Here is a 72,089-nt window from a genome sequence, read left to right on the forward strand (position 1 = left end):
AAACCAGTACAACAATCCACTGCCATACTCTGCTTTAGACTTTTGCACAGCTTCTAAGGGCTGTGGCTTACACAGAGTGTATGAATTAGAGTTGGGGAAATTTCCATGACTTCTAAATAGCATTTGGCTTGGCATGTGTGCACAGCCCCTTCTATTTGCTTTTCATGAACATTTGTATGAAGGAAGTTTTGTTCAGATGAACATTCACAGGAAACAAATGTTGGGCCCATTGCCCAAATTTAGTTAATCACAAAACAAAAATGTGTTTCACAATAAAGCAAAATTCATTTTGGAAGGAAGGAGAAGAAGTTTAAAATCCCACTGCCCTTCAGGGTGAATTCTATTGAATAATCCTGAGTTCCTGTTTAAAAAAAAAAGAGAGAGAGGTTTTTTTCCCAACAGGACAAAAGGAAGTTTTAAGGCTCCAAGACTATAGTTTTTAAAGGATCAGCCATCCAATCAGGGAACAGAAAAAATACCAACTAATCTGCATGACCAGTCTCACAGCTTGAATAGTGAATACTTGATGGAACAGTCACAGGGAACAATTTGAGAGTGATTCACAAGCTGAAATTTGTCCATCTAAGCATTCATCTAATTTCAAATAATACAAAAACTGGCGAAAAATGACATGGCTAATTTTCAAAGAAGGAAAAGGACAAATTTCACTGAATCAAATGTTCAGCCAGTCCTAGTTTTAGTCCTTGTAGTTGTTCCCATGGTAGATAATAATGCCAGCAGTTATTTGAATGGTTTTTTAGGGAACAGTTAAAAAAATCTCAAAAACATAAATGTCTCACTATTATCAATTCATTTTCTTAGCCACAGGAACATAGAAAATGTTACTATTAGAATTCAGGATAAGATGGCAGATTGACCCATACTCCAGGGTTCTTACACCTTCCTCTGAAGTATCCGGTGCTGGCCACTGTCAGAGACAGAATACTGGGCTAGATGGGCATTGGCACTGATCCTGTATGGGCAATTCCTATGTTGCTATACCAGTTCTGACCAGTGTTCTATCTAATCTGCTATTATCCTGTCTCTGTCACTGTCCAGTGCCAGTATCCCAGAGGGAGGTGTGAAAAAGCCTGTAAAAGATAATTATGGAATATTTATTCTTAACCCTTGCTAATTAGTGGTTCACTTATGCCTGAATCATGAGTTTATATCCCTTCAGAAAAAATTAAACTATCTTACTTAACTGTGAATATTATTGATATCTACATAAATGTCTAATCCTTCCTTGAATCTTACTAAGTACTTCACTTCAAAATCATCTTGTTGCAATAAATTCCACAGATTAAAAGCATGTACTGTAAACAGCATTTCCTTTTTAGTGATTTTAAAATTGTTGCTTTTAAGTGTCAGTGAATATCCTCTTGTTTTTGTATTACCAGTAAGAGAACGGATAAGTAGAAACACCCAATTTATCTTCTTCAGCCCATTCAATGTGGGTCTGTGATGGTGCGGAACTCGCCGCCGGGGCGCCTCCTGCTGGTCGGTCTGGAATTAGCTCAAGTCCTTCCGCAGATCACCCTTCTCCAGTGGTGTCTCGCTCGGCATTACTCCCACGTTGCTGTTTCCACCACTCTGGGACCCGCATCGCTCCCAGAACCGCGGCGTCTTCTTCTGGACACAGCCATCCAGCTGTGCCCCGCTCCACTATCTCCCCCCATTTTGGGGGAGCCGCAGTTTTGTAGTCCAGCCACTTGCCTTGGTGGCCTGCTGCAGTCACCAGTCTAGTCCCTTGCTCCAGGGGCAAACTGCAGTCTGTGTTGGCCACTTCCCTCAGGGCAAGTGGGGGCAGCCCTAGCACCTTATCTACCCTTCCTCCAGGGCCTCAGTCTGGCAGCGGTCAGCCAGAAGCTCCTTCTGCTCTGGTCTCCTGCCCAGCACTGGTCTAGCCCTGGTGCTCCTAGTCACCCAGACCTTCTCCCTAGCAAGCTGGGGAGAAATTGCCCTCTGCTTTGTTGAGCAGCCCTTTATATATGGCCCCTGTTTTCCTACTGTGTTCACATGATATCACAGTGCCGTGAAAACGTCTATCTGGACATCTGAAACATCTCAGTTTTTCATTTCATCAAACAAAACATTTGAATCTTTTTCAAACAAAATATTTGTTCAAGATATATTGATACCTTGATATAAAATGTTTTGTACACCTTTGTTTCACTTTCATTGCACAGTAAGCACTTATTTCACTCTAGGTATTACCTAAGGCCATAGCTTGTCATTACTTAAGGCTTAAAACACTGCAGCGACACAGCTGTACCATTGCAATGTTTATATTCAGTGAAGACACCACCTATGCCAACAAGAGGGGTTCCCCATCAGAGTAAGTAATCCACCTCTTTCAGAGGTGGTAGTTAGGACAATCGGAGAATTGTCGTGTAAACTTAGCACTGCCTACACTGGGGGTTAGGTCGGCATAACAACATAGCTCAAGGGTGTGGATTTTTCATAACAAGTAGTTATACCAACCTAATTTCCTAGTGTAGACCAGGCCTTATTCAGGCAACATTATTGAAAAATGATTTAACGAAGTGGATGATCCAATCCAGTAAGAGCAAAACCCCTACTCTGGCACTTAGCAGGCTGTAGAAGGAGCCCTGAATATCTGGAGGTCCCTTTGTTCCTCTCTTCTCAGAACAATAGAGAGGAGGGAAGCAAGGGACAGACAGTCTCAGGTAAAAGAGGCATAGTTCAGCCTTTCTTTGATTTCTAACACCACTTCAGGTGGAGCTTTTTTAATAAAAAAGGGGAGATTTTTCAATCCTAAAAATGTTGCCACAAAAGTGTCCTGACTATTGATTTTGACAACCTGCTCACCTAAATAACACCACTACTTATGTCAGCACTCAATTTGTCTCAGAGATTTCCATGGAACTTGATTTTACCTGCATTAGATAGAATTTGGCCCTGTGTTTGTGAACGGCAGGTTAGTCTTTCAATCACCCTTTAAAATGAACATAAAGCTAAGAAGAGCTCTGTGTCACTTGAAAGCTTGTCTCTCTCACCAACAGAAGTCTGTCCAGTAAGAGATATTACCTGACCCGCCTTGTCTCTCTAACGAAGCTAAGGGTCTTTTGTGAACATTAGAAGAAGTGATTATGTTTGACTTCCTCATTGTGAAAGCAAGAATATTCTATTTGCTTTATTGATTTTAAGAAAAATATTTTAAAAACCCAGATTGTATATAATTTCAAGAAACAAGGACATGTAGTGTAAACTGCTTCACTAAACCCAACATTTCTCTACCCAAGAGATATGGCACTGTAAATTCTATACATGGTACTTGAGAACTCAGTACCACATATCTCTTAGTGAAATTATTATCCAGTGCTAAGATTTTCAGGGGTATAACTTTATCTGTGCCACTGCTCTTAGCAGAAGATCATAAAATCAAACCATAACCTTGTGGAAATATTGTTCATAGAAAAGAAGTAGAGTTTGATGATCTTGGCAGAATAATGTTTCTCCAGACATAATCAGACACTTAGTTCATCGATACAATATATAGGTGTGTGGCCCAGTTCTGAAGTCAATGGGAGGCTTTCTACTGTATGGAGTATGCAGTCGGAATTATATAGTAGATTGTTGTATACATACCATACACTGTGGATCTCATTTTGCTCTCACTTACACAAATGAAGAACACTGATAATGCTTAAAAAAAAATCGGTGAAGTTACTTCCGGTTTACAGTGTTGCCAACTCTTGAGACTTTATCAGAAGTCTCACAATGCTGGATGTTTTTCCTAAAGCCCCGGCTCCTAGAGTCATAAGAAACTCAGCTTTCATTTTTAAAAAGTAAAATTCTAGACTTCATGGTTGTGGAGACAAGCCTGAACCAAATGAACCGTAAAGACTCAAAAACCAGAAGGCAAAGGAAACCCCACTCCTGCCCACCCCCACTTGCCACACAGACAATGTATTGTTTTTTTAAAATCTCATGCTTTTAATCCAATCTCATGATTTTTGAATGCAAAGGGTTAGCAACACTGCTGATCTAACTGAGAACATCATCTGGCCCACAGTGTACCTGGAAAGGCAGAGTCTTTCTTTCTTTCTTTTTTTTTAATGTGATATCCAATATGAAAAAAAAAGGGAGAAGATAAAGGCATGGAAAGTTTTGTCTTGAGATTGCTACTATAAACTAACTGGCATAATCTAAAATTAAATGTATAATACCGACAAAATGAAATCATACTACTGAACAAAATACAACTTGTTCAACACAAAACATACATTGTAGTGTTGTGTCTGAGATCTAAGAATTCAAGACACTGAAAATAATGTACTGTAGTTTTAGTCTGTTTCAATTACACTTTTATAATGGCAGAATAATGGTGAGATTAGTCCATTTTATCATGATTAAAACTCAATTAACATATTAAATAACCATCATACCCTAATTAAAGTTGCTAAAAGCAATGTCCAATACTTTGCTCTATTTCTTTTTTTCAAACTTGTAATGAAACAACAGATAACATCAATATGGTTATTTTTTGTTTCAAATACACTGTTATATTGTGGACTGAATACTAAACGTGATTTTTATCTGTTTTGTCTGTTTTTTATTTAAGGACATGCAGACATGTTAGAAAATAAGAAAATAAAAATAATAGGAAGTTTTATGAGAATAATTCCAAATTTATGCAATGCAATCTGGAAGCAAAGATTTTTAAAAAATAGGTGGTATCATTTATATATTGGTCTAGCAACTACTTTTTATAATCTATGGCAATATTGCAAAGCTGGACTTGAAATGTCTTTCCACTTACTCCTTCTCTTGAAAAGTGGGTTACAAAAATTTTACAAAAATGCACAAGTGAAAATTCATGGGAGGAAGAAATAGGTTTGATATTATTTAACTAATGTAGATAATTATAGAACAGATTTATAAGCAGCAGCTTTCTGTTTGTGCCCACATCTTGAAGTGTGGGTGTGTCACGTGGTATGCACTCCTTTGGGGTGGGGTGGGGATGAGGTACCACTGTGGTTACAGTCTATGATACTGTCCTCAGGCTGAAAGCAGCACCGCCCAGAGGCCAGATCCAATATGGCAGCTCTTGGAGTCAGGGCAATGCTGCCTAATGGCCAGTGTCAATACCATGGCCCTTGCATTCAGAGCGGCATAGCCTAGTGTTTGGAATAAATTACAGAGGCCCTTGTGTTCAGGGCAGTGTGGCCTAGCAACCAGAGTCAATATAACAGCCATCCAACATAGGGTAGTGTGGCCTAGTGGCCAGTACCCAACTCCACCGGGCCACGACCCAGGACCCTAACAGTGGCGGGGGGTCTGCTGCTGGGTCAGCAGGGAATCCCACCGAAATCCCGCTGACCTCCCACAGATGGGAGATACCACTCACTCACCCTCCCTGGGTCACTTCCTACCACTCTTCCTGAAGCTGTACTCCATGGGGCATGGGGATCTCTAGGCTCCTCAGCATGGGTAATTCCCTGGGGCTCCGTTGGCCACAGAACTCCAATCCGGTTCTCAGGATCTCCAGCTCCTGTAGGCAAGGGCTGTGGCAGCTCTTCAGCTGGAGCTTCCTCCAAAGGTCGTTTCTCTCCAGTGATCAGCCTAGAATGAACTGGGCTGCTCCCTTTTATACTGAGGCAGCAGTTGGAGCATGCCTAGCACAGTCTGAGGGGCGGGACTTCTGCCACCCATAGTGTGGGGTTAACCCTCTCCTGCCCAGTGTGGGGGTATGCACACCCCATCACAGAGTGCTTTAGACCTCTAGTTTCCTTTTTTGTGGGTACTATCTGGACCTTATCTGCAGCCTGATTTTCATGTATACCAACCTCTCAGATCTCCACTGAAATCAAAAAGCATCTCTGAAAATCAGGTCATTTATGCCTGATTTTCAACCAGGCCTTAACCAGGACTGCCTTTTTGTGGCCACAAAATTATGGGCACAAGTTAAGCCATTTAAGGATAGATTTTCAAAATCTGGCTACGTTTTTAGTACCTGCAATTTTTAATACAAGTAATTGATGATGAAACTAAGTACTTGGGATCTGATCCAATGCTCACTGAGATCAATGAGAGTCTTTCTATAGATTTTAAATTGTGCTGGATCAGGCCCTGGGACATCCAAATGTCCTAGGCTTTGCCCACAAGTCACTGAGGGCACAAAATTCCACCCATAATTATTTCCACACACAAAACTGTGGGTGCAAAAAGGACAGCCAAATTAAAGCCAGAATGAAAGTCATGCCGTCTTTCTTTATAGCTATGGATGTAAAAGAGACAGATTGAATGAATAATAGAGTGCACAGAGCAAGTGATGCAGTCAAAAGTGAATGGTAAGTACATTCATCCTATCCCTGTGTGCAATTTATCATAGGAATATAGCCTCCTACATATTAAATATACAATGATCAACTGTCTACTTTCAGTAAGAATTCCCTTTATTTTATTATTTCAAAACAATAGTGCAAGAAAGAACAAAAGTAAGGTTTCCATGGTAAAATGTGTGTGTGTCTCCTCTGTAGTAGGCTGCCATGCAACCAAAATGGCAGCTGCTTTGGGCAAAGCAAGGATGAATAAAAGCTACAAAAACTGCAGCCAAGTACAGCGGCAATAGCATTGCTAGAAGAGGCCTGAGTCCCCCAGTCAGGGATTGTGCCTAGGTTTTTTTCTGCGACATTGCCCCTTTTACTTCACTTGGCACAGGCCAGGGCATAAAACCTACAAACTGGCACCAAATCGGCCAAGAAGGAAATCAAATCCACCTGAGGGCCATATAGCATCCAAGTCTAGTTTTCCAAAATCTCATCATCCAAATTAAAATGTCCCTGAAAAACTGAAGTAGTAGAAGCAATCAAATCTAAGTCTTAATAACATGGGGTTCAAGCTATTTTGACTGAGGGATGGGGTGTGATGATTCTGAAAGAACATTTACGAAAGTTTGTTTCTTTCAGCTTTCAAATATTGTTTTAAAGAACTTGTATAGGTTACAGTTATGCTCACTAATATCATGCAGTTCAACAGCAATGTAAAAATCAGAAACAAGTATTTTTGTCAGCTTTCCAAAGCATGAACAATATATTTATTCACAGACAAAGGGGATTGTTTCTGAACATGAACTCTGCCTTCAGGCTTTAAGACAATGCCTTTTTAGTGGTCTCCATGCAAACTTTGGTTGAAATTATGTTCCTAATTGGCAGAATTTTTTAATTAGAGTACCCAATGGCCACTTTAATGCACAGGATATACAGTCATTGTCTTTTACTTTGAATTAGTTCTATTGAAGTGTGTAAAAAAATGAGCAAGAAGAGGAACTGATTACTACAAAAGCATGCTAACCATTTCAATCCCTAGGTATAAAGATAAATTAATGAATCAATTAATGTGGACTGCATATATCAAGGAAAAGATACAGAATACATGATGAGGTCAGTATAATCCCCTTTTATATTTTTATGAATAACCTAATGACTTATTTCATTGGAGTTACTCCAGATTTGTACTAGTGTTTAACTGGAGAGTAGAATTTGTCCCCCAAATTATACAGTTGGTCCCTGTTAGAGCAAAAATGATGTTTTTGGTGAACCCAGAGATGGTTAATAGTCATAAGAATGGCCATACTGGGTCAGACCAAAGGTTCATCTGGCCCAGTATCCTGTCTTCAGACAGCAGCCAGTGCCCGGTGCCCCAGAGGGAATGAATGAAAAAGGTAATCATCAAGTGATCCATCTCCTGTCACCCATTCCCAGCTTCTGGCAAACAGAGCCTAGGGACACCATCCCTGCCCATTCTGGCTAACAGCCATTGATGGACCTATCCTCCATTAATATATCTAGTTCTTTTTTTAACCCTGTTATAGTCTTGGCCTTCACAACATCTTCTGGCAATGAGTTCCAGAGGTTGACTGTGCATTGTGCGAGTAGTACTTCTTTTAGTTTGTTTTAAACCTACTGCCTAATAATTTCATTGGGTGAAATTCATTCTTGTCTTATGAGGAGTAAATAACACTTCTTTATTTACTTTCTCCACACCAGTCATGATTTTATAGACCCCTATCATATCCGCTCTTAGTCCTCTCTTTTCCAAGCTGAAAAGTCCCAATCTTATTAATCTCTCCGTATACGGATGCTGTTTCATATCCCTAATCATTTTTGTTGCCCTTTTCTGAACCTTTTCCAATTCCAATATATGTTTCTTGAGATGGGACAACAACATCTGCATGCAGTATTCAAAATGTGGGGGTACCATGGATTTATATAGAGGCAATATGATATTTTCTGTCTTATTATCTATCCCTTTCTTAATGATTCACAACATTCTGTTACCTTTTTTGACTGCCGCTGCACGTTGAGTGGATGTTTTCAGAGAACTATCCACAATGACTCCAAGATCTCTCTCTTGATTGGTAACAGCTAATTTAGACCCCATCATTTTATATGTACAGTTGGATTATGTTTTCCAATGTGCCTTACTTTGTATTTATCAACATTGAATTTCATCTGCCATTTTGTTGCCCAGTCACCCAGTTTTGTGAAATCCCTTTGTAGCTCTTCACAGTCCACTTTGGATTTAACTATGTTGAGTAGTTTTGTATCATCTGCAAATTTTGCCACCTCACTCTTTACCCCTTTTTCCAGATCATTTATGAATATGTTGAATAGGACTGTCCCAGTACAGACCCCAGGGGAACACCACTATTTCCCTCTCTCCATTCTGAAAACTGACCATTTATTCTTACCCTTTGTTTCCTATCTTTTAACTAGTTACCAATCCATGAGAGGACCTTCCCTCTTATCCCATGACAAAGCAAAGCTTTCTTTGCTTAAGAGCCTTTGGGAGGCACCTTGTCAAAGACTTTCTGAAAATCTAAGTACACTATATCCCCTGGATCCCCTTTGTCCACATGCTTGTTGACCCCCCTCAAAGAATTCTAGTAGATTGGGGAGATCTGATTTCCCTTTACAAAACCAAGTTGTGTCTTCCCCAACAAGTTGTGTTCATCTATATGTCTGACAATTCTGTTCTTTACTATAGTTTCAACCAGTTTGCCTGATACTGAAATCAGGCTTACTGGACTGTAATTGCCAGGATCACCACTGGAGCTCTTTTTAAAAATTGGTGTTACATTAGCTATCCTCCAATCATTTGGTATAGAAACTGATTTAAATGATAAGTTACAAAGCCCAGTTAGTAGTTCTGCAATTTCACATTTGAGTTCCTTCGGAACTCTGGGGTGAATACCATCTGGTCCTAATGATTTATTACTGTTTAATTTATCAATTTTTTGTCACCTAAAAAGAATGGCTCAGGTTTGGGAATCTCCCTCACATCCTCAGCTGTGAGGACTGATGCAAAGAATTAATTTAGTTTCTCAACAATGGCCTCATCATCCTTGAGTGCTCCTTTAGCATCTTGGTTGTCCAATGGCCCCACTGATTGTTTAGCAGGCTTCTTGCTTCTGATGTATTTACTTTTTTTTTTTTTTTACTATTACTTCTTGAGTCTTTGGCTAGCTGTTCTTCAAATTCTTTTTTGGCCTTTCTAATTATATTTTTACACTTCACTTTCAGAGTTTATGCTCCTTTCTATTTTCCTCACTAGGATTTAACTTCCACTTTTTTAAAGGATGCCTTTTTGTGTCTCACTGCTTCTTTTACTTTATTGTTTAGCCATGGTGTCACTTTTTTTGGTTCTCTTACTATGTTTCTCTACTTTGGGGTATTCATTTAACTTGAACCTCTATTATGGTGTCTTAAAAAAATTTCCATGCAGCTTGCAGGGATTTCACTTTTGTCACTGTATCTTTTAATTTCTGTTTAACTAACTTCCTCATTTTTCTGAAATTAAATGTTACCGTGTTGAGATGCTCTGGTGTTTTCCCCACCACAGGGATATTAAATTTAATTATATTATGGTCACTGTTTCCAAGTGGTCCAGCTCTATTCACATCTTGGACCAGATCCTGTGATCCACTTAAGACTAAATCAAGAATAGCCTTGGGTTCCAGGCCTAGCTGCTCCAAGGAGTCATTCAAGGTGTCGACAAGCTTTATCCCTTTATCCCGTCCTGAGGTGATGGGTATCCAGTCAATATGGGGATACTTGAAATCCCCCATTATTACTGAGTTTTTTATTTTTATAGCCTCTCTAATCTCCCTGAGCATTTTGCAGTCACTATCAATATCCTGGTAAGGTGGTCGGTAGTATCTCCCTACTGCTATATTCTTATTATTTGAGCTTGGAATTACTATCCATAGAGATTCTATGGTACAGTTTGGTTCAGTTAACATTTCTACTTCGTTTGATTCTACGCTTTCTTTCACATATAGTGCCACTCCCCCATCAGCACAATCTGTTCTGTCTTTCTGATACTCATTCTGGAGTACTAATACCAAATAGGCATCCACAATTCAGCCCTGATTCAGTAAGCTAAACATGTGCTTACACGCTTTCCTGAATCAGAACTGAATTAACCCGAACTTAGTAGTCAGTCTATACTGTCATGGATGTTATCTTGCCATTCACTTTACGTTTGTGAATTAAAAGGGGTATTTCAAGATTGAATTAATTAATGTTGGGGAAGCACTTTCAACTCCTTGGATGGAAGTTGTCAGATAATATAGCTATTACGTGTTCATTATTATTGTTTATACCCCCCTAAACGGAACTGAACTTCTCTCGGTTATTTTCCAATCCAAATGTGTGCCTACATCCATCCATATAATGGTGTCTGTAATAGTAATGGGTAAACTTCCTGTTCTAATGAGACTGGAAATAAAAGTAAAAGCCTTTTTACAATATTTGATGCTTCAGTTTACAGTTCTGATTGAAACAGAAAGTTTCTACGTACAAGGAATTAAAATAGAAGAAGGAGCAAAAGTTATCCAAACAGTTTTGAACCTGCAAAATTCTGGTGCCTGACAGCTGTTCATGTTTTGTGTGAAAGTGTGGGTCAGCTGCTTTTCTATGAGTGGCTCACTCATCTCTAGATTATAGCTGAAGTTCCATGGAAATAAGTTATTTGATTCTTTGGAAATAATTAAATTGAATCAATTTCTAGTTATCTTGGGTCATGTTCTGAAAATTACCTGCAAATCTTTTCCTTTTATTCCGCAACTGGGTTTCAGATGAAGAAATGATAATGCATTTATAATTTTGAATGTTTGTTTAGACTTTCATACTCTCATCTGAAAACTTCCCTGATATTGTATATCTTACTGTGGCATTGATTTCTGAATAAGCTGCTAAATTGAGGTATGATCAGTTATCCAGACAGGCTCACTGCACTCTCTTATATCTGAAATATCCCTGGAGGCTCTTATCATTCCTCAACATCATAGATGTTAATCTTTATGGATCTGAAGCCTAACATTACTGAACATACACTATCTCACTTACCTCAAATGTAGTATACAATGTTTGCAAGAAGTATCACATAATCCAAACTACCATATGCATCTAAGGCCTGATCCAAAGTCCACTGAAGTCAAAGTCCACAGAAGGTGAGTTGCAGTGAAATCACAAATTTAACTGCTTTTTGTGTCTTCCTTCATAAAATTCCTTACTGAAAAGGTTACCATCTATACCGCACAACAACAAAATAATGTAAAGCATTTTTCTAAATCTGTAATATATTCACCTCTTTATATGTTATGTTGTTATTTCTTGAAACAACAATAGAAGCCATAATAGAGTAGAACCCACTTATAGTAAATTATGATATAGTGAAATTATATAGTGAAACTGAATGAAAGTGCTAATTTATCTGATTGCAGTGCAAACAATAAAATCTTGATACTATGCAATAATTTATATTTCAGAAGGAATTAGCACTTGCTGAGACTGGGAAAATGGCTGTTTGTTAACATAGAGTCCTAGAAATGTAGGGCTCGAAGGGACCTCAAGAACTCATCAAGTCCAACCCCCAAGCTGAGATAGGGATAGTCTAAGTATGCTTGGTCCTAACAGGTGTTTGTTTTATCTCTTCTTAAAAAACTCAAAGGATAGAGACTCCACAGCATCCCTTGGAACTTACTACAGATCTTAACTATGCTTATAGTTAGAAAACTTTTTTCCTAATATCTAACCTAAATCTTCCTTGCTGCCAGATTAAGCCAATAATTACTTCTTGTAGCATCTCCAGCGGACAAAGAAAAATTGATCGCTGCCCTCTTTTTCATAGATTCATAGATTCATAGATACTAAGGTCAGAAGGGACCATTCTGATCATCTAGTCCGACCTCCTGCACAGCGCAGGCCACAGAACGTCACCCACCCAATCCTATGAAAAACCTCACCCATGTCTGAGCTATTGAAGTCCTTAAATCATGGTTCAAAACTTCAAGGAGCAGAGAAGCCTCCCTCCAGTCAACCATGCCCCATGCTACAGAGGAAGGCAAAAAAACCTCCAGGGCCTCTCCAATCTGCCCTGGAGGAAAATTCCTTCCCGACCCCAAATATGGCAATCAGCTAAACCCTGAGCACATGGGCAAGATTCACCAGCCAGATACCCAGGAAAGAATTTTCTATAGTAAATCAGATCCCATCCATCTAATATCCCATCTCAGGGGATTTGGCCTATTTACCCTGAATATTTAAAGATCAATTACTTACCAAAATCCCATTATCCCATCATACCATCTCCTCCATAAACTTATTTTAACAGCCCTTAATGTATTTGAAGATTACGAGGTCCGCCTCAGTCTTCTTTGCCAAAGACAAAACATGTCCAGTTTTTTTCCTCATGGTAGATCATGTTTTCTAAACCTTTCATTATTTTTGTAGCTCTCCTCTGGAATCTCTCCAATTTTTTCTTCATCTTTCTTAAAGTATGGCATCCAGAATTGGACACAGTACTCCAGTACCTAGTAGAATGGTACAATTACATCATGTATCTGAATACACGCCAGAATTACATTATCCTTTTCTGCAACTGAATCGCATTGTTGACTCGTATTCAATTTGTGATCGATTATAACTAAGGCTGCAAATCAGTCACAAAGGTCACAGAAGTCATGGATTCTGTGGCTTTCCATGACCTCCATGACTTCTGCAGCGGCTGGTGCTGGCCCAGCAGTTTGGGCTTGTGAGAAGGGGCTCAGGGCTAGGGTTGGGTCCCCAAGCACCTGAGGCACCCCCGGACCACACCCCAGCACACCCCCGCCCAAGTTTTAGTCACAGTAGGTATTTTAGTAAAAGTCTTGGACGGGTCCATGGGCCCGTGAATTTTTGTTTTCGGCCGTGAGGTCCATGACTTTTACTAAAAATACTTACCATGACTAAAACATAGCCTTAATTATAACCCCCAGGTACTTTTCAGCAGTACTACATCGCCAGTTATTCCCCATTTTTGTATTTGTGCATTTGATTTTTTCTTCCTAAGTGTAGTGCTCTGCACTTGTCTTTACTGAATTTCAACTTGCTAATTTCAGACCAATTCTTCAATTTGTCAAGGTTGTTTTGAATTCTAATCCTATCCTCCACAATGCTTGCAACTTCTCCAAGCTTGGCATCATCGCAAATTTTATCAGTATGCTATCCATTGCATTATTCAAGTCTGACAATATTCAATCGTGCCAGGCACAGAATAGAGCCCTCCAGGATCCCACTAGACACGCCCTCACACTTTGACAGAGAACCACTGATAACTACTCTTAGAGGACAGTCTTTCAGGCAGTTATGCACCCACCCAAGATTAATTTTATCTAGACCACATTTCCCTAGTTTGCTTATGAGAGTATCATATGGGACTGTGTCAAAAGCATTACTAAAAGCAACATATGTTAGCTTATATGTATTTAAACACCATTCAGATGGTGTAGACAATAAAGTTTAATAACCTGTGAGCTGCTCGTTGATAACCATAGCTGTTGAACTTTACAGAACTTGAATTTTTCTGTCTTTTTAAAAAATCATATGAAGATACAGAGTGCCATGCTATTTAGCTGAGTTGTCGTAGCCATGTTGATCCCAGAATATAAGCAAGACAAGGTGGGTGAGGCAATATCTTTTATCAGACCAATTTCTGTTGATGAAAGAGAAGATTTTGAGCTCTAGAGTGACCTGAAGAAGAGTTCTATGGAGCTTGAAAGCTTGTCTCTGTCCCCAGCCAAAGTTGGTCCAATAAAAGATATTACCTCAGCCACCTTATCATACCATTTAGCAGACAGTAGTGGAACAATGTTTATTAAGGTCTTGGGTTTTAAACAGTGGACTGGGACTCATGAGATACATAAGTGTGAGCAAGCCATCGAGGTCCAGATAGAGCAAGGTACTTAAGCATAAGCCTAACTTTAAGCATGTGAGTATTTCAAATTTAGTAGTATTGAGGCCAATGGGGGCTGCGGGAGGCGGCGGCTGGTACATCCCTCAGCCCCTGCTGCTTCCGGCAGCCCCCATTGGCCTGCAGCAGCAAATCACGGCCAGTGGGAGCCGCGATCGGCCGAACCTGTGAATGCGGCAGGTAAACAAATTGGCCCGATGCGCCAGGGGCTTTCCCTGAACAAGCAGTGTCCCAAGTTTGGGAAACACTGCTTTACATGTAAAACCAGAAGTACCTGTACATTTTAGATTAAAAGAACTTCACATCATTATGGGCCCATTTCTCAACCCTAATTCACGCTGAATAATCCCTTACTGTAAAACGAGTCCTTTTGAAATGAATGGGAATGTATGCAGTAAGGACCTACTTACCATCATGAGTATAGGCTGCAGGATGGCGCTCTTCCTGAAACTATCCTCAACAAATCATACACTAACAACAATAATGACAACACACTTAAGCCAAATCCACTAACTTTCTACCCAATCAACCCCTGTTCTCCCCAAATGCCTAAAAAAAAAAATTCATGGGCTTTACTGTATGTCCCAAAAGTTCACAAATCCAGGCTGTGGCAGGCCATGGAAGAGAACTCCAAAGTGACAATGTTGCAGTCCACCTCCCCACTCTCCCAAGGAGAACTCCAAACTTAATAGCCATTTCTTATCATTTAAATCAAAGGAGCTCCTGCTTTGACATCTCCAAGTGCAGTAGCTCCACAAAGGCAGAGAGATGGGCAGTGTCTCAGGTAATCAGGTCTTGAGCCTTCTAGGGCTCCACAGATCTGAAATGGTAGCCAGGTTATGGACAGTAGTGAAATAATAGGAAACTCTGAATGGCTTTTAGTGTTGGCATCACTCCAAAAAAGGTACATGTCATATGCTGTCAGAAGGATGCACTGCTTAAAAAACAAGCCACCATCTTTTGCACTAACTTCAAAACCAAATGGGCTGAGTGTGTAGCTGCATGCTAAGCTCGTTACAGTAATGTAATCTTTAGTATTTGCATGTTCAGTATATTGAAATCTCATAGGGATCAGACCCAGTTACGGTCTTAGCTAAAAATAGCCATTTTATTTAATTAATGTTTATAATTCATCCAGCTTTGCAGTGTGCAAAGCTTCGGTGCAGTTTGCTGGAACTTCAGCTAGTCATTGTACACTGTAGTGTACCAGCAGTGCTGTTCCACCAGATTTTACACTTGATATGCAAGGGAGGGGAGAGTAAAACTGACAAGATCAGTTTCAAAGTCTCTCCCCATCAGTTACACCTGTACTGCTATGCTGTTTGCACATATAGATGTGTGAAGCTTGGGGAGAGAAGCAGGGGACAGGGGGTGAAGGTGCCAGTGGGGACAGTTAATACCTGTCTATGCTAGTGCGTGAGTTTAGCCCATGAATTCCAAACCCATTGCAGTTGTGTCTGTATGAACAGTATATATATTTAATATAGATAACTGATAAGCCCCAATTATACGAAGGTCTTGGGGAGCATGGGAAGTCTTCAGACAATCAGGGGTTGTAGTAACTGGGAGCTCAGCAACTGTGAAGCTGAAAAGCTCCATAGGAGCTTAGCTTCAAGCCCTGAAGATTTTCTAAACTTTGCGGTAGTTGAGCTCTATGCTCAGGACACAAGGTGGTCAGAAGGAGGGCTGCAGTTTATGGAGATGGCTGTTTCAGTTGGCTCTGAGAGCAGATCTGCACAGCTCTCATGGATTCCACTTCCCTCCCTGCATTGCACCCTCCATTCTTATTATCCTAGGTTTCACCCTTCCTTCTCTGCTCCTAAATAATTCCTGAAGAGTTTCAAGTAATGCCAGGAAGCATACTAGACCTTTGGTTAACCCAGAATTTGGGGGTTTGGGTAATTAGAGTGTATTACGCATAATGCTTTACTTCTCAGAATCATATAAATGTGTGAAATGAATGAATAAACTCTCTTCATTGAGCAATAACATGAGAACAAAGACATTTAAGATGTACAAAAATAGCCAAGTTGGGAAAAGGAAAATGTCATCCATATAAACATTAGAGACACAAGGTGGGTGAGATAGTATCTTTTATTGGACCAATTTCTGTTGGTGAGAGAGACAAGCTTTTGAGCTTAAACAGACCTGGGAAAGAGCTCTGTGTAAGCTTGAAAGCATGTCTCTCTGACCCATAGAAGTTGGTTCAATAAAATATATTACCTCACCTACCTTGTCTCTCTAATATCCTGGTTACAACAACACTGCATACATCTATATTAATATGTCTTATTGAAACACAATATACAATTTAGAGATACATTTCAAATGTCTGAAGTCCATTTCTTCCACAATATGAATTCTAAATTTCCTAAAACTTTGAAAACTATCTGAAACTATCAGGATTATCCACTCTTCAGGGAGTGAATTTATTTTTCCTTGTTGTTTTTAGGGGAGGAGGGATATAACTACTGTAATTAATTATATCTTGGGAATCCACTACAATCAATACACAAACAAAACCAGGATATTCTTCTCACTTTATTTTATCTGATGCAAGTAAGAAGTGACTGCAAAATGTTAAGCTTCCAGAGAGGTGTTTCCTCAGAGAATACTAATTTCTCATGGGACAAGCAACATAGAATCATAGAAATTTGGTCTGAGAAGGACCTTGAGAGGCCATATTTGGTGGCAGAGGAAATTTGACAACTCTGTCTATCAACCCAAGCAAGTCTATCATTAGGGCAAAGCATTTCTTAACTGTCAAACTAAAACATGGACTTACAAATAATAAATTGTACTTTGCTCTGAACCTTCTGCCAGAAAGTACAAAAAAAAAGAGGACTTCCAAATCATAAATAATATTTTTGCAGTCATGCTTGCATCCTTATTCCTGAAACCAATTTAGAAAACAATTGGACAGGGCACCCTGAGAATAAAGAATCATTTGCCATTAGACTTTAATGTGTGATTACTTAGTAACATAATTGAAAGCATGACTGGAGCACATTGCCAGTTTTCTATTGCCAGGAGATTACATCATGAATGATACAGAGAATTTCAAATCATATTTTTTTAATTCCGTATTTGTTGTTACAAGAAGTTTTATTGAATATTTTCTTTATGTTTTCATTTTTGAATACTGTATAACTGTGGGGAAATTCTCAATGTCAGATTTTCTGGTGACAATCATAAAACAAACAACTTATCATGACGATTCTCATATGAGGAAGGCAGTGGAGGCTGGTGACATCTGAATCTGGGTAGATGGAATTGACAATAAGGTGCATTCAGAGCCAATTTATAGCAGTGGGTAAAGATTGAAATGAATTGGATTCAAAACAGTACTAGATCCTCAGCTGGTGTAAATTGGAGGGACTCCTATGAGTCATAGAATCATAAGGTTAGAAGGGATCGCAACCGTCATCTAGTCTAACTCCCTGCCAAGATGCAGGATTTGTTGTGTCTAAGCCACTCAAGACAGATGGCTATCCAGCCTCTTTTTGAAAACCTCCAGTGAAGGAACTTCCATGCCTTCCCTATCTATCTGTTTAGGAGTTTGTTCCATTCTCCTACTGTTCTTACAGTTAAGAAGTTTTTCCTGAGATTTAATCTAAATATGCTATGTTGTTGTTTGAACCCATTGCTTCTTGTCCTGCCTTCTGTGGCTAGAGAGAACAATTTTTCTCCATCTTTTTTATGGTAGCCTTTAAAGTATTTGAAGACAGCTATCATGTCCCCCTTAATCCCCTCTTTTTCAAACAAACATACCCAGTTCCTTCTGCCTTTACTCATATGGCTTGCATTCCATCCCTTTGATCATTTTTGTCACTCACCTCTGGATCCTTTCCAGTTTCTCTACATCCTTTCTATACAGCAGTGACCAAAATTGGACACAGTACTCCAGCTGAAGCCTAACCAGCGCTAAGTAGAGCGGTACTTTCACTTCCTATGATTTGCATGCTATGACTCTGTTAATGCAACTCAAAATTGCATTTGCTTTTTTTTTTTGCAACAGCATCAAATTGTTGACTCATGTTAAGGTTGTAATCCACCACAACTCCCAGATCCTTCTCAGCAGTGCTACTGCTAAGCCAGTTATCCCCCATTCTGTATTTGTGTATTTGGCTTTTCTTCCCTAAGTGTAGCATCTTACATTTGTCTTTGTTGAATTTCATTTTGTTGTCTATAGCCAAGTTCTCCCATTATCAAGATCCCTTTGAATTTTAGCTCTATCCTTCAAACTGATTGCAACATCCCCACCCCCAACCCCAGCTTTGTGTCATCTACACATTTGATTAGTATGCACTCTATTCCTACACCCAGGTCATTAATAAAGATATTAAATAACACCGGACCCAGAACAGATCCCTGTGGAACCCCACTTGAGATCTCTTTCCAATCTGACATCATTTCATTAATAGTTACTCTTTGTTTGCGGTTGTTTAATCAATTATGTATCCACTTAATGGTAGTTCTGCTGAGCCCGCAATTCTCCAGCTTACTTATGGGAATGTCATGTAGGACTGTGTCATAGGCGGTGGGCATAGTAGGCATGGGGAGGCTAAGCCTCCCTTGGTGCAGCCACCGCCAACCCGCCACAGGATGCTTGGGCCATGGTGACCCTGCCTGCGCTGTGCCTCTTACTGTCCCTGCTCCACCCCATTCCTCAAGGTTCCTCCAACCCACTGCTGCCTGGTGAGTCCCTCCTCTCCTCCACTTCACCCCCCATCTCCGGAGGTCCCCGCCGCTCACTGCATTCCTCCTCTCCTCCATCCTCTCCCTCGTGAAGCCCCCCACCTGCCGCACATCATGTCCCTGCTGGCAGTAGGGGCCTTGTAGGGAAGGAGGGTGGAGGAGAGGAGGGACACAGCAAGTAGCGGGCGGTGGGGGCCTCACAGGAAAGGGAGAGGAGGAATGCAGCAAGCAGCAGCAGGAGGGATGAACGGGGAGTGGGCCTACCAGGAGTGGGGGCAGGGCCTGGCACAGAGTGGGAGCAGGGCCATGGGTGGAAGAGGAGGGACAGGGAGCTAGCCTCCCACAGGGGAAGCTTCACCTGCCACCCATGGACTGTGTCAAAAGCCTTGCTGAAGTCCAGGTATGTTATATCCACTGAACTGGTTATTTTACCAAAGAAGGAAATCAAGCAGGTTTGACATTTGTTCTTGGCAAATCCAGGATGGCTGTTAGTGATCACGCCTTCATCCTCTAGGTATTCACAAATTGATTGTTTTATACATTGCTCTAGTAGCTTCCCAGGTAGCAAGGACAGGCTGACTGGTCTATAGTTCCCCAGTTCTTCCTTTTTCCTCTTCTAAAAGATGGGCACTACATTAGCCCTTCTCTAGTCTTCTGGGTCCTCTCTGTCATCCATGAGTTTGCAAATATTATTGCCAGTGATTCTGAGAGTTCTTTAGCTAATTCCTTCAGCACCTTGGGATGCACAGGATCAGGACCAGCTGACTAGAATTCATTCAATTTAGCCAGAAGATCTCTGATGTGTTCTTTACTTATCCTGTTCTGCATCCCTTCCCCTTTATTGTCTATGTTATTTTTTGTGTGAAGACTGAAGCAAAGTCAGCATTAAACAGCTCTGCCTTCTTACCATCTTCCACTACTAGCTCACTTTCTCTATTGAGCAGCAGACGCATACTATCCCTGAACTTTCTTTTTTGTCTGACATATTTGTATAACCCCTTCTTGTTGTCTCTAACATTTCTTGCCAGCTGTAACTCATTCTTTGCCTTGGCTTTCCTGATTTTGTCCCTACAAGCTCATGGTATTCCCATGTATATTTCCTTGGTGACATGCCTGCCCTTCTATTTCCTGTATGCATCCCTTTTGGTTTTTAGATAGCTAAAAAGCTCCTTGTACAGCCACATTGGTCTCCTGTGGCTCTTCTTATCTTTCATCTCCATTAGAATAGCTTGTTGTTGAGCTTCTAGCATTACATTTTTATGAACTGCCAGCCTGCTTTGACTCCTTTTCTTCCTAATTGGTCTTTCCATGGGACCTTGCCTCCTATTACTCTAATACTCTGGTTGAAATCTGTCAGTGGAGCTATGTGGATTTACATCAGCTGAGGATCTGGGCCAGGGAGTACAGTCTTTACTCTACATACCCTGTGATGCCTACAGGCAAGGTCCTCAGCTGGCTTAAAGAAGATACATTAACTTTAGCAGAGCCATGCTGATTTACATGAGCTGTGGACCTGGTCTTACACATGAGGAATGTGCTACTGACATCAGAGATGCATAAAATAGAAGCTGATGTTTCCATATACAGGGAGCATTATGAAGCTCTTTCTCCCTACAGTTCTTAGCTCAGACAAAAACCCCAATTTCTCTAAAAGAGACTTTTATGCAAGAAAGAACTAAGTAAGTGTCAGGATTGGGCCCATTGGGAGTTTTGACTAAATAAAAACTGAGGGCCAGGTCATGTCCTGTTGATCTTTGTGCTGCATGTGCACATAGTTCCATAGAGTACAGCTGTATTAACATTCCTGAGGAGCCCGCCTTGCTCACCAATCCCCCTTAAGGAGAGTCCCTCAGGCAGCCACTGGCAGGTAGGTTCAATGGACCCAAGCTGCCAGAGAACCTCCAAGGAGCGGGATCCTGCCTGCGTGGCCCTGTAACTACTGCAGAATCCCTAAGATATGCATTGTACATTTTGAGGCCTGTACCCCATGGAGCTGGAAAAACTGCCCGACTGAAGAATCAGAGAAAACTGTGAGGGGAAACTCACAGTGACCTCCTCTCCCTTCGTTCCTTCTCACCGGTTTCTCATCTCAAGGGGAAGGCCTGAGCCTTTGTAACGACTCTGGAATTTGGTTCATGGACTATGTTTTTGTCCTTTTTACTGTACCTCAAATGACCACAGGTGAGAAAAACTCAAAGGACAGGGGATGCTTAAAAAAGGGATTTGCTGTTCAAAGGAAACTGCAGCACTCGTCTGCCATTCCACTCTTACCCCAGTCACAGAAAGCCAGTGTGACAGGTGGCAGGGGATCCTCCTTTCTGAGGCTGATCCTAGTATAATTTTCCTCAGTTGGAAGTCATGACAGGCTCTTCAGAGGCTTCTACTCAACAATAAAATAATTCATCAATTCAACTCAACAATTCATTTTCCAAAAGGGAAACTTTTGATTACAAGACATCTCATAAAACTTCGTTGGTTCCTGGCTGCTTTTACACAGATTCCTAAGCTGTTTCACAGTATTGAATGATTGGAACAAACTAGATTATATCCTCCTACTTTGTGCTGGTGACCTACCACGTACATAAGTAAAGGGATAGCTTTCTACAGTGAAAACAGAGCTAAAGGCAAAAAGTATGTCAGGCTCATTAAAATACTTTTAACCTGTTCAGTTCATGACAGTGGAAGTTCCCGAGCCTTCTGGGCTTTGTAATATAATAGCACCCCTTTATTATGTTGAATGGTTTATTGGAACCAGCTTGTACATATGATTTAGTTTACCATGGTGAGGCCACTACTTCAGGGTTATCATCTCTACTTGGGGATCTTCTGTCATTTTTAACATTTTGGACTTTGGAGTAGGGGAGTGGAGTTTGTTTGTTGTTGCTTGCTTTTGCTAAATGAGCTTTCATTTGATTTGAACATTGTTTGCATTATTTATTATTTTTAGATAGCTTTGAGACCAGAGCTGGGGCAGAGATGGGGAAAGACAGAATGTACTTAGGGTGACCAGATAGCAAGTGTGAAAAATTGATGCTGGGGCTGAGGGGTAATAGGCACCTATATAAGGCAAAGACACGAATATCGGGACTGTCCCTATAAAATCGGGACATCTGGTCACCCTAAATGCACTGTATTTGTGAATGGCTGCTGTATAGTGATTTCACTGGCATCAACAACAACACAGAGTGCAGGTGGGTCCTTTTGCTGACACCCTCATAAATAGGAAACATTTACATATCACATTATATGGCTAAAGTCATCTTAACAAAATATTAATATGACCAGCTTCACCATTAGAGTCACTTTCTATAAAAAAAAAAAAAATAAAAAAAAATCAGTCAGGTACCAGGCAGGTAAATTCACACAGCCTCAGTTCACCCATGGAAGGCAATGGCTTTGGTGGAACAGAGCAACTACTCTGTGGTGTTTCCTGGGACTTTATCATGTGATAATCTACTGCCAATATCACAGGACTCTGCACTCAGCCATGCATTCAGCAATTTAGACAAAATAGTCTCTCTTTGAGCCTACCTCATAACAGGTACACTATTTGCAATTTTATCATGACCAAGTTTAAAAAACAGAGCTATTTTTTAATTTTTTTTTTATTGAGACTTACACTAGCTACATAAAAGAGCATCCAGCCCAGGCTATGAGTGATCACAACAGACTCTTAAAAATAGAATTCAGACACAACATGCTCCAACAATCGACCCACTGAGCACACTACCCCAGCATCAACATGAATACATCTGGAATTTAATAATCAGCCCCACCAAAAGAATCACCATGTAATACCACACTATGACCCCTCTCCCATCTCCCTGCAGACCCAGGAGAAAAGCTATACCTTGCAACATGCTTTGAAAGGTGACAAAAAAGAGCTGTGCAAAATTTTCATAATGGAACCCCAATTCAGGCAATATTCACCTGAGTTTACCTCTTTACAAAAATCAAAGTCCTCTTAATGACTTTTACAAACTTTGGCAAGAGATTTGTATGTGCCTCTAAGAGGACTCCAGCCCCAGATTCCCTTTTTCCCCTCCAACACCTGGAAGCTTTCACCTTTACCTTGAGCTGTCTTGCAGTTGTGGTATTACCTGCAACTTTATTGTCTCTCAACATCTTCTGAGAGCAGCTGACCAGTTCTATCCCCTCTTTGCGAGAATTTTTGGTGAGTGGGCGGTACGAGGTAGTCATTCACTGGGTCATTTATTTAAAGACATCCATTTAGTGAGGCTGGAGAAACTGCCAATTTTACTGCAGTCATAATCTGCTCCCTCTCCTTCAGGCATATTCTGAGGCAAGAAAATTTGAGAGTAGATAAGTCTTAAGGCAAAAAGAGGAATAACAGTACTCACAGTTGCTAAGCACTTTGCAGGATTGGATCCCAAGGGATGTCGATATTGGAGCTAGGCAAAGAATTCATAATAAACAATTTATTAATTTTGCCTTTTCTCTCTGACTGTAAACTGTTCATGTATTCATTTATTTAAAATTATTCACCTAATAATTTCTGCCAATATGTGTGGCTTGTAGGTTGTCTGTGAGCAGCTCCTGGCAGCTATTCAAGCTGTTTTGAATAGATATGTATGAATTAACAACATAAACTTAACATTTACAATCAAGTTTCTGCTCATGTTTACATCTACTAGTTGGTGTACGGCAGTGGTTTTCAACCTGTAGTCCACGGACCACTGTGGGTCTGCAGACTATGTGTCAGGGGGTCTGCAAAAGGTTGTCATTACCATAGAACAGTGGTTTTCAACCTGGGGCCCGCAGACTATGTGTAAGATTTAGCAAGGGATACATTTGAAACTTTTTAGGGATCCGCAAATGAAAAAAGGTTGAAAACCCGTGGTGTCTGGAACTGATGTCTTGAAGAGGTACCTAGAAAAACCTACACTGTCCTGGAACAGGAGACTGCAGCATAAATGCCTTAGAAACCCATATAAAAGCAGCAGCAGCAGAGATGGATTGCCCATCTAAAAAATGAAAAAAGAACCCACATGTCATTTATAGTCAAGAAAAGCACTTCAACAAGTGTTCACTCTTATGAAAATATTAGCCTTGCAGTGCTGCCAAGGTCAATAAGAGCTTATGTTGTTTGTCATATAAGTACCAGTTGTGAACATTAGATGCCTGTGGGCTGGGCTGGTCTAGTTTGAACATATGACCTTTCAGAATATTTTCTTCCAGTACTTGATCTCTTCTGATCTGAGGTTGCAAATTGGCCTGGACTTTGTCAAAATTAAGTAGTTTTTGTAATGTGGACAAATTTCTACTGGTGACATGCTGGTAACTGAGACCACCAAATACATTACTGTAGTGAACTTCAGTCACGTGTGAATCCAGGTTCACAGAGGTAAAAGACAAGGACATAATTCCACTTGACCATGTAGCCTCCAGTATGTAAATTAGATTTGTATAGTCTTGCACAACAAAGCTATTGGATGAACTGGTGAAGCATACTATAAGAAACCAGATACAAAAGCCTGCAGTAAATTACAGTTAGCTTGCCAAATTGTAGAAGTACATTTCTGTTGATGCTAAAAAAATTATCCTTGCAAGTTAATCCAATTTGGGGGAATTACAGAATTCCCCCAAATTGTGAGCTAACTCCTGGATCACATAACAAATGGATACAGTGTTGTCACAGTTACAGCATATGGAATTTATTAAATAAATATTCCAAAATACTTGTGGGATTGTTTTTTGTACAGCAAATCACAACTGGTTTTACATTTTTCTTTCTTATATCCCTTCTCTTTGTTACCATCAAGATCATGTAACAATGCAGCAACAGGTGGGGGCAATCATGACCCTTTCCTCTAATCCATAATCCTAAAAGAAGCATATTTCTACAGTACAAAAACCTACATAGCCCAACAAAACTGCAACTACACCCACCTTGTGCTGTGATTCCATCAGATCTCAGTACTTGTGTGAATCAGTACTTCAACAGAAGCCATCTAAGGAACATCCACCTGCTGCAGGTAATTCAGTAAGCAGCACTCATCATCCCCTTGAATTATTACAGAAGCAATTCTCCTTCATGGTGTTAGGCAGACAGACAGTTCTGCTGGATGTGGTGGGCCAGATCCTCAGCTGGTGTAAATCAACATAGCTCCATTGACTTCAAGAGCATCTAATGACTTCAGTGTTTTTCAGGGATATGCCCCAGTGATTTCTGGATTAAATCAAAATACTGACTATTTAGGATCATCAACGATTTCAGGGTACTTTTTGAAATACGAGTAGTTGCATTAATTTCAGCACCCTTGCCAAATTCCAGACTTGGCAATTATATTGCATGCACCTAAAATTCCCTCTTCAGTTTCAAGTGTTGGCTTTCTACCCAGGGCTGTTGTGCAGCATTGCTGTATGCTGTTGAACACCTGCTGAGTTATGTCCCAGAGACAGGATGCGTTTCAGTTATATATGAAGTAACCATTGCGTGTAGCATGTAGTTAAGTTTGCAAATCTCTCTAGCATCCTGCAAGATGAAAAGGTATTATATAAGTGAAAGCTATGACATTAGAATAGCTTATTTTTCTTTACTATTCATCAGGGCTGAGCTTTACAACTGTGCAAAAGCCTTCTCTACACCAGACTATTTTGGATAAGTCTCCCATCATTTTACTACCCCCAGTGCAGTTTCACCAGATAGCAGAAGTGCTAGTGTAGACATGGCATTGATGTATACCAGTGTTTTATCCTCAAGCAAAAACAAATAGTCCTATTCTGAATAGGATTAGAAAACATGGTGGTAAAAAAAAAAAAGGCCAATGTCCTGTCTACACTAGCACTCCCACCATTATGCTGATGATAAGAGCACAGAGGGAGATTTCCCAAAAGCAGCTAGTATAACTACAAGGCTAAGAAAGAAACTGCCTTGAAAAGGAAAAGAAGAAATTGCAGCACGGGTAAGTTTACACAACTTTGTAGAAAGAAACTAGTAACAATAATTCATCATATTTCTAGCATTTGGTTTAGTTGCATTAACCACAGTAAGGCCCCTTGATCACGTCCCCAAATGTACTTTCTTTGGTGGTATAGTCTGAGCAAATATCACTAGCTGGAGGAATCTTTTAGTATGCTAATTAACTTCTCTTAGGGTTGAAGGGTTTCACGTTTCTCACAACTGAGTGCGCCAACCTTAGGGCACACAGTCAAGAAGCAGGGCAAAACCCCCGAACTGGTGGTATGTTCTATAAATTGATCTCACCAACCCAGTAACAATAATGAACTCCTAAAGCACTATAACAGCCTTTCCATGGAGTCACAGACAGTCCCCTTGGGCATTCCAGTCCATCTTGCCGCCCAGGCAAGCTGGACCTTGTGATAGATGACCCCTTATACCAAAAATCACAACCATATTCAGGTTACTCCCAGTCCCAAAGGATCAGTCACTTACCCTAGGTCAACTGTACTCTGATCTGAAGCCAAAGATAATGCTTGTAGCCAATCCTGTAACAAACTAGTTAAATGTTTATTAACTAGGAAAAAGAAATAAAAGAGTTATTCACCAGGTTAAAGCAGGTAAACATATTCACACAAATGACATACCATCTGAAATTCAAAAGGTAATAGAAGCTTCTATAATTAGCAGCTTTTATGTCCTTTAGGGCTAACCCAGCCCAAGCAGCTTGGGGATCTCTTGCTTATGATTAAGAATCTTTGCCCCTCAGAGCCCAGACAGCATAAAGATACCAGTTTCTCCTTAACAGGCATTTTTATTCCCTTCCCCCAGCATTCAAGCTGTGATGGGATGCACGCTTGTGCACTTACCCTCTTCAGAAGTGTGGGGTAACAATTAAAGTCTTTTGTCCACAATGGCTTGTCTGGTGTCTATAGGCCTTCTTTTGTTGGTGAGAAGATAAAACCTCTTGTGCTAAACTAGCATTTCACACTTGGTCCTGGTCTACACTAGGAGTTGAGGTCAAATTTAGCAGCATTAAATCGATTGAATCCTGTACCCGTCCACACCACGAAGCCCGTTTTTTCGACTTAAAGAGCTCTTAAAATCGATTTTCTTACTCCACCCCCGAAAAGGGGATTAGTGCTGAAATCGGCCTTGCTGGGTCGAGTTTGGGGTACTGTGGACACAATTAGACGGTATTGGCCTCTGTGAGCTATCCCATTTGCTCCATTGTGACAGCTCTGGAGAGCACTCTCAACTCAGATGCACTGGCCAGGTAGACAGGAAAAGGCCCGTGAACTTTTGAATTTCAATTTCCTGTTTGGCCAGCGTGGCAAGCTGCTGGTGAGTGCAGAGCTCATCAGCAGAGGTGACCATGTAGAGCTCATCAGCAGAGGTGGCCCTGATGGAGTCCCAGAATCGCAAAAGAGCTCCAGCATGGACCGAACGGGAGGTACGGGATCTGATCGCTGTATGGGGAGAGGAATCCGTGCTATCAGAACTATGTTCCAGTTTTCAAAATGCCAAACATTTGTCAAAATCTCCCAGGGCATGAAGGACAGAAGCCATAACAGGGAGTCGAACCAGTGCCACATGAAACTTAAGCCTACCAGAAAACCAGAGAGGCGAACGGCCACTCTGGGTCAAAGCCCAAAACATGCCGCTTCTATGATGAGCTGCATGCCATTTTAGGGGGTTCAGCCACCACTACCCCAGCTGTGTTGTTTGACTCCTTCAATGGAGATGGAGGCAACACAGAAGCAGGTTTTCGGGATGAGGAAGATGACGATGATGAGGTTGTAGATAGCTCACAGCAAGCAGGCGGAGAAACCGGTTTTCCCGACAGCCAGGAACTGTTTCTCATCCTGGACCTGGAGCCAGTACCCCCCGAACCTACCCAAGGCTGCCTCCCAGACCCGCCAGGCGGAGAAGGGACCTTTGGTGAGTGTACCTTTTAAAATATTATACATGGTTTAAAAGCAAGCATGTTTAATGATTAATTTGCCCTGGCATTCATGGCTCTCCTGGATGTACTCCCAAAGCCTTTGCAAAAGGTTTCTGGGGAGGGCAGCCTTATTCCATCCACCATGGTAGGACACTTTACCACTCCAGGCCAGTAGCACGTACTCGGGAATCATTGTAGAACAAAGCAATTGCAGTGTATGTTTGCTGGCGTTCAAACAACATCCGTTCTTTATCTCTCTGTGTTATCCTCAGGAGAGTGATATCATTCATGGTCACCTGGTTGAAATAGGGTGCTTTTCTTAAGGGGACATTCAGCGGTGCCTGTTCCTGCTGGGATGTTTTCCTGTGGCCGAACAGAAAAGTTCCCTGTTGTTAGCCACCGGGAGGGAAGGAGAGGAGAGGTGCTACCCACGCGCTGGGGGGAGGCAAAATGCGACCTTGGAACGAAAGCACATGTGCTATGTATGTAATCTTAACAGCAAGGTTTACCGTGAAAGAGTGTACCCGTTGTTCTATAAAATGTGTCTTTTTAAATACCACTATCCCTTTTTTTTTCTTCACCAGCTGCATGTGTTTCAAGGATCACAGGATCTTCTCCTTCCCAGAGGCTAGCAAAGATCAGAAGGCGAAAAAAACGCACTCGTGATGAAATGTTCTCTGAGCTCATGCCATCCTCTCACACTGAGAGAGCACAGATGAATGCGTGGAGGCAGACAATGTCAGAGTGCAGGAAAGCACAAAATGACTGGGAGGAGAGGTGGTGGGCTGAAGAGAGGTCTGAAGCTGAAAGATGGTGGCAGCATGATGGGAGGAGGCAGGACTCAATGCTGAGGCTGCTGGAGGATCAAACTAATATGTTCCAGCGTATGGTTGAGCTGCAGGAAAGGCAGCAGGAGCACAGACCGCCATTACAGCCCCTGTGTAACCAACCGCCCTCCTCCCCAAGTTCCATAGCCTCCTCACCCAGACGCCCAAGAACACGATGGGGGGCCTCTGGCCACCCAGCCACTCCACTCCAGAGGATTGCCCAAGCAACAGAAGGCTGGCACTCAATAAGTTTTAAAGTTTTAAACTTTTAAAGTGCTGTATGGCCTTGCCCTTCCCTCCTCCACCACCCCTCTTGGTGCTTCTCTCCTCTACCAGTCCTCCTGAGCTACCTTGGTAGTTATCCCCCTATTTGTGTGATGAATTAACAAAGAATGCATGAATGTGAAGCAACAATGACTTTATTGCCTCTGCAAGCGGTGATCGAAGGGAGGTGGGGAGGGTGGTTAGCTTACAGGGAAGTAGAGTGAACCAAGGGGTGGGGGGTTTCATCAAGGAGAAACAAACAGAACTTTCACACCGTAGCCTGGCCAGTCATGAAACTGGTTTTCAAAGCTTCTCTGATGCGCACCGCGCCCTCCTGTGCTCTTCTAACCGCCCAGGTGTCTGGCTGTGCGTAACCAGCAGCCAGGTGATTTGCCTCAACCTCCCACCCCGCAATAAACGTCTCCCCCCTTACTCTCACATATATTGTGGAGCGCACAGCAAGCAGTAATAACAGTGGGAATATTGGTTTTGCTGAGGTCTAACCGAGTCAGTAAACTGTGCCAGCGCACTTTTAAATGTTCAAATGCACATTCTACCACCATTCTGCACTTGCTCAGCCTGTAGTTGAACAGCTTCTGACTACTGTCCAGGCTGCCTGTGTTGGCTTCATGAACCATGGCATTAAGGGGTAGGCTGGGTCTCCAAGGATAACTATAGGCATTTCAACATCCCCAACGGTTATTTTTTGGTCTGGGAAGAAAGTCCCTTCCTGCAGCTTTTGAAACAGACCAGAGTTCCTGAAGATGCGAGCGTCATGTACCATTCCCAGCCATCCCACATTGATGTTGGTGAAATGTCCCTTGTGGTCCCCCAGTGCTTGCAACACTATTGAAAAGTACACCTTGCAGTTTATGTACTCGCCAGCTTGGTGCTCCGGTGCCAAGATAGGGATATGGGTTCCGTCTATGGCCCCACCACAGTTAGGGAAACCCATTGCAGCAAAGCCATCTACTATGATCTGCACATTTCTCAGGGTCACTACCCTTGATATCAGCAGATCTTTGATTGCACTGGCTACTTGTATCACAGCAGCCCCCACAGTAGATTTGCCCACTCCAAATTGTTTCCCGACTGACCGGCAGCTGTCTGGCGTTGCAAGCTTCCATAGGGCTATTGCCACTTGCTTCTCAACTGTGAGGGTTACTCTCTTCTTGGTATTCTTGTGCCTCAGGGCAGGGGAAAGAAAGTCACAAAGTTCCATGAAAGTGCCCTTACGCATGTGAAAGTTTCGCAGCCACTGGGAATCATCCCAGATCTGCAACACTATGAGGTCTCACCAGTCTGTGCTTGTTTCCCGAGCCCATAATCGGCGTTCCACCACATGAGCCTGCCCGATTAGCACCATGATGCCCAAATTGCCAGGGCCCATGCTTTGGAAGAAATCTGTGTCCATGTCCTCATCACTCTCGTCACCGTGCTGACGTCGCCTACTCGCCCGGTTTCACTTTGCCAGGCTCTGGTTCTGCACATACTGCTGGATAATGCATGTGGTGTTTAATGTGCTCCTAATTGCCAAAGTGATCTGAGCGGGCTCCATGCTTGCCGTGGTATGGCTTCTGCACAGAAAAAAGGCGCGGAACGATTGTCTGCCGTTGCCCTGACGGAGGGAGGGGTGACTGACGACATGGCTTACAGGGATGTCTTACAGGGAATTAAAATCAACAAAGGGAGTGGCTTTGTGAGAAACTGAATGGCCCCCTCAAGGATAGAACTCAAAACCTCAAGGATAGAACTCAAAACTGGGTTTAGCAGGCCGCTGATTTCAGGGAGGGAGGGAGGGAGTAGAAAATGAATACAAAACAAATCTGGTCTATTTCTTGTTTTGAGCCACTTCAGCTATCTTTATATATCTTGCTGGCAGCAGACTGTGCAGTACGACTGCTAGCCATCGTCATCTCCTGGGTGCTCGGCAGAAAACGGTGCAGTATGACTACTGGCCATCATCTTCTGCTAGCTGCAGATTAAAAGACAGTGCACTGCCGGTAGGACACAATCGCCATGAGACAAAACTTAAAAGGGAAATGACCTGGCTGAGTCACTCCCATGTTTGCCCAGGCGCCCCGACTTCATCGAGGTCGGTTAAAAGAGCACCCAGGACTACAACGATGATGGCTACCAGTCATACTGCACTGTCTGCTACCAAAAGACAATAACTGCTGTTGTGTAGCAATGGCAGTAACGTGTCTGTCAGCACCCAGGAGACATACGGTGACGGTTAGCTAAGCAGGCTCCATGCTTGCCGTGGTATGGCGTCTGCACAGGTAACTCAAGAAAAAAGGCGCAAAACAATTGTCTGCCCTTGCTTTCATGGAAGGAGGGAGGGAAGGGGGGCCTGATGATATGTACCCAGAACCACCCGCAACAATGTTTTAGCCCCATGAGGCACTGGGATTTCAACCCAGAATTCGAATGGGCGGCGGAGGCTGCGGGAATTCTGGGATAGCTACCCACAGTGCAACGCTCCGGAAGTCGATGGTTGCCTTGGTACTGTGGACACAGTCCGCCGACTACATGCACTTAGAGCATTTGTGTGGGGACACACACAATCGATGGTATAAAAACGCTTTCTACACAACCGACTTCTATAAATTTGACCTAATTTCATAGTGTAGACATACCCTTGGTAATGCTTCTCCCACAACTGTGGAGAATTTAAAGTCTTAGCAAACATTTTTATAGTTACAGAGCAAACATTTAAACATTACCTTATAACATGGGCTACAGATATTATAAGTAATATTAATACATGCAACATCCTACAAGCATTCCACAAAGTCTAAATACTAAACACATTCTTATAACTCTAATATCTACTTTAATAAAACTTTTTTCCACCAAATGCATCCGATGAAGTGAGCTGTAGCTCACAAAAGCTTATGCTCTAATAAATTTGTTAGTCTCTAAGGTGCCACAAGTACTCCTTTTCTTTTTGCGAATACAGACTAACATGGCTGCTACTCTGAAACCTTTAATAAAACTCACACACAGCTAAGCCAGACTGGTTTCCAGCTATGCATTTGTCAGTGTTCAGTAAGGCATAGGGCCTTGGCATGAGCTGGTCTGCCAGCATCACAGGGGGTCTCTAAGTAAACTCCATTTATAAGCCTTATAGATACTAAGTCAAGTCTCAGGGCTTGTCTATATGGGAAAGTTATACTGGTATAAAACTAAGGTGTGAATTTATACCAGTATATCCTCTTGTGTAACCACTCTTATTCCAGTATAAAAGTACTTTTTTCAGTTTAGCTTACACCACTTGGGAGGAATGTGCAAGCTAAACAGAAAAAAAAATGAGCCTAAAACTCAAATATCAGAATCCTAGTGTTGACACAAGTGGTTATTCCGGTATAACGATACTGATATAATTTTCCTGTCTAGACAAGGCATTACCCACAGGTGCTTCTGAAGTGGTGATGGCGATGCTTCGGGGGTTCCCCCAGACCAGTAAGGGATTGAATCACTGCCTGCCCTGAAACCTTAGGTGATTTTTGTGCTGTGCAGCTTTGGCTCAGAGCCCGGATACCAGCAGCCTGCTTATAGTGCACTGACTTCACCCTGGCTTCACCACCCTGGTTACTCCTTGCAGGGTGACACCAACAGCCGCTCCAAGTCCCAAGTCTACCCAAAACCATCTCCCTTGCAGTGCCCAGTCCCTCTCACTGGACCCTCACAGAAGTTATCAAGGACCCCAAAAAAACAGAGCACACACCAGTCTGTTAGTCTGGCTGAGAATTTTACCCTTCACTGTGTTACACAGAACTGAGATGGAGTTGTAATAAAACCAGAATGAGGTTAACAACAAAAACAGAGATGGAAATGGTAGAAGAGACAGGTGTGAACACAAGTAAAACAAAAAACAAAACAAAACATGTGACTAAAAGTTTTCTCACCTATAGTCAGTTTACAGCTACTCTTGCCTCCTGGACTAAGAGGCTCTACTTTCATGAATTCAAAGGGTGCTGCTCCCTTTTGTCCCCTAGGTGATAGATACCCCCAAAGTCTTTCTCCAATTCCTTATATCCTCAATGTTTATCTTTGTTTTCAAAGTCAGGGATCTCTGCTGGGAGTCCAGCTTTTTGTGTCTACCAGGGAGTCAAAGTCAGGTTAATTTTTGTAGTCTCCAGTGATTTTACAATGCAAATGAACTTTCTGGAATCCCTGATGCAAATGAATATACCATTGTCCTTGGCCACACTCGGTGTGATATGCAAGTGAGCCAGAAAGGTGTTGGCCATTCTCCTTTGTCTAAAAGAAAAAACTATTTTGCCTCTTTGGTCCGTTTACAGACTCCAAAACCTAATATCAGAGATTATCTATAATTTGACATAAAGCATCATTGCATACATTTCACAGTGACACTAATGACCAGTGGGTTATTAGTTTTCAAATGATGTATTATGAGACACTTCTAAATAAATATAATGACAATGGTATATGAGGTGTATTGAGCTGGTCAGGCCAGCTGAGATTTTATTTTACATACTAGGCAGATCCTTGCCATCCAGCATTGGGGTGGTCTCAGAGTCCCAGTGATGAATATAGTTTAACTGCAGATGTAGACCAGAACAAACTGTGTCCTTCACTGTTTTATAAAACAGGGTTAAAACTTGCAGTTTCACTAAAGAGATTGGATGGATTTGCCAAGGAGTAATTTTTTTCTAATGTAAAAAAGGCTTTAAGGTAAGTACTGTTATCATGGTAATAGCTCCTTCATCTCAGGAGGGCTTGTGTTTCCTGGTTAATTTTTGTTAATCAGGGTAATCTTTTACACAGCAAGTTTAAACTCATTGTAACTCATATAAGAAATACAATTCAGAGCAAATGGCTAGACTTCATTGCCACAATGGTGTATAAACCTTCTATCTAAGGTACTTCTGTGGCCGCCGTGACCATCACCTCAAAACACTCCTGTGAGATACGGAAGTGCTATTATTTGCATTTTGCAGATGATAAAGTGAAAACAGCATTTAATATCAGGTAGAGAATGGATAGCTAAACTACTCTGGATGACAATGACTTTTTTCCCCCTTGGTTAGACCAAGGCACACGGATGAACCTCCACAAACAGTGTTGAACTCAGGATGCTAGAAATGGATGGACTGAAAATACCACATTTTCTGTGACCAGAAGATCCGTCACTGCAACATAGATGTGTCATATAACTGATATCTACCTACCAATTCTTACAACTTTATGGATTAGCCAAACCAAACCAATTTGGGTAGCCTTGAGTTCTGTGACCATCTGCTGATTTTAGGCGGTACAGATTCTTAGATGTTCTTTAAGCAAAAGATGGTAATACTATAGCTATTAACATCTGGGTATCTATTTGTAGTCATAAAAGAACAGAGTTATGGTCAGGTTTTACCATTCACCAGGTAAATTGCAAGGTCATCCATGAAACAGCATCCTCCAAACAGTTCAGGAATCATTTCTATTATAACGTGCTTTCCCAGCAAGTGAAACATTATTACATTCGCTGGTATACTAAAACAGACTCCAACGAGAGACTGGTGAATTGGAATTAAGTTGCAAACTGGATACAATTAACTTAGGCTTGAATAGAGACTGGGAGTAGATGGGTCATTACACAAAGTAAAACTATTTCCCCATGTCTATTCCCCACCCCCCACTGTTCCTCAGAAGTTCTTGTCAACTGCTGGAAATGGCCCACCTTGATTATCACTACAAAAGGTTCCCCCCCTTCCCCCCCGCTCTCCTGCTGGTAATAGCTCACCTTAAGTGATCACTCTCGTTACAGTGTGTATGGTAACACCCATTGTTTCATGTTCTCTATGTATATAAATCTCCCCACTGTATTTTCCACTGAATGCATCCGATGAAGTGAGCTGTAGCTCACGAAAGCTTATGCTCAAATAAATTTGTTAGCCTCTAAGGTGCCACAAGTACTCCTTTTCTTTTTGCAAATACAGACTAACATGGCTGCTACTCTGAAACCTAAAACTGGAATGTCTCAAACCCCTCTACTCATGACCTTAGGAAAGCAGAGGAAGGAGCTCACTAAGAAAGAAAGAAAGAAAGAAAGAAAGAAAGAAAGAAAGAAAGAAAGAAAGAAAGAAAGAAAGAAAGAAAGAAAGAAAGAAAAGCATCTGAGGAAAATGCCACAGTCCACACCTCTTTAGGGCTGAACTCTCCTGGACCGTGGAACTATGTAAATACTATCCCAATGGTATCAAAAGCATACAAAACTGGAGGTGATGAGATTAGCAGGCATTCTCTTGTCTCTGTGCACATCTTCCTATGAAGAACCTGATGGAATGAGTGTGGATCCTCCTAGCCAAGTTTTAAACCAGACATAACTCCATCTACATTTAAATCAAAGTTGCTGCTCTTGCATGACGTCAATGGAGCAGTGCCAATCTGCATCACCTGGGGGATCTGGCCCATAGTATCAGATGAGCTTTTTGATTCATGAGGCACTGAGATTGCCATGATTAACAGCACTGATGCATGACACCTGGGCACATTTCTCATCATGTGTGTATATCAAGCAACTTAGAAACAAAGGCTGTAAAATATGCGTGATGTGTAAGTCACAGTGACCAAAGCAATCTGCAATGTGGCAACAGGGTCATGAGTTATTCCCATGGATTGTAACCCATATTCTCCTCAGAAAGCAGGAAAGATGCTCGGATTCACGTATATGCTTAACTGCTGTTCAGTTGCTCCCTGGATGGCTCGTTGTTACACATGTTCTTTTTTTTTCTGGCCACACTCTGCCCATATCGTACAGTAGAATGCAGCATTTGGGCAGGAAGGCTGTGACCAGGAACTCCTCTTTCTGCTAACCATACCCTCTTTTCAGTCTTGCTTTTAGAGACGTAGTTTACTGGAGGAGTGGAGATAATGCTGTGCTTCTCTAACCTGAGCTCCTGACCCTCGAGAGTGATCTCTATATATGTTATTCCAGTTCAGATTCTTTAACATGATACAAGTGCAGAAGAGGCTGTTAAATTAGAGCTGGGCGGGAAATGCTTTTCCTGGCCCATGAGAATTTTCAAGATTTTTGAAATATTTCCCATCAAGAGCTGGGATAAAAATTCAAAATCTTGAAAATTTTTTCAAATGAAAAATCTGGGAGAAAAAATTAAGGACAGTCCAATCTAAACATGTTGTTTTAATAATTCTGAAATATTTCAATTTGATTTATACCCTTATTTCTTTTTGTTTGCTTTACACACACACACACACACACACACACACAATTACCTAAAATTTTAAAATGAAAAAGTCATTTTGACCTGGAAAAGTGGAAATTTTTCATTTTCAAAATGTCAAAAGAGGATATTTAGACAATTTTGAAACTTCTTTTTCAAAAATTTGAAAGAGGAAATTTGGTCAAAACTGACCCTCTCCCACAAGTAGTTCCAGTTTCAAAGAACTGGCATTTCTGGTGAAAAAATGTTTGTCAGAAAATTCCCAAACGGCTCTAGTTAAAAGCCTACTCGCCTTTGCATCACTCTTTCATGACCTAAAATAATCATGTCAATGTGCACATTAAATAAGCTCTTTCCCAATGATTACCTTGGCACCACTGGATCAGTAGTTTGCCTCATTCTGCTATGACTTGTCAGCTGGTGAAGTCAAGGATATGGGATTTTGTTTTAATTAAAACAGTGTACGTCCAGAACCACCCCACCAAAATCACCTGCCCACCCCGTCAAAACCTCTCAGAGATACATCTGCTCAGGACTGGATTCTATTCTCACATATGCAAACATCCTTAAATTCAATAGATGCATCAGTAACATGAATGGATGTTTGATTTGATTCTGACTGTATTTCTTTGGCACAATAGAAAAATGGATGAGTCTTTTTCTAAACAATTTCTGAATTTAAAATGTTTAGTTTACGATTCTTCAGACTTTGACAGCATTAATATAACTGTTTTTGTTACCAAGATCTATATCAAATGCATTAGCAGCCACAAACTGGGGCCATTTTACAAAGAGGTTACTAATTGTACTTGCTTAGTTTGCTACACTTAATTCACAGCAGCATCTCCAGTAACAAGACTCCCATTCTTTAAAATCTAGCCTTTCATGTACAATGATCCTTATTAAAAAGATGGTCTTTACTGATAGTTATGCAATGATAGTATGCAAGACACCACACTTTATCCCTGTACTCAGGAATGGAAAATGACAGTCATGATTGTCAGCTGAATGGATGACTTCAATCTCTCTAGTCACTCGATTACAGACCTAAAAGTCGCAATATTACAACAAAAAAAACTTCAAAATCAGACTCCAACGAGAGACTGCTGAATTGGAATTAATTTGCAAACTAGACACCATTAAATTAGGCTTGAATAAAGACTGGGAGTGGATGTGTCATTACACAAAGTAAGGTTTCAGAGTAGCAGCCGTGTTAGTCTGTATTCGCAAAAAGGAGTACTTGTGGCACCTTAGAGACTAACAAATTTGTTAGTCTCTAAGGTGCCACAAGTACTCCTTTTCTTTTTACACAAAGTAAAACTATTTCCCCATGTTTATTTTTCCCCCCTACTGTTCCTCACACATTCTTGTCAACTGCAGGAAATGGCCCATCTTGATTATCACTACAAAAGGTTTATTTTCTTTCCTGCTGGTAATAGCTCACCTTAATTGATCACTCTCGTTATAATGTGTATGGTAACACCCATTGCTTTATGTTCTCTGTGCATATAAAATCTTCCTACTGTATTTTCCACTGCACGCATCCGATGAAGTGGGCTGTAGCCCACAGAAGCTTATGCTCAAATAAATCTGTTAGTCTCTAAGGTGCCACAAGTACTCCTGTTCTTATTGTCAGCTGACTAGATCTAGGCAAATAATATTTGTGTGACACAAAGACGCATTGGTGGTTCAGCAACTCTTGTCAGGTCGGACATACTCACTGCACCTAACACACAGGTGTCATAATCTGTATCTAAAAGGAGTCATGTAAAGTATCATACATAAACTAGTAACACGCTTGTCCCAAAAGTTATTGTGTTGTGTATGTACAGGGTGTGTACAAAGAGTTAGAAATATGTGCTAGAATTACATTCTTAAAATATATTTGGCAAGCAGTGCCTAAGCCCAACCCTGTTCCAGACAAAGGAATGTGGTTCCACCTGCTTTAATGGGGTCTCCAAGACAAAATCAAGAGACATATGGAATGTATTTGCATAAAAGGTAAACAAAGCCCTCAAGCTAACAAGGGGAGGAGGTAACCACTCAACACCCTGGCAGGAAAGAAAAGCTTGCTCTGAGCTTACTTTTCAAAGAATGCATGTCAAAGTTTTGCTGGACTATAAAGAGAAAGGAGAGAGAACCCCAGAGTGTTCCATCACTTGGGGGGATTCAAGGAGCCAGAGCTCTTGAAATCATAGAACACTGAGTCCTTCAACTAAGGGAGTTGAAGACCCTGAAAACTGAATATAGGCAAGAAACCTGTTTAGGGAGTGATTGTAACTTGCTGGAGTTAAGTTTTAGTCCTAGATGTGTATTTTTACTTTTGTTTGTTTGTAACCATTTCTATCCTCACTCCTTGTACTAAGTATGACTGAAACCTGTGACTGTGTTTAATAAACTTGTTTTACATTTACTATAAACCACTTAAATTCTGTGACTGAAATAAGTGTTTGTCAAATACTGGTGAAATTAATAAGCTGCAGTGTATTGATGCTTTAAAAGAGAATCAAACCTTACATCTATGAGTGTTCCAGGACAGCGAGACACTTAAGAGGTGGATGTGCTTTGGATCAACCTATGGGAGAGGAGAGAACAGTTGAAGAAGGCAAATAAACACATTTTTTAAAACCCAGAGTGTTCCAGGTGCTTCATGGGAAATAGGAAAGATAATTAGACCATTGGCTTTTGTGTGTTTATGTGTGTGTTATAAAAATCTTCTTTGAGAGATTAATGCCATAACCACTTAGACCATAATTCTCCTTTGAGGCAGCAGTTTAAGACAACATCACATTTCTCTCGTATCGCCTATTACCAATGCTATCAATTTAAATATCAACAGTTGGTGAGAAATGACATATCAACACTTTTTGTTAATTAATGGGTGGAGGTCAAAATCCTTCCACCTTTACCCACTGATTTCATTGGGAGTTCTGCCTACGTGTGAACTGACTGAGAATTGCAGGGTTTGTCCCAGGTATTATCCATAACTATTGTCACCATACTTAAATAATATAACAGGATCCCTGAAGTAAGTGAGAGACCAGCCTCCAAGGCTTGATCCAAAGACCACTGTGGTCTTTGAGAGTCTTCACTGACTTCAGTGGGCTTTGAAGAAAACTCTAAATTCTTTAAACTATTTTAAAGGAGATTTTGGCTGCTGGCCAAGAAAAAAGACTTAAAAAAGAGCAGAGAGGTTCCTGAGGATTGTCTGATAACAGGGATGTACTTAAGGTTTCCCTGCTTTCCAGTGGCAAGAGACTCACTTTACAGTATAATTGTATCAAGACTGGCATTCAATCAAAAAGGGAAAATGTAGTTCATTATAAGAATCTATTTGTTTTAGAACAGCTATTGTGCCCTACCCTGTTAAAGTGTTTGAGTATTTATCTCAAGGGGGAAGAAAGCTTTATAGCTAGCTAACTACACAGCTAATGCAGGTTAAAATGCCTTCTCTTTAATGTTTTTGAGGTTGAACTTTAATGTATGGCACTACTACTTTGTGGAAAGGAAAGGAAATGTAATGTAGAAGAATCTAATGACATATGATGTATCAAATCAAGGCTTAGAGAGAGAATAATACTTTACAGATAAAAGATGCCACTCAATTTACGGCTTTTTGTATTCATTTAAATGAATAGATGTTAAGAAGATAATCACCATTTCACTTCTGATATTTCATTGTGTATAAACACACATACACACACACACTAACTCAGGTTACAAATTGGGATCCTTTTAAGATGTTATATTTTAAATTTTTGATATATTCAAAATTTTGTAAGTTGGAAAATCACTTTCTTTAAATTGCTGGCACAGATGCATTGATTTCCATCATTCAACTTATCTAATTTATTTCATCTGATCAGTTTACAATTTCCCTCTTGCTGAAACCATCATAACTCCATTGACTCCTCATTTATTCCGCGACTTCTTTGAAGTTATAGTGGTATAAACAACTGAGAATGTTCCCTTCAAACATGCATTAAGTAACAAAATTGTATATTTCCTAAATAAACAGCTCCACTCCTCCCCCTGCTCTGCCTGCAGCCCAGCTCTGCCCACATTCCCTCTCTGCCCTCAGGCCAGCTCCACCTCTAGCCCCAGCTTCTCCCCCATCCCCAGTTCCTTCCCCAGATCTGCCTTCAGACCAAACTCCCCTGCTGAACCAACTGTGCAGTAATGGAGGGAGGGCTTGGGCAGATTCCATTACTGGTAATGGGGAAGGGGTGCAACAGGAAAAGTTTGGACACCACTGCAGTACCTGAAGCCTCCACCCAGAGCTGTACTCCTATTTCTGGCTCTGAGAAATTAAAATAAAACCGACTGGTCACCTTTACAGATGGTTCTTCTGCACTCGCAAACACTCAGGTGTCTTTTAGGAACATGGAATCACAAGTATTTTTATTTGGTGATGAGGAAAAAACAATTAAAAGAAATATGAACATGATGTATATTCCCATACAAGGAATTGAGCTAATCAAATCAGGGCATCAGGAGTTTGGTCAACCCCATAGTTCCACATTATAATTGTGAAACTTGTGGAGGGCCAGACTCTCAGCCCTGGTCTACACTGGGCGGGGGAATCGGTCTTAGTTATGCAACTTCAGCTATGTGAATACCGTAGCTGAAGTCGATGTACTTAGACCTACTCACCGCTGTGTCTTCACTACAGTGAGTCGACTGCTGCCACTCCCCCGTCGACTCCGCCTGTTTCTCTCACAGAGGTGGAGTACACGAGTCAACAGGAGAGCACTCGGCGGTCGATTTATCGCGTCTAGATGGGTGGGGATTTATTGAGTCTAGCAGGTAGTGTAGACATACCCTTAGTCTCACCAAAAACCTCACCCACCTAAAACCCCACTCATAAGTCCACTGGGACTAAATGGCAGTCAAATGGTGTCAAAGAGTGCCTGTCTTCCACTGGTCTGCTCCTGCCCAGAGACCCCCAATCCCTGCCAGGTCTGGCTCCATGTGCAGCTACCTGATTCAGTTCTGTGATACCTGTTCTGCTTCTGAGGACTTGGTGGGCCAGTGTACTGCTATTTCAACCCTATACTGCTGCTAGGGTTGGGCCTTGCTGCAAAGTCTGCTCCACACTGCCACTACCAGCAATCTGGTACGGTCCTGCGGATTTCCTCCACACAAAATGCAAAATTTCCAGGTAGGGAACCCAGAGAAAAGAAGACTCTTGAGTTTCTGATCTCTAGGACAGAGTCCATTTCCCCACACACTCTCTGTTAATCTTGATTTTCATTTCAAAACCAAAGTCCCCTACCCATAAACTCAGGGTGATCCATTCATTCCAGGCATATCCTGCACAATTGCTATACCCTTTTAAGAATATAGTTATAATAGTAACTGCAGTGAACAGTTAAGGTGTGCATCTACATCACCTTACTGCTCTCACCCCTAAACTCCATCCTACCATGCTTCTTCTCCATTACCTCAGGGAGAGGGACTGCAGAGTTCCTCCCAGCTGCACCCCCTACACTATTTCCAGCCTCCTGGCTTTCTAGAAGCCCCAACCTGTTCCCTCACAGGTGAGCTTCCTTCTAATTAGCTCCTTCCTCACAGTTTAAATCTCCGCTGTTTGCAGTTTACTGGCTGATTGGGCCCACTTGGCCTAATTCAGGTCTTGCCAAGCCCATGTGGGGAGTAAACCCCATCACTGTTTCTCTAGGTCATGCTCGTTTTTCCTTTGTAGGTGGTGTCCATATTATCACTTGACATGGAAGCCATGTTGGTGGCATCCTTAAAGCATGTCCAAAATATGCCCATTGTCTTGTTCTTATCATATTTGATGCTTTAGGTTTGCTTGCTCTGCTTAGAATTTCTGATGTTGCAGCTCTTTCCAATGGACTCTGAAGATCTTCCACAGGCTTTTACTTTGGAATGAATTGTCCTTTTTATCAGTTTCTGTGACACTACTCCAATGACACTACTCCATCTCACCCAGAAGAGCTGTTCAATAGATTGAGCCAACAGGTGAATCAAGCTTGTCTTAACTTTACAATAAAGTTATGTTCTCACTGATGAATTTTCCATTTACACAATTTACTCGGTGGGGACAGGAGGGGAAATCAGATATTAGATGATTTGGATAATAGTGTGGGATGGAAGGTTCGCAGGCACCATCTCTGAATTTTGCTCAGTGCGGTCCTACAGAAGCTGCCACAGCATCCAACCATGAGCGACAAACTTGCTCCATACACCAGACATGAAGCTTTGGGACCATTATTAGTGAGGATTGTTAATACCTCTTTTCAGAAAGGCAGGACACCAACCATCCGTAAACACGGGGTACTGAGATCTGTAACCAAGAAACCATCTACTGATGCTAGCAGCCTTGCCAAATATCATCCAGTCTCCAATCTCCCCTTTCGGAAGAAGGCTGTTAAGAAGGTAGTGGTTAAGCAGCTCTAGTCACATCTTGGCTCCAGAGGTGTTTGATCCCAACTAGTCTGATTCTCAGTGTGGGGGGCTGGGAGGGAGAGACAGAGAAAAAGCAGTGTTATCCATCACTGATAATCTCCTACAGAGAATGGACAAGAGTAAGGTTCCCTGGCCCCTTTTTGTCAGCAGCTTTCAGTACTAATGGCCCCTGCATAATTTTGAAGGACTCTACAATAGTTCCAGTCTTTCCTTGCTGAGAGATCCAAAAGGGTGGTCATCGTATTTACTCTTTCTTCCTCAGCACTCTGGTAATCAAGATTCAGCATGGTTTCATCTGGTCACCCTTTTGATGTGATACAGCTGCTGGCATCAAGAGTGAACTGTTTGGGTCTGAAGCATCATAAACATCAGACAATCAAATCAAAACCTTTTGCTGAATCCAGATATTGAGGTCTCTTTGCTCTCCCATTATCTGACAGAGGACAAAGGTGGGGAGGTATAGGGAAGCAAATCAATTTATGCTATGTATGGCCAACATACAAAGTTATGCTGATAAGCCTGGGCAGATACCTAGAGAAATGCACCACGATCACAACTGCACCTTCTGTTGGATGTGTACATCTGACCTTCGCCAATACAATATGCAATTTGCGGGTCACTTTGGATCCATTGCTGCTCTTACATTCCCATAGGACAACTTTGCAAGTTAATGCCTATTTTTATCTATGGTTGCCCAAAAAGCATGAGCTCTTCCTCTCTAATGCAGACTTCACCACAGAAATGTAACACCTTTATAACCAGAAGGTAACTCCTATTACCTTCAGGGCTGCAATGAGCATTACCTGGGGATACACTCAAAGAGTACTCAGAAACTTCAGCTGGCACAACTTGTCTCTTCAGTTAGGTGATCTACTATAAGCATATAATTATCACAAAGTAAGTTTGTTAAGGGGCTAGGATCCCGTTTCTTCTTTTTCTCTTTCTAGTGCCAAGCATTATCTAAGCTCAACTAATAAAAAATAAACCAGAAATAAGAGCAACAGGAGCGCTTTGCATTGGTTATCTGTTGCTTCCTGGTGCAATACGAGGGTTTGTTTATAATCTAGAAATTCCTAAATGGTCCAGGGCACATGTATCTGAAACATCTCTTCTCACCCCATGTCTCACGGCAGGTGTCATTTTCTTCTGAAGCTGGCTGACATCTTCTGTGGTAGAAATCTTCAAGACCAACAAAAGGGTGTGTTCAGTCACCGGCTCCCTCTGGCACTCTACTAGACCTGATGTTCTGGAAGCTTAAGGGCACAACACAAGACCTATGTATTATAAAAAGTTTAACAGCAGGTCTGTGCAGCATATGGAAGCCTGGAAATTTAGCAGGTGGAGAATTCACCTCTTGTAAAATTATCTTTATTAATTTAAACAACTGATTTTTGTTAGGTCCAGGGAAGAGGAGCAATATCAAGTTGCAGAGGGAAACGGAAGGAGGGAGAAGGGTGACTCAGAAAAATGGCAAGTGGGGTCATCCGTTGGAGAGATCTGCTACTTGCAGAGACCTAAGGTGCAGTGCCAGAGGAGGGAGATTCTCTCCAAGTAATGTTCTCCCCATTTTGGTACAAGATAACCTTAAGTGGGTGCTAGTTGCGGGGAGAGATGAAAGTTGATTAAACAGGAGTTGGGGCTTCCCACTAAATGCAGATCCAGTCAAGGAGCAACTGTCAGCTCAGCCTATTACGAACTGTGATGCTAGCGCTGAGAACAGAGGCCATTTTGCGCTAACAGACATAGCCATAAAATTTACAGACCAAGAGTAAAGTGAGGTACTTGTTTTCCCAGGAGCTTCAGGTCTTTGCCAGCCCAGAGAAGGTAGCACTAAGCATGAAACCCATGCAGTGATCTCCCATTGGACAACAATTTCCATTATTACTAGACAGCTGGGCCAGCCTAGTGATGGTATACTAAGGCTCTGTGGCTTTAGATTTCCTTGGCTAACACATCATTGTTTTGAAACAATATTGCCAGTTACTTTGTCACCTAACAGGAAACAGAAGATCTCCAAGTCTGTTAGCCCAATGAAATCTTGAAGAGAATAAAACAGATTAAACCACAAGGACCTGTTGCCAATAAAGAAAGAGAATGGATCAAGTGTTTATGATACAGATTGTATGTGGACAGTAAGTAAAATAACCTGCACATACTAGGGATGAAATCCTGACCCTGTTAAATCAATGGGAGCTTTGCAGTTGACTTCAGTGGGGCCAGGATTCACCCTAGGTATTTCCCCACATCTGCAGGTAATATGGTTTGGAAACATGGCACAGCTTTAATTATTGCAGCACTTAAAGAGGCAACACCCCCCACGCATAATTCCTGCCCATGCAAGGCAGTCATAATTGGGTTAATGTAACAGAAAGCCAAGTGTAGCTAGGTTATCATCCAAAACAGGTTTAACACAGAGCCTACAATCAGCAGGATACTTGAAAAAACAAATAGCCTTGAAGGGATAATCACTATTTGGAAGTCAAGTTATGTAAAACATATTTCCCCCTGTGTTATTGCTTCAAGTTGTTTGATTGCACCTAGTATGTGTAAAGAGTGAAAATTACAGAATCTTCACCCTTACTGGTTTAGGCTCTGTTTGTTGTAATAGCTACTAAAGTTTTAAAGGGTTTTCTTGCCTTCTTCCTTTGGTCTTTCTTCATGCAGGTAAAAGCTGATAGGAGTAAAGTAATGAGACAGGATGAAGAAATAAACAGCCAAGAAAACACTGCCAATTTTCTAAATCAGACGCCAATGCTTTTGGCACCTTCTTGTAGTTTACTTAACACTGAGTCCAAATTTATCATCAAAGAACTAGCTAGGCACGCAGATTGCACACATGGTCCATATCTCTCTCAAAGGAAAGCTTACAAACCTAGACTACTTCACAGTATCACTTTCTTTTAAGGCATAGATCAAATAAAAAAAAATCCCCAACACTACACTGTATATAATATATAAAATATACAATTCTATTTCTTCTTTTCCCCTTCCATATAAAATATATATTTTGTGTACATACACGAATGCACACTAAAAACTAGATACAGAATAAATTTTAAGGTAATATAATACATCAGCACACACTAGTGGATTGTGAGTGCTCATACTGATTTGATGTAAATATCCCTGGTATGTAAACTGAGATACTAGAGGCATATATTAATAGATCAATACAGAATCCCCTGATATACATTAATAAAATATTTGAATCCCTGGATTCTGATAACATATACAAGTCACTTCTTTTGTGGTTTCATATTATCAGTAAGAAGACTAAATTCTGGCTCCATGGCCCTTATCCAGCAAAGCACTTCATTACATGTGTAGCTTAATCAACTAATAAAATTTTATATTAATATTATAACTAAAATAGTATTATTGACTACTCAGATGCTTAAATTATGCATGTGCTTAATTGGTTTCCTGGATCAGACCCTTAAGTAGTAATCAAAACCATTAAAACTGATGCTTGCCAGTGTTTGAAAGGGGACTACAAAGGACACATCTTGCATGAATTTGAGGCTCAAAGGAAGAGTCATTATTGTGTGTACTTCAGCTCATTTGCATCTTTCTTTCTCCCCTTTTCCTGCTCTTGCTCCCTTTTTGTCAACCATTAGTAGGTACAAGCCGGGATATCATATAAACACCTGCATTTTCCAAACTGAACACTGTACAGTATCACCTGTGTTTACAGTATTTTAGGAGAACTATCTTGCAGGAACAGTTGAAATATGAAACTTTGCTTAGCAGTAACTTTTTTTTCTTTCTAATAAAGTGGGCGATTTGACTTATAAGTATATGTGAAAGAGATGACTTAATGCTGCTATGAGAACCTTAATTTTTTATTTCCCACTTATGAGGGGGAATTGACTTCAGTGGGGTCAGGATTTCATCCCGATTCATTGAATGTCTAACTATCACATTCTATTAATGTTCTCTTTTTACATTTTAAATATTACATATTATGGGGCAGATCTTCAGCTGGTGTAAATTGAAATCAATAGAGCTATGACAATTTGTACCAAGATCTGGCCCTATATATCTATATCTATATCTATGACTATATACCCACAGAAATATATCAGTCTTGCAAAATTCTACATACCTTCTTGATCATGGTTAAGTAATTTTTTATGGGCAAATACTATTAATTTTTTCATTATAATCACCATTGCAGTAAAGGGCTAGAAAGTAGATTTTTGCCTGGGCTGTTCAATTTTCTCTCCAATTTTACAAGGTGAAGATTATATTTTTATACAGATAAAGACAGATAAAAGAATCTAAACAGAAAAGGACAGGCTAATAAATACATTTTATCAGTTTGCTAGAATGTTATTAACTTCGGAGATGAAGGTCATGCTTCATGTCATCTGAAAAATAGTTTTGCCTGTATTTCCACAGTCTCTTTGCCTTTTCTCGAATCACCATCTAATTTCCCCTAATTTTCAGATATATATTGTGCCTTAACCCAAAATAGCTATTTTAATAAATTACACATTTTCAATATAATTCTTAATGTATCACATGTGCAGTAGACTCTGAGGACCATGCTCTGCCCTCCACCATGCAGTACAGCTTATAATACAAAATAAGCAATGAATCATTAATGATGCACACCTGCATAGGGGAGGTCTGAATAAAACCCTGAGTCTGTCTCTTATATTAGCACTCAGACTCCAAATATCATTACAGATGTAACTTTATACTTTATATCTATTTACCATAGTAAAAAGTAATTAGGAAAAAAATAGCTATTTATATTGCTTTTTTGGCGTCTTTTTTAGTCTGGCTATTAATGGGATTTATCCAATTGGTTGTTACAATGAGGGCTCTTCCCTTCCCAGTTAAAGATTTTACATTTTTTTAAAATAAAGTGGAAGAAAATTGGGAACTAAAACATTCTTCCAAAATGAACCATTTTGACATTTCCCCCCAAAAAATTGTTGACTGAAACAATTTGCCAAATTGACCTAAATTTTCTAATTGTTTTGATCCACCCAAATTGGCATTTTTTGTGAAAAAAATGGGTTTTAAATGAAAGATTTTACCCAGCTCTTCTCCCATAACCTATTGGGGCAGGACACTGCATCACCATTTGGAGGTCATTTTATGAAATCTGGGAATTACTATTTTCTGCCCACCATATTGTCTTTATTTATCGCAATAAAAGCTGGCAGAAAATTTGACTAAAATTTTTTGCAAAAGCTTTGCAAATATTTTGTAAAACAGATTTGCTGTCCTTTAACCAGCTGATATAATGGTAACTGTTTTTCAAAATTTGAAATTTCAATGAAAAAACAGTGAACATTTTCAAAAAATGTTCCCAAATTGAGCTGCTCTAACTTCAGTTCTGTTAATCATTATTTCTGTTACCGTGCTAAAAGGACTCTCTCCGTGTGTGCCTATGCAGTCATGTTTATTTGGGTCCAGACAATGACTGGCCTCAACACAGTAGATTTAGGCCCTTTGAACTCCCACAGCTACATTAGGGTTCCCTTCATCAAGGGTGCAGCTGTCAGAAGGAAAGCAGGGGCTGCTTCCCACTACTTCCCACCGTGCATATAGCTGGGCAGGAAGGGGATTGGAAATGGAGAGAAAAGAACACCGCTTCACTCACACACACACATACACACACAGGGTAAGAAACCTTACAAAATTTGTTAAAATTCAGGTTCAGAGCTGGATCCAGACTTCGTGATTGGACCCCTCTCTAATGATTATGGCAAATATTTCAGAACATCTGCTCGCATTTCCAGTGCAAATGCTTATTTAAAACACCCATGGCTTTGTTGAGGAAACTGGGCATGGCCACTAGGTAACTCAAGGGGATGGAAGACCACAAGTGTCGATGAAGCCCCCTCACTCTAGGCCCAGATGGCCCCCCCTTCCCTTTTCTGCCCGGAGATACTCACAGCAGTCACGCTGAGGAGTTTGCAACAGTTTATTGCAGGCGCTGACTGGCTGAAGCAAGTTTAGGCCAAGCAGGACAGGAATGTTAGATAGTGCTGAACAAAGAACTCCATATATGGTGGAATAGATGATAAGAAGAAAAAGGGGAACTGGCTGGTGTACCGGATTGGCTATATGGATACTCAGGGCAGCTTGCTATTGGATAAGTATGCTAAAGAATGAATGTATAAAAATATGTGTAACTGCTTGCACTGGTGTGCAGGATTTGAGATTGCTGTCTCCCTGTACCACTTGAAGCTTCAAATAAACTTTTCTACTTCTCCACCCCGTTGCGATTATTGGGCGACGCACACTGGGCAACGAATCCAGCTGTTGCTTGCCTCGGGCACTCTGTGCCAGCAATAGCTTGAAGCAGGAAGTAATGTCTACAAAGTTCAGCAAATCAATATTAACAGCACACAATCTGAAGAGGGTGGGGATTATAATTTGTGAGTGGAAAGCTAGAAGTACTTTCATCAGGAAAATTCTTTTTAATGGAAACACATAATTTTATGTAGTCTAGTACATCCCAAGAGAGAAAAATTGTTCTTCCTTAGTATCTCTATAAGCCTGAGATAAATGTCTTAAATGGCAGAGAGAGACTAGAAGTATCAAAAGAATGATATATGAATACCACAACAGGAAGGTAAATCCCTCCCCTTTTCCCCTCTTCCAATTCAAATACTACTTACCTTGCTTGTTTCATTATAAGTGAAGCTAAAGAGTGGAGAAGGAAAAGTACTCATAACACTGTACCAGCATGGCCTCCAGATGTTTTCTGAGTAATAAAGAACCCAGAGGATTGTGAAGCAAATCCTAATACAGGCAGTCTCCATACAAAGAGACTGTACTGCTGAGAGATTAACAGATTTTACACAGAGAAATACTTTGGGACTAAAACTCTTAACTTATTCCACCTGGTAGGACCCTCCTGAGTTTACTCATCTGCTATCAAACTTGAGGCAGCTGACAGGTTTTTAAATGATGGACTCCTCTGGGTCACATTACTTAATTATACAGTACATCCAGGGATATGCACATGGGTCTTTTATGGTAAATGCTATGACTGTCTTAAAAACTCATTAATATGTCATTAACCAAGCAGACATTTACTAATTAAACAATTAGCCCCTCTCTTCTATTCCTTTGTTCCACCCAGAGATACTCAGTTACTCAGATCCTCACTTTTAGATTTTGAAAAAATTCTTTTCCAAGAAAAATGTATGTCTATAAAACAAACCCTAGAACTAAGACATTTCCTTTGCTTTTGGCCCAACAATCAAACAGGAAACCAAGAACAAACCCCAGATCCCCAGATGGTGTAAATCAGCATTGTTAAATTTATGTTAAAGGACTTATGACAATTTACAACTCCTGAGGATCTGGCTCCAGGCTTTCTGAATGCAAATGATTTTGTGATTTCAAAATGTTAGTTGACAAAATCAAAATGTTGACTTTTCTAGCCCAACCTAATTGTGATTTCAGGAATGTGTAGAAGTGAATTCAGCCTCCATTTTTAACCTACCTAATTATTAAGCACACACACAAACGCCAATACCAGTAAAACAAATATAAATATGCAAGGATTAAGGACTGGAAACAGATAATTCTGAATCACCATATGAAGTTAAACGCCAAACGAGCACGCTGTATTCTTGTCTTTGAAACTCAAAGGATTTTTAATAATTTTACTCTCACTGTTTTCTGCTGATAAATGTAGTTTGATCATATTTTGATGTGTTTTAAGTGTGTTAAACTGTGATGCAAAGGAGGATTATCAAATGTATTGAATTGGAATACAGCAAATGTCTTTTTAGAGAGAACCCGCCCTTTATGATCAAAAAATAAACAAACAAAATTGTAGTCCTATTTAGATTATCAATTGGAACTGTATATACAGTACTTCTACTGACACATTATACCTCTCTCTCTCTTTCTAGTTTCCTCTACGTGTTCTATCATTATTAATATACTGCCTCCTAATGGTTCCATTTCCTGTTGTGAAACAGTCTTCAAGAAGCATTGGATAATATGAAAAAGACCATGGGACATGTTCATCCTAGCACAGGTGAAGGGACAGAGGGGAGGCAGTTTGCATTTCACCTGTTCGGGGCTTTACAGATGCTGCTGTACACTTCACGCTCTGACTCCCTGGGGCAAGCTAAGGCTGCCCTAACTTGCACCCCTGCTTCCAGAAGCCCTATAAGGCTTTCCAGGGACACAGAATTGTGAGGCCACAATTTCCTCCTTACCCTGGTCTCTGCCCCATCCTTACCCCACCCCAAAACACTCCCTGAACTAGTGGGAGAGGGAGTGGGAAATACTACTGTGAAGGCAGCACAGAAGTAGTGGAACCACCTCTACCTTTGTAAGCACAGAGATCCCCTGTCATGGGGATAGCTCACTGGGGAGATAACTCCTTTCCTTTTCAGCCTAACTGGTGCACTAGAACTGAAAGAAAAAAATGAATCAGGGCTCATATCTAATAGACTTTTGTATATTTGAAGTAGATTGAATTTCCACACTGATGTAGCTCCTCTAAGATCAGAATGAGGGGTCTGCTAGGGGCTGCGGTGGCCTCTGGCAACAGAGTGAGCTAGGCATTATAATAGCAATTCACAGTCATCTGGTCATTCCCTAACACAGGAATCCTATAGTGGTCAGTTACACCAGCTTCAGGCTGCTGAAGTGATGTGAAACAACATTACTGCACTGGCAGATCTGCCCCAGAAGGTGCAAGGCCCATATTTTCCTGTTTCCATTTCCACTGCCAGGAATAGCTGGAGTTCAGTGGTGTTCCAGCACACTCGCATTTCCCCAGCCACACCATCTATGCTGGCTAAAAGGTAGTTAGTATAGCGATGCTACACTGGTTTTACATCACCCAGGTGGCCACATGCACTGGCTCGGTAGCCCTGTGTGTTATTAGAGGGCACAAAAGGGCTGTAGTGCAATGGAAAATTGGACTCTGTCCATACAATCCCTGACCTCCATGATGTGTTTTTTAAGGCGCCAGTTCTTGTCAATGCATTGGTGGTTTGTGGGATGGGTGCATTTGTCCACTAGGAACTGTACTGAAATCACAAACTCATTTCACATAGAACACAGAGAAGTCATGAGATGGAAAGACTTGGTAACTAGTGACCTAGGCTGCAATTAAACCAATGGTCTACATGTGAAAAACTCCTTTAGCCATTTGCAACCACCCAAGCCCATCTAATCCCTCAAGTATTTAATATGTTAAGGTTACTAGACATATCAACACATTGGGGTTCTCATTTTCATAACCACCACATGGATATGATCACATTCGAAAAATTAGAGCCTTAGCTTCCTTACATATCTGTTGTACAGAAGGACAATGTTCCACCTTTACAGAACTGGAAACACAGAAGAGCAAAGTGGTATTTGTGTGAGAAAGATTTTCATAAAGGAAAGATCAATCCCCCCTCCACTGACTGAAGAGAAAATTAATTACTGCAGTTGGCAGAAGATAAATTATTCCAATTTACAGAATTGTGTAATTAGAGTAGCTGCAGAGTCGAAAACTGGCTGCTAACTTTGAACCTCAACCCCAACATGACATTCCTACTTGCGTTTAGTTCTGCCATGTTGAAAGTTCTCTGACTGTGTCTTAATAATTATACGTTGGTTCAAAAATAATCATTGGCTTCATTGCCTAGATGAAACCTTATCATCTGGTTAGCAAAAGGTACGTTGTATTGTCTTTGAAGTGCTGAAATCCCCACAGTGGAAAATGTATTAGGAGAAAGTGATGTTATGGCAACACAATTAATTCTGCCACAACATGTAGGATTAACTGCACTGTTAAGAATTAATGATTCAAGAAAGAGTTCAAAGAAAGAAAAATACTTATGTCAAAACATAAAGTATTGCCTTTGCAAAAGGTCTAACAAGACCATATATAAAGAACCATCTCACCAGAAAACCAAGTTACAAAAAAGTGGACAATAAATGGTTAAGAAAAGGGGAAACTTCTTTAAGCTTCCTCTCCCCTCGCTTCCCCACCCCCACTTAAAGGAGGTTGTCAGTTATGCTTGCACAGAGAATTTTGTTCTCTTTTTGAAGCCAAGAGAAAAGTTTTTAATCTCATCTTTAACTTTAATCCTTTAAAATATGTAAGAGATTTAGAAGTGAACAGGGTAAATTTGGCAGAAGATCCTAGTTATGGAAGTAAGGTAATTTCTTTCAACTAATGATTGCCAAGGGAATTCAAAGCCTGCCACCTAAACTATCTATCAATTCCAGCTACAAGCTGCAATCTACTGATTTTTTACATTTCTTTCTATTGATCAAAAATATTTAGAAATGTCAAGCACAAGCTACAAATGAGTGAGACAATGCAATTTTTACAAAAAGAAATGAGAATGAAAGTAATTTTTTTTCTCAAGCAATATTCTTAATAGTATTTCTGGTGATTTTAAAGTATTGTAGTTATTTATGTACAAAAAAAAGTCCATGAAATGAGTCTTAGAAAGACATAGAAAACTTGGTAGGTGGGTGAGTCAGGGTTGACTCAGATTTTAGCACACCAGAAACTACTGCAAGACATTTTTCAATGAGTTTACAGACATTTCATACTTTAAGAAGCCATTTCATAACATCAACAGATCAAATCCAGTGGGGGTGCTGAAGGTGGAAACCATGTATTTGAGTTATTACTACTTCAAGTCAGGAGGTATGGCATCACCTACACACACACACACACACCCCCCCACACACACCACTAGTTCCAGCACCTATGAATCCAGGTTAATCAGGTCTCCATTGTGTTAGGCACTGGATATATAAAACACAGTCCCTGACCAAAACAGTTTGCAACCAGGCACAGGTTGGGAGAAAGGAATGTTATTATCTGCATATCACAGATGGGTAATTGAGGCACAGAGAAACCAAGCGACTTGACGAAGGACACACAAGAAGTCTGTAGCAGAGCTGAGAACAGAATCCAGTACCTTAACTACAAGACCAACCTCTTTCTGTCAAGGCCAAGTTCTAATCTCAGTTACTCTGGTGTAAATCCACTAGCTGAACTCATCAAAATTACTTGGAATTTGCACTGGTGCAACTAAGGGCACAATTTAACCCTCCATTTTTACTCAAGTCCCCCTTTCTCAAGCAAACACTGATTGTTTTTAATGGCGTCATGGCAAAAAACCATGAAGACAGTGGGAGGACTGAGAAAAAATAAGTAAGGACCTCAGAATTTGGCCCAGTGTTGTTTGAGTCCAAAAAGACAAAGCAACTCAGTAACAGGATAAACTTGGCTTTCCTCACCCTTTGATCTATTTAAGATGTGGCAATCTTCTGGTATGAGGGCGGGAAATCTTTGAAACAGGAGCTAGTGGGCCACATCTTTTCAAACACAAAGTAACTAAGGTGAAGTCAGTGGATTTACACCAGTGTAAAGGAAATCCGAAGTTCGCCTCCTATCTCTCTGAAATAGAAAACAGTACTAGCAAGCTATTATTAAAAAATTAGTATGGAGGTAAATAAATATATGATGGAATATTTTCATATATTTAAAATATACCATATACTGCAGTTATTTTACACAGATGTAACCTTATATAACATTTTATAAAATTATCAATAAATTTGAGTTATTTTGTGCCATATTACATATTTCTTTTCAACCCACTTCATTCTTCTATTCAGGAAAATCAATTACTACTGAAACCTTTTAAAGCCAAGATTTTCAAAAGTGACTAGTGATTTTAGGTGCTAAAGTGTTTTGCTAGATATGGGCCAAAGTCCTCTCTGAACAATATGTCAGAAGGAAAAAATATTTGTACATTAACAAAAAAAAATTAAAAGAGTTAAATAAAAGAAAGAGAATTGTTGTACTCCAAGTCAAATTCTGACCTGATCTCATTCGATCCAATAAGACAGGTTTCAGAGTAGCAGCCGTGTTAGTCTGTATTCGCAAAAAGAAAAGGAGTACTTGTGGCACCTTAGAGACTAACAAATTTATTAGAGCATAAGCTTTCGCATCCGATGAAGTGATCCAATAAGAGTTACAGCCATTTATATAACAAGCCTGAATTTGGCCTCTAAATTGATTCTCTGCATTTTTACTTATTACTGTACATGCTGTAACTTCTCTGTATGAATGTTGCTGAGACATGTTGTAGGTATATGTACAGTGGCAACAAATAGTCATTTGGAATGGTTATGAGTATAGTATATTTTTTAATCCTCTGTGGTAATGAGAAGATGTTGTGCAATCTCTAAAATCGTGCTGGATGCAGGATAAAATGTGTGTCATGTTTATGGGGGCAGGGGGAAGAACATAAATTGCTATGTGGCAAAGGGGAAATGAAACATCTGTGCTTCTCAGAGGTAAATGAAACATTGATAACAAATGCAAAACTGTGTAAACTTTAAAAGTTGTGGGATGTTGCATTTTCTTACATAAGCTAAAACTGGCCAATTGCTACAAACAGTGCTAGGATATGCACATTCTTTTTAAAATCTGCCCCTTTTTTGAGCACAAAATGGCCTGTTTTTAAGCACAGATTGCTCAGAATTTTTAAAAATGACTTTTCAAAGCAAAAGTAACAATTTCCTGGGATTTTCATAGGAAGTGAAATATGGAAAGCTAAATGGCATAAAATGACATCAAAAATCACAATAAATTCCACAAAACACTTTTCTCAAATGTTGCATTTGCATTACTCTGCATATTTGTGCTCTTTCATATTTAAGCACAGAAGGAACATACCTCAAAGGGATGGGAACCTGACTTTACTTTTTTTCCATTGACTGTTCTGAATGTTCACTTTATACTGCTAAAGGAATTTGAACAGAGCAGTTGTCACTATGAGAATAGTAAAGCCTCAGATGAACAAGAGCATCAATAAATATGATGCTTGATAACATGGTTTTCTAAGACAAATTCTTTTAAAGCTAAATAAGCCATCCAAGTCCTACAAACAGGGGTAGAAGAATGGGAAAGGAGTCAGGCTTAACTGCCTGCCTGACAGCACCAGGCTTTACTGCATTTTAGGGCTCTCATTCCAGGAGTATTCTTCACTTCCCCCATCTCACTGCTCTTTATTTGAGGAGCATGGAGTCATTGATCCTGCCCTGTCCTTTGCAGATCCTGGAATTCAGGACAAAACACCTTGTTGAAAAGCATTTTAACATTTTCCTCACCTCCCCAGCAATGGGAAGTGGACCAGGTAAAAAAAACAGTAAGGTATTTCATGAACTTGGAAATTTTCTAATTGTTTTTTTTAAGCCTCCCAAAACCAGAATAGTTTTCAGTTTTTCAGGTTTAGATTTAGTTAGTTCATTCGTTCCCCTTTCTCTCCCACCCAGCTCTGTCCACTTTTTTCAGTGGCAGAATGGAAACAAGAAAAACAGAGGAAACAGGGACAGCGATGAGGGGAAAGGAAAAAAGAAAGAGAAAGGGGAAATGAACTGAAGTTCTACTATTCATTAAAGAAAGAAAAAGAAGATTTTGAGGGTAGTAAAAAGTATGTCAATTATGGAGATTAACTAAATATGTTAATTTCCTATTCTAAATCAACAAGGAAAAGAAAATTAAATACAGCAAAAACAAAGAACAAAAATCTCCAAACCCTATTATAGGTTAATGAAACATTATGCTTTGCTCAAAGCTGAGTGAAGATTAAAAAAAAAATCTTGTGAATAAATCTCTCTGATTCACTTTATTGGTGATGGGGTTTATTGGTTTGTTTGTTGATTGCTTTTGAGTTTTGTTTTTCTTTTCACTTACCCAGGAACATTCGGCTGAGCATGTTTTTGCTCTTAAGAATATTTGCAGAAAGTATATGGGTGAATACTAGCCCAAATAAATATTCATGAAGGCATTCTCACCAGACATGTTCTCATGACATTGCAAAAGAGATCATTTTATTATGCACACAGAAGAGGAGTTGAGCAACCACAGATGTTTGTGGATAATTTGTAAAGGAAAAAAGTACTCCTACTGTTTACAAATGTTAGGTTTCAGAGTAGCAGCCGTGTTAGTCTGTATTCGCAAAAAGAAAAGGAGTACCCGTGGCACCTTAGAGACTAACAAATTTATTAGAGCATAAGCTTTCGTGAGCTACAGCTCACTTCATCGGATGCATTTGGTGGAAAAAGCAGAGGAGAGATTTATATGTCACTTAGTCAAGGAATCAAACAACACCAGGTGATTTAAATGAAGGGTTAAAATTAACTCAGAGTTTCCTAGCCCCTTCAGTGACTTTTCCCTCATAGAGGTAGATGGCACCTACATTGGTGGAGAAAAGGATGTTAACCTGTCTTACTTTTAAACATACACACACCCACACACAATCTGCTAATGACCATTGCACCAGCTAGACTGAGCACATGTGATAGAATTGCCTCAGACATCATGTAGCAAAATTCCCAGATCTGGCTCAATCCTATTACTTCTGGGGGAATTCTGTGCCACTGCACAATGCAGAATTTTACAGAAATTAATGTTGTGTGCACAGAATTTCCTTTTTCCCCTCACACAGCAATGGGCAGCAGAAATGTTGGCCACCACTAGGGGCTGGTGGACCCGGCAGAACCCAGCTCACAAATAGAAGGCTGCGGGGAGGGGGAGGGAACTGTAGGATTCCCAGCAGCTGCAGTTCCCAGCACAACCTGAACAATACTCTGTGCAAACCCGGAACCCGCCATCAGCCTGGATTTTCTCCTCTGGATCCCGGGGCTCCAGGAGGGGAGGGGGGTGTGAGTGTCTGGGCTAGGAGAAGCCCCACTGCTGGCCTCTGGGGGGTAGGGGATGTGAGTGTCTGGGCTGGGGAGGGCTGAGGCTAGGCTCTGGGGGGGAGGGGGGATATAAGTGTCTGGTCCCCTGGCTGGGCTCTGCAGGGAGGGGGCAGAGAAACAGGAACTGGGTTGTTATAGGGGTTTCTTCAACTCTCTACTCATGGGGGAAAATTTTGCGTGTATCTATTTTTACAGACATACCTGCGGACAGGTATTTGGAAATAAATTACCAAGATAAAACTGAGTGATTATATAGTGTTATTTCGACAAATAGCACTAAGTGTTATCAGGGAATGTAACCCTTCACACGTCAAAGGGAGAGTTTGAGGCCACGATATGCAGAGTTGGTTTTGTCCATCTTAGCGGCAAAGCTAAAGAGTATGCAATGTTGCCTTTGGATAAGACAAGCAACTGCAGGGAGTTCAGATCTTTGTGAGATTATGACATTTTGCACAAAGTCAAACCATTTTAATATTCAGGATTTGGCACTGATAGCACATATGGAATGCCTCTAGCTGCTCCAAGTCTGCCTGTAGTTGGTCCAGGTTGCAGACCCAGATCCCAATGCAGGCTATACACAGGTTTGATAGATCCTGAATTTTGTCTCAGCACAAAGATCTTTTTGTGTCCTTAGGCAAGACACTAATTTTAAAATGATATTGAAATTAGACCCGAGAGAAATTTGGATATTCCGATAGTTCAACATCAGGATGACAAGTTGAAATATTGAATATTTTTGTGGAACAAAAATTTCTGAAAAATCTCTATTTGGAAATGATGAAACATTTCATTTCAGAGTCTTTGATCAAAATTAAATATTTTGATATTTCCAAATTGAAATGTTTCATTTAGATTTGTAGACCTGGCCTGAAACATTTTGTTTCAAGTCAGTTCAATATTCAACTATTTCATTTCATTTCCATATGCATAACCTCATGGGATTTGTAATTCAGGTGGCCTGATGCCCACATTCTCACCTTATGGGCAAGCTTATATGTCCTATAGTGGATCCACAGCCAAGTGATTCCAGTGATGCACCATGCCACTTAGTCAGAGGGAAGATTGTGTTGCATCCTCAGTGATGTAGGGGAGCCAGACAGATCAGCCCATAGGAGACAACAAGAGTCCAAACTACAGCTCCCAGAAGGCAATGAGTCACAATAGGTGAATACAGTTTAATGTTGAATAGACTCAAAATGAAGGGTTTCTCATCAGTTGAACAATCCAAAATATTTCAATTTGTGTCAAACTAATCTGAAATAAGATATTTGGCTTTGATTTTCCCAATGCAAATTTGAAAAATAATTAACAAAATAAAAATTTCAAACAGAAGATTCCTCACCAGCTCTAACTGAAATATTAAGAGGAGGAGAAAGAGGGAGGGATTACTGTTCAAGGTTCAGAGTAATGAGAACGAATATCTGTTTGGTGACATGCAGATCTTCATACTTATGCTCTTCTAAAGAGGAAGATTTGGGAACGATCTACAGAAGGTGGTGCTGTGGTTGAAACAATGGCATCAGAGGAGGTCACCTAAGGAAAAAGCAAAGAAAGAAGATGACAGGACACAACAGATTCCTGAAGGGTACTAACAAATAGTGGGGATAGGAGGCTGTGATGCTGAAAGAATGTTGAGCAAAGCAGGAGAATCAGGAGATCATAAAGCTATGAAAGCCTAGACTGGAGATGAATGAAGAGTAATCAGCTGTGTCAAAGTCACCAGCTAGGTAAAGAAAAGTAAGCCCCTTTGACTCAGTTAAGAGGAGGTAATTAGTGAACTTGGTGAGGGTGTGTTTGGTAGACTGGAGAAAGCTGAAGCCATAGAAGGTGAAGGGAAAAGCTGAAAGAAAAGAAATCCAGGGAATCAAATTTAACTGATGGGTTTGGGAGACAAAGAGGAGGAGGAGAATTAGCTGGCAATTTGAGAGGTCAGAAGGATTGAGCAAAGGTTTTCAGGATGCAAGACACAAAAGGATGTTTCTGACCTAGTGCAAAACAAAAGGGTGCATCTACTGAAAGCATCAGGACTTCATTCATCTACCATACCATGCTGTTCTCCAAGCAACACCCCATGAAAACATGAGACACTCAGACTACAACTCTCATGAGGAACAGTGGGCCCATAGTCAGATGCAGTTTAATGTGAAACTGAGTCTAAATTAAATGTTTGGACATTTCCAAGTCAAAATGTTTTAGAACTTTTCATTCCAGAAAAAAATGCCAATAATTCAATTCTTTGTTCCAATTTAGGATGAAAACACATGCACAAATATTGGGAGTTCCCACGGGAATGAAATTCTAATTTTCACTTAATTCAAGTTTTTGTCTATTTGAGAAAAAAAACACTAAACCCTGAACTCAGGTATCTGCAGATGAACAAATCTTTCAGTTTATCTTCGAAACGTATTTGTCCTTTTGAAGCACCACATTCTGCTAAGAGAAAACTCCCATTGCCTGGCATCCATTGCCTGAATAAGGACTTCAGGACAGGGATTTACTAGCTGTCCTTTAACATTCATTACAATTACATGACACAGAGTTTGGACATGTTACAGCGCACATGTTGACTCAGTATTTTCCTTTTATCACTAACAAAAGGCTCCTTTAATATTCAGCATTATTTGTTATCCCCCAGCACTCAAAGGTGTGCTAGACTCCTCACAGAAGACATAAAGAGAGATCAATGAGTTTCTGAAGGTGAACTACAGATGGTAGGCTATTATGTATTTTATGAGGTCAATTAAACTGAGATGCAGATTTCAGATTAGATATAATTTTACATCTATATTTGATTACAAATATAATGATGTAATCATCCTGAAGATATTTTAGTACCAATCTTATAAAGCAGTATTTTGCTTTCCAATTTAGTGTCTCAGATCACATGAAACTAAATGTAATCATCCCTAGAACTCAGAAGTTCTTAAAGGCTGGAGCAATAACCATGGATTAATGTTTTCAGCACTCAAGTTGGTATTTTTTTTAAAAGATTGAGAAAACAGTTATTGAAAGTTCCTGAAAATGCATGAGCATAAGTTTGGAAGAATTATTATTGGGTCTGATATGCTGTCATTTATGTAAATATAACCCAGAAGGCCTCCAGTGACAGGGATTAGCGCTGAGTCCTTATAACCAGCAATATAAATATTGCATTTTAAGTTTTTTACACAAAAGATTTAAGAGTTATTTTTACAGCAGAGTGCTTCGTTTGCTGACATCTTGAATAAATATGTTTTGGGGATGCTAATTTTTATAGATTCCTAGGGCAGAAGGGACCACTGTGATCATCAGGGCTTTGGAGCCGTGCTCCGGCTCCGCTCCAGCTCCAGGCAAAAACCTGCTGCTCCACTGCTCCGGAGCTGCGCCACACTCCAGCTCCGGGCTCCACTCCAAAGCCCTGGTGATCATCTAGCCTGACTTTCTGAACAAAACAGGCTATAACAATACCTACATAGCACTTTTCTTTATCAGTGCTCCTTTACAAAAGAGACCAGTATCATTATCCCCATTTTACAGATGGGGAAATTGAGGAACGGAGAGGAGAAGTGACTTGCCCAAGGTCAGCCAGTGGCAGAGCTGAGTATTGAACCCAAGTTTCTAGACACCCAATCTTGTGCTCTATTCACTAGGACACACTGCCTCTATGATGCTATTCCCTAGGGCCAACCTGTATCTAGCTCCCTCAGGGCCATGCAGGGGAGCAGAAGGGATTCAGGATTCCCCACTCACCATTGCATGACTGCATAGGACTGGCTACTTGCCCAGGAGCTTTGAGTAATTAAGGGATTTCAGGAGTCCCTCTCAACCTCCCAGTGCATAGGCCAATAAATAATAATACCTAGCTCTAATATATTGTTTTTCATCCATAGATCTCAAAGCACTTTACAAAGGTGGATAGTAGCATCATCCCCATTTTACAGATGGGGAAACTGAGGTACGAGGCAATTAAATGATCTGCCTAAGATCTGTTAGTAGGCCAGTGGCATAGCTGGAAATAGAAGCCACATCTTATGTGTCCCTGTCAAGTCATCTATCCAGTAGGCTATACAGCCTCTCAAGAAATGTTGCAAATTCTTCCAGCTCCCCAGCACAGCAGGGGAGACATTTCTGATGCACCAGGCCTCCTGGTGCTACCACTTGGGTGGTGTGTCCAAGCACTACCCCTTGCCTCAGAGAGCATGCAATGGCATGATCTAGCCCTGAATCATTATTAATAGAGATATTATATCCCATGCAAATTGGAACAGATACAATTCCCATTGAATTCAGTGGCAAAACTTCCACTGATTTTAACAGGAGCAGGCACCAATTGTTTATTGCTGTCCACCAGTGCTGCCCTTCAGTTGTAACTAGGAAAAGAGGACATTGCTTCAGAAAATATAAATGTATGAGAAATCCACTTAGGCATCCCCAGCCTTGACATTATTACCTTCTATCACCACACTCATCCTTGAAGTAATCTATTTTCTTGCCCTTCTAGAGTCTTTCACCCATCCTTTATCCACTGTTGTACAATAAACAGCCTTAAATTTTAATTGGCTGCAGGGACTTTTATTTCCTGCTCGTTTGTTGAATTTCAGCACAAAAGTTGCTACATGTTTTATAGTGTAACACAAAGATGCTCGGAGAAGCAATTGTGCTTGAAAGATTGGAAAATGTCTACCTATAAGCCATATTATACACATATGAGGACCTAATACTATTTAGTATTAATACAGTTAAAACCACAGCCTTCAAATACAAAGCCAGCTATTAAAATATTGCCGGAGGCAACATAGCAATGTTTAGACTAGCTTTATGCAAGATATGGGAAGGGGAGAGAAGGTTGGGTCACTCGAATGACTTCACTGTATTTCTCTATTTTTAATTATCACAGATTTAATCAACTTGTCCTGGTTGTATATTCTGCAATAACCTCTTCCCTGCCCCACTTTTTTGGAGGGGGAGAAGATTTATACAATGAAGCCGGTTTAAAAAATATGAGCTACGTGGAAGACAGAACAGCAACTAAGATATTGTGATTAATTTGATAGACTTCCAGTAGGAAGTATTTAGTTTATCAGCACATAGTAAATGAATATTAAAATATGCATACCCCAAGGCTACAAGCGAAAGTAGATAACAGCTGTTGATCTAAAATGTAGTTTCATAATGCAGAGAGATTGGAATAAGCTTGTAATTATGAATTAAAGCTAGAACAGTTAAAAAAAAAGCAAACATTTTGAGGAGGCTCTCTGTCGCCCATACCATTTAAAACCAGTTCTCTGTATTTAAATAAAAAATAAAAAAAAATGTTCACTTCAGCTTCTGAATTAGTGTTGGAGTGACATCAGCAACTACAGGCATCCTTTGGCCCAACTTTTAGAAAACAAATGAAAATCTCATTGTGTTATCAACAGTTCCATAACATTAAAAAAAATCAACTGCAGAGAGGGATTTAGCCTTGCATGGCCAATAGTTAATTTTAACACTTTTTTTAAATTGTTATATTGCATAGATGGTAGAGCAGGAAAAATTCAGGGTCAAACAATCATCTGGTGTCAAGTATACTATATACTGGTCTGTTATACTTTCATTTTGCATTGTTACTATACATAGAGGATGTGAGTCAGAATAAAAGATGCAGCTTGGTCTCACATTAAAAAAAAAGCTTTTTCTCTGTGGGATTACATATACTCTATATTTTTTCTCATGTATGTTCTGGAGTTATATTATTTATCATCCCCATTAAATAAACTTTACAAATCCAAAAGTCATAGGACTCTCTAACCTTACCTAAAGTCTTTAACCACAGAAGCTTATTAAAGTCTTTGTATTCAAAACAGTGCTCATCAGGAAACAAACGCAAAAAAAGATCTTTCAAAGCTAAAGCAAGAAATTCACCATTAATTTACACAAATAGGGCCTAATTTAAACCCTGTTGAAGTTAATGGGAAAAACTCCCATTGACTTCAGTGGGCTTTGAATCAGGCTCATACTGCTGTAGATATGTTGTGATGCTTGTGAAGATCTGATAGAAAAAACTTCAAATTATTACTTGTTCAATCAGTATGTCGGTCAGCAGGAATACAAGGCATGCTGGGGTTAAATTACCCTGAAAAAGAGCAAAAGGTGTTGGGAGAGAACAGTAGATGGTCTCAGATGCTCAGACATAAAACTGTTTATTAGTCTGTTGGCTGGGAGTCAAGATCTGGCTGGCATCTGGCTATATACTTTTAAGGAAATCCAGAAAACTTTTATATTTATAGATTGTGAAAGAGGACGGTGCAGGGATTTTCAACAAAAATAATCTACATATCATCTTTAAGGAACAGGGAATCTTTAAAAGCAAAGTGTATCACTGTGACATTAACACAAGAAATGATTCTACTACTATGACGTTGACATAAATACCTGGATGTTACTACGTGATGATATTGCAGCAAATGAAAGTCCCAAACTGGTGTCTGATCATCAAGTCTCAATCATAGTGCTCAGTTGTAGATTTGTACAATTGCTTACCATAGGATGACTTTTGTTTGCAGGCTTTGCTTCAGAAATACTTTCTACAGCTATGGTGCAATTTTTTATGTATATAATTTTCCTGACAAAAAATACAGCTTAATCTAAATATTTTGTGAGAAAATGTCAGTTCCAACGAAAAATTTTGATTTTCCAGCAAATATCAAAACAAAAACTTTAGTGTCAAATTGACATTTTATTTTTGTTTAGTTTCAACCTAAAATGATGTTTGTTTCAGTTTTTGCTTTAAAATTAAAAAAAATACATTTTATGTTGAATTATCAATCTGAAATTATAATTTTTCTTTCGATTAAAAATGTTAAAAGGTTTCGCTTCAACATTCCTGATTTAAAACTTCAAAATTTTCACGCCACTAAATATTTTGATATTTTCATTGTCCATAAAAGGAATCTGATTTTAAACTGTCAGAATGTCCCCTGGCACAAAAATTCCATTTTCCAAACAGCTCTAATAATTTCCTACCAGAGTAAAGAAGAGAGGAAGTGGCTGAAAGTAAGTATTTTCCCTGGAGAAATGGGGATATATAATTTTAAAAGATATCTATTTCCTTTCACACTGCTTAGACCACATCAATCCCCTGTGAATCTCTTAACTAGCCAGCCAGTGTTTTCCACATTAAGTTGAAGTTCCTGGACAAATCAATTTCTGCTTTCATTTTCTCCCACTCTCCCTCCCGCACATTTCACTCTATCCTAACCTCCCTTCATTTCCTTCTCCTACTCTCATCTATGCTTTTTTTATGCTGCACCTTATGCTTGGGAAAGCATCCCTTCTATGCCAAATGTCACCCTCCCCTCAATCTAACTTTTCCTAAAAACTTCTGCCACAAAGCCAATTAAACTCCGGTTCTTCCACTGAAAAACAGTTCACTTTTTTGATTTCGACCAAAAAGTTATTAATAGGGCTAGTCAAAAATGTCCATCTAATTTTTTTATGGGGAATTTATTTTTCAACTATACCAAAATTCTCATGGAAAGCATCTGCTTTCCTCAGAAATTTTTAATTTTTCACTGGAAAACCAAAAACTGAAATATTTCTGTGGAAAAAATAATTTCTGACCAGCTCTAATCATTGATGATATTATTCACGTTACAGAAGCACCTCACAGGGCCCACCAAGATCAGGGCTCCGGTGCCCTTGGCGCTGTCCAAACAGCTAGTGTGATAGAGTCCCTGTCCTGAAGAATTTACAGTCTTGACAAGCAAAACAAAGGGAAGGGTTAAATAAAGTATTATTATCCCCATTTTGGGGATAGGGGACTGTAACACAGAGAAATTAAACAACTTACTCCAGGTTACACCATAGGCCTGTGGTAGAGCAGCGTATAAACCCCCTAGTGCTTCTCAATGCAAGTCCACCACCTAAATCACACAACCTTCTCCCTCTCTGTTAGCTGGATATTTAGATATCTTTGTATTCTGCCTACTTAGAAAGTACCATTCTATACATTAACATGAATTTCACAAACCCATTCCCAACATGAATAGAAACATTTTAAACAAATCACTGTGATAAGAATTTATTTCACTGAGTGTATTTGAACTGTGTTCCTATGAAAATAAGTTTAAACACACTCTCTGAAATAACTTCCTTTCTAAGGTGTAGTAACTAATATTGCGCATATAGACAATTCAAATGTTCATTCAACCATAACCAGCTTCTCTGAATGACACATTCCTCCAGTACCTCAGAGTTGCCTCCTGTAGGCCACTTTTAGAGCAACTGCACATTGAGCCAGTTCTTTTCTGGTCTGTGCTACTATCCCATTCATTTACCAGGTATCCCTTTGTACATCCCTTGCTCCAAGTCACACTTCTCTGAATTTAACTAGAATATTTGCAGGTGCAGAAATGAGTTTTAAACCAAAAATGAAGCAAGGGACTAATCATTTATCTTCTTTTTCATTTTAATAACCTTTAAAATCTTGGGTTCAGTTTCATTGTATAAGTTCATTTTTAAAATGAAAGTAATAAAACCCACTTAAGTTCCAAGGTGAAATCATGGCCCGCTTTGATGTGAATGGGAGTTTTGCCACTAACTTCTGTGGGACCAGGATTTCACAGTTAAAGGACCCCAAATGGGACCATCTGCCCCCAAGCTGTATAGCCGCCCCTTTTTTCCAGTTTAAGAAGATAATTGTTATGAAGACCTTGGTTTTTGGGGCCCTCCGTCTTCAACCCAGTCAAATAACTTTGAAAATACTCTTGGTTCTTCACCTAAATAAATGTTTCAAGGTTAGAACAGGTTGACGTTATGGTAGCATGAGATTTCCCCATAACCAGATCACCAACTTTCAAGAGACTCACAAATCCAATGACTAGTGCACTCCTGAAATTAAGAAATGTGAAAGAGACTTTGGAGTATCCAGAGGCTATTACAGTACCTGTTTGCTTGTTTGTTTTAAATGTGTACTATGTCGTGCATGTTTATATTTGGAAAGTTTCCAGGATCCAGATAAGTCCCTTCACCACAACTTTGTCATCATCACAGGGCTATTCTTTATGCCAGACGATGTCTCCATTACAATATCAATTCATTGGGGAAAAAGCTGACATTTTCATCTTTTCCTTGTCTGTATTTGCCTGTTTATTATTTCAAATAAATATATAATTTGTAGCGGACTCTTAAATTCAGCATCTCCTTTACAGAGGAATTCTAGTGAGAACAAATCTAATTTTAAACCTTTATCGATTATGACATAGCTACTGTAAATGAATGAATTTTATATGAAGTGGACAATGTGCAGCCAGTTGATTTGTATCGATAAACAAAATCAATTAGCCACTTGTTCTTTTGGACTAGAAGGTTTACTCTATTGGATTGTTCTTTCCAAATGATTGATTGATTAAGTTTTCTACAAAGGAAAGAAAATACAGTGACAGGAATTAAATTACAGAAATTTACTAAATCTTCACAAGTATTTTACACAATACCATTCTTTACTTAATAAAGGGCAAGCAACATATTTTATGATTTCCCATTCATTCAACAACGCTATGGAGTTTGTAATTGTGTATATAAAGCCATCAGTCTTCTTGAGCCATCTTTAGCTGAGCAAGCCCCAAAGCATCGTCCATTCTGCTCAGATCTGATCAGCATCTTTATAGTTTATCAGCCTTGGGGTTCAATTTTGTTTTGGATGCTTTTATAAATGAGCACAATCACTGGTGAATCTGTTCTTCCAGATTGCAAAGAGAAAAATCGAGAGAAGAACTTTAGTAGATTACTGTGTCAATGAGTATAAAGTACAAGCACAAATGCATCTCCAGTAGTCTCAGAGATGATTTTGTTGGGTGTACATTTTCAGTTTTATTTCAGTAAAATTAGATGATTGTCTTAGTTATTATTGTTTTTGAAAGTATATTCTGTCCCCAGGCGAGGTACATGATCAATGCACTAGCTAGCAAAATCAATTGTTCCAAAGTACTATTTATTTTTAAAAAAGGAAAGGAAAGAGGAATAATGCATAGCAAATGCAAAAACTATTATAAGACTTTCTTCTTGTCACATTTAGGATGTGTTGTATAGTCAAAGCACGGAAGTTAAGAAATAATGTAGCTGAATTCACAATCCAACTGAGAATTAGTTTATATATATTTAAAATTTAGGCGACCAATGAAAAGCATGCACTCATTTGTTTTATTTTTACTATAAATGTAAGGGCTAAATTTCTAACACAGAATTAATGGAGGATGTGCACCAATAGATATTTCCTCCTATACTACACTGCACTTAAGTGGACCCATTTCCATATGAAGCAGACAATGGAAATTATTTCTATTAAAATGTAAAAGATGTTTAGTTTCTTTTGTGTAGTCATATGAACTCCACATTTGTTATGCAGTAATTCAAGAGACAATGAAGTTCACTGAATATGTGATGAGTCAAAAGGAACAGGATTTTGCAACTGGTCATCCAAGAGAGTTGCAGTTTCATGATATATGGGACCAATTTCATTTTCAGAAACTGTTTGGGCCCAAGAGGTATCTCTGTCTTTGTATTGTCCCATATGAGAAGGATAATGGCAATCAAATCTCTGTGATCGGAGTCAAAATATTTGTTGCATTGAATATTGATGGATAACCCAGACTTCCAGTCAATCAAAAAGTTAACAGTCAGATGCTTAATATATGAAATATTCCAGCAAACATAGCTGACTAAAGTTGGACAAAGTATTGTCTCCTTAATATTCAGCAACAGTGCCATGGAGTGAAGATGAAGGGAGGAATCTAGAAATGTGTGAAGTAATAACAATGAAAGGAGATCAGTGGAAAGAAAAAAATGTTGTTGCTTCTTAACTGCATTGTGGATCTGTACTCTCTATAATCTTTCCTCATTCACCAGAAGTAAAGCAACTAGCAATTATGTTTTATAGAGGGGGCAGCAGTGACACACAGTTTTGGATATCTGGCACATGGTTGCTTAATTTTGTAAGTTAGACAGGTAGATAGTTGGAGGCAGGGAAAAGAGATAAACTGCGTTTGAGAGATGGTGGATAGGGGCACTGACCCACATTTACAGATTTTATTACTTAAAACAGTGACTGAACAACTTGATTCTGACTTAGACGCTTTACTCTGTCCGCAGTTGAATAGAAAAATATTTTAACTAGAATTAATCAATTATACATAACCACATACTTCAGTAAATCTTGCTGTCCACGTCTCAACTATTTGCTGGAGGGAAGAAAAGGGTCCGTGTTCTTGTTCAATAACATGAGAAATTCCTCAGGTTGACATTCCACATGCATTTGTTCAAGGAATAATGCTCAGAATATATGCCCATTGTCACCTCATTGCTTTCACATTGCTAAATGGCAGGTAGCATAATATAGGTGGTCTCACATGAGCTCATGGTGTTGAAAGGGGTAGTTTTAAATTGTTCAACACCTGATAATTTTGTCTTAAAAATTACTTATAATATTTAATTTAGAGAGACAAGAAATGGTAGGTCCAGTTAGCTTTTCTTAATTTTTTCTTTTATTGCCAACTCAGAGGTGTGACTCCCACTATTTTAGTCACAAATGTTTTGGTTTTCTTACTTACCTTAGGGGTCACCATGATCAAGACAAAGCAAAATAATCAGTTATTAAACATGGCTATTTTATTATTAAGGAAAATAAAATAAAACATAAAACAACACAATGACTGAATGCAAATGATAAGTTATTTGTTACAATCCCTTCCATGTCTCTGTGGATAGCTTTTAACAGAGATTACATCCCTCAGAGTGAGCATCCCTGAGGTGTGCTTTCCTCTTGGTAGGATAAGACCAAACTATGTGTTTCGCAAAATTATTGTGAATTCATTCTTTAGTATATCCTTAGATAACTTAGAATGTTTAAAAATGGGGAAAGGAATTTTGTTTCAGGGCAGACTGACCTTCTCATGACTTGGTCATGGGTGGTCTGACCTAGTGATCAGAGCAGGACTCAGGCCAAGTTGGGTACCAGAAGGTCAGAGTCTTAGATAGACCGGAGGGCAAACCAGCAGTCAGGTGTCAGTAGGCAGGCACGGTCAGAAGCTATAATCTGGGATCTCTCACATGCAGGGTCTGAAGCAAGATAGGCAGGCAGTCTGTATTGTTGCTTAGACAACTCTCCGTCATGGCTTCTTGGCCTAAGTACTGGTGCCAGCCAACCAGTGGGCTGCAAGGAACTACCACTCAGGTCCTGCTGGGCGGTACTTCCTGCTGAACCTGGCCTCCTGCAGGAGCCCAGCCTAAGCCTCCCATGGCGATGTGGAAGTATTAGTGGCCCAGACACCCTATGGTCCCAGGTTTTAGCATTGCAGGTTCTTACATCCCTGTTGGTTATTAATAGATAATCAGCTAGTTGACATTTGGCAAATAATTTAATTACGTGCTATGAAACCAAAGAAAATATTTAGATAAATTACTTGGTAGAAGTCATTTAAGGGGCTGTCTTGAGACCAGCCAATTAACCAATATTAAGAAACTTTAAACCAATGCTATACCACTATTTTCCTGTTTACCGTGTCTAGTTCCATCTCCTGTCCAGGAATACCTGGTCTAACCACTTGGTGATTAATAGGAGAAACTGTTAGTCTTTTAAATTACAACATTTCAACCTTGCAACAAAATCATTACAAGAATTTTAAATCTAATCCCTTGGAATGTCTTAGTTAACTTCCTCTAACTAATCCATGCTGAAGTCTTGGGGTGGTTTCCTTAGGTTGGCTTCTTCTTGGGCCTTTTCTGTTTTCTTTATCTGTTTGTGGCAACTTGCCTGTAGAGATGGACATGATGAGTTGTGGAGTTTTTGCTGTCTAAGCAGAGTAGGCTGTGAATGTGGGGAGCTCACTTGAGAGTCTTTTATACCCTTCTCCTTATTTTCATGAAATTATAGAAAAACACACCTCTTTCATTTTTGTTTAGATTCAAGTTGGTTGTTGTTACTCTTTCATTGGCTCCATGCCTTCAGATTTGGCTTAGAGCCTTAAATGACACTTTCAGCTCCTGAATATGCAGTTTGTTTAAAGAATATGAAACATTTCTTTAATTGACTTTGTTCTTCTTGTGGCAAGAAAGATCCAGATAATTTTTAAAGTTCATTTTAACTCATTCTTTTGATTTTGTTAATTTTTCTCAGGGTTTTTTTTTTAAATTTTATTTTTATTTTTGTACTTTTATTAGTGTTTGACAGGAAAGAAAATTTGTTTTTCAAAAAATCCAAGCACTCTTATTTTTATGGAAGAACTTTTAGTTAAAAAAATAGTATTTTTAATTAAAATAACTTTTAGAAAGTATCTAGCCTAAGTTTCTGACTCTGCATAACAATTTTTGGAATGCAGATTGTCTTGTTTTCCTGAATTGGATGAGGGTTTGCTTTCAGACTTCCAGTAACTGATGAATTAATTCCCCATTAGTACAAATATTCTATACTTAAATGGCTTCTTATATTAGTATTAGTCTAGAATCAAATGGCATAGCAATATTTGTATATAAAACATTTTAATATTCATATCATGTACAAACCATATCAGACAATTATTCTTTGAAGGCTTGCTTTTAGGTACAGAATATTTGCAAATATATATATATATTAAAAGACACTTATGCCTTGTTAAGCATTTGAAAAGGAGGACTTGTGGCACCTTAGAGACTAACAAATTTATTTGAGCATAAGCTTTCATGAGCTACAGCTCACTTCATCGGATGCATCACGAAAGCTCACAAAAGCTTATGCTCAAATAAATTTGTTAGTCTCTAAGGTGCCACAAGTCCTCCTTTTCTTTTTGCGAATACAGACTAACATGGCTGACACTCTGAAACCTGTCATTAAGCATTTGAGAAACTGCAAAGGATATCACCTTTAAGTGGAAACATGAGTTGAAAGTAAGCAGTATCTTCTGTAAGGCATTTCCCACCAGTTTTTCTCCAGGTTTAAAGAATGACAACTTTAGTGTGTTTACAAAAAAAACAAAACAAAAAACACCCTGTTTAAATAAGGATATTTCTAGGGCTTGTTCTACACCAGCAACATATGTCAGTATGGAAAATCCACACCCCTGAGCAACGCAGTTATACCAACCTAACCCCCGCTAAACAGCTCTATGTCGACAGAAAGATTTCTCCCATCAACCTAGCTACTGTCTCTCTGGGAGGTGGAATACCTACACTGGTGTAGCTGCAGTGACGTAAGTGTAGACAAGTCTGAGAATTCTTTCTGTGGGTTTAAACTCAGGTTTTTCTTGGAAAAGAAAGGGGGGAGGGATATAGGCCCACTTTACCTCTAGATTTATTGCTCTGATAACACAAACCTGCATTCCTTTCACCATAAGCTTTCTTCCTAGAAAGGTTTACATGGTTTGTCTGCTTGATGTTTGCTTGTCCTTGGGAGATCAAAGCAGAAACCTTCTGGAATTTATTTGATTCAACATACTGTAATATAATTAGAAAAAATATGTGTATTTTATATTTCCAAGCATCATAGCTATAACGCTCTTGTATATCTTAATATTCCACACAAGGTGCAAATAAGGTGGTAATGACTTAAAAATAAGTTATAATAATTTTATTAAAATCATTTTTGCATCAGTATTAAGGTCTCTTCCTCCCCCCCGCACCAAAGTCATGATGGTGTGAGGTATGAATGAGCCTTTTTCACATGGTAGCTTCATTGGCAGATTTTCAACATTATGTGTCTCAGTTACAGCTACTTTCTGAAGTAATGCTAACAGTGCTATCCCCAGGTTATCACATAAAGCTTGGTTCCAATGGCCCTGATGTTTCATGGCTGGAGACGTTACAAGAGTTGGTACTTAGTGATGGAC

Source organism: Dermochelys coriacea, chromosome 2 (genome assembly GCF_009764565.3).
Source record: "Dermochelys coriacea isolate rDerCor1 chromosome 2, rDerCor1.pri.v4, whole genome shotgun sequence".
Lineage (NCBI taxonomy): Eukaryota > Metazoa > Chordata > Testudines > Dermochelyidae > Dermochelys > Dermochelys coriacea.